This window comes from Botryllus schlosseri, chromosome 14 (genome assembly GCF_051294905.1).
Source record: "Botryllus schlosseri isolate E-star chromosome 14, Bs_hap1, whole genome shotgun sequence".
Taxonomy (NCBI): Eukaryota; Metazoa; Chordata; class Ascidiacea; order Stolidobranchia; family Styelidae; genus Botryllus; species Botryllus schlosseri.
This window is the reverse complement of record NC_137249.1, coordinates 20,016,792-20,088,880: the sequence shown is the minus strand read 5'-3', so window position 1 is coordinate 20,088,880 and position 72,089 is coordinate 20,016,792. Positions and strand designations below refer to the sequence as shown.

Below are 72,089 nucleotides of genomic sequence, written 5' to 3'. Positions count from 1 at the left end.
TCCGTGCCTCAGCCCATCACTGACTCAATCCCCGTTGTTCACGACCGCCTGCCAGACCCTAAAATGTGGGAGAAGTTAAAACTCGGCCAGGACGTCGATATTCAGGAAATAATCGATATCTCGCGAAGTCCAAACCAAACACCAGTCGACAAAAGTCTAACAACTACGAAGAAAGATGTGTTACAACACCAAGTAGTTCACAATCTTTCTAAGAGAAATATCCCACCTCACCTGGAAGGAATTACGAGGAGAAAGCAGCTTTACTGTCGAAACGGATTTCATTTGGAAATATTAAAAAACGGCAAAGTGCAAGGAACTTTGAAAGATCACAGCCGTTACGGTAAGATATAAAGTTTCGCATGTATTGATTCGTTTCGGTTTGACAATGCCATCGTGTAGTGTTTTTCTAATGCGAGTAATAATCTCAAGATTTTGTCAAATGCGATGAAGATTGCCTGATATAGCCGAGTCTTAGCGTTATGTTACAGTCCTTTCCAATACGACAGCATTCTACCAATGGGTATTTGAAGATGTATCTCAGATATCGCACACCAAATGCTTCGAGGATTGTTCAAATTATCTGACACCCGAGTCCGCCGTTCTCAGAGAGCGGATATAGTATTTCTTGTTAGCTGACATTCGACTCAATTCCGCGGATAGTATTTTGCGAGTGATTCGAACTAAACTTTTATTCCTCTTTCAGCTATTTTGGAATTCGTGGCGATAAGAGCCGGACTTGTAACGATCAGAGGAGTCGAGACGGGTCGATACCTCGCTATGGACAGAAGGGGTCAGCTATATGGATCTGTAAGTACTTTCAAATCGTGATAACACCCTATACGCATTCTAACAGGCTGTTCTTATTATTCAGGACGTTTTAACAAAGCAATGTTTCTTCCACGAGAACTTTGAAGAACACAGATATAATACTTATTCAACGGTTCGACACCGGGGACACTCCAAAACGAAGGATTGTTATGTTGCCATTACCCAGCACGGGCAGGCACGTTCGGGTTGCAGATCGAAGAGGCATCAAAAAGTCACTCATTTTCTCCCACGCCCAGTGGAATGGACTAAAGTCAAATGGCAGTACCAAGGGGAATACTCATAGCCTTGAAGGATATACAATGGTAGCGGCCATGACCAAGTAACTGGCTCCAAAAACAAGCCCTAGGAAGATACCAAGGAGTCGTCAGTATTTATTAAGGATATGTACAATTTGTATCGAATGCCTATTTTCTTCACGTCGTCCACAGGGTAATCTAATAGCTGCAATGTTTTGAAAATGTTGACTATAGAAAAAAGTGGTTCGTGTATCGACAAACTTCTTCTGAAGAGCAACATATATGCACCTATTTATTCTTAGTTTGTATTTTGTTCTAGGAACGAGTGCCTCCATTGGGTACATTATCGAGTTGACGGTAACCCTCTCGTTATCATATTCATTTGCACGTAGCATCCGATACTAATTAATTTCTAAATATTGCCTTGCCTTGTTAAGTTCTCCATGCGAACCGCATTATATCCAATGAACCCATCTGCGTTCTTGAACGTTTTATTTTCATTTCTTAACTATTGCGTTGATATTTATTTCACAAATGCAACTCTTATGCGGTTTTGCGCACGCTGCTTTTATATCCTATTATTACTCATGTTACTGTTTCTCAATGTCATATTGTCTTGTTGATATCTCGTCCAATATCCCTTGTTTGCAATACAAACACACGACAGCTGACGACAAGTGTGTTACGGCATTGGTATATAGCGCCCCCTTGTGGTTTTAGATACACGACAAAGAATAAGATAAAAGAAGTCTAGACAGAAGTTATCACCTCGCGCAACATTATGATCGCAAAGGGATGATCATTTGATAACGAGCATAAATTCTATTTGGGTGTCTCGCAGTCGAGATTGCAGTTAGCTTCATCGCAGTTTTCCCATGATCTGCAAGATCGCCACATTGTGATAAAATGCAGGTGTCACGATGATATAATGTGCGAAACGTTGGCACATTTGATAGACATGCACAATATTGCACATGTACAACACATGAATCGATAGATATGCATCCGAATTGATAGCTTCTGACGGACTAAGGTTAATGAAATCACAAAGTTGAGAACTCCGGAACTCACAAAATGGTACTGATGTAATATTTAAAAAGTCAATTCAAAATTTTGAAGCTTTCGCTCAGTTGATATAGGCCTGTTCACAGTGTTCAGTCGAGTCTGTGGTATAGTGTCGAGATTTGGAAGGTGCCTGTCAACTGTTTGCGAAAGCTATCTATTCGAGTATTACCGAGATCTTAAAATGGTAGTTAAATGTGTGATCATACTGTCTTACGGGCTTTGTGATCTGTTATGATCCTGAAGTGTGCAGCGATAAACATACGAAGTGCGAAACTTCGCGCGTGTGTTTCTTCACAGTAGAGCGGCTAACCTCGAGAAAATTATAAAATTTCCCGGGAAAGCCAAGTACCCGAGAGGTTAATGACATCAATTTCAAGTACTTTTCTCAACATAACAATTGCATTAGGCTCATCAAAGAAAGGTGACCGACGTAACCTACGGGGAATATCTTGAAAAGATTAACCCTTCATTATTTCACTGGGCAAGCTAAAATAGTCTTCTCCTCGTCAAAAAGGAGACACTTTCTGAGGCAATCGCTAGAGGCCACCACAATAGAAGAGAATTATCAATTCATTTTTGTACGTCACAGTTTTAATTAGTTAGCAAAACAGATGAATATAGGTTACTACGTTTGAGAAAGCGGACAGATAACCAAGCGCCGCTATCATTATGGATGGTGATCGGCCACTAACTGTGAGGAATTATTCTACCGTACCGCGATGGTTTCGTCACCATACCCCTTTCACAGGCATTTGAAATTCTGGTTTATTCTTGGCCGGGAAGTTTCTATTCCTGGTTATATTTAGGCACGCAAAACATCAAACTGAAGTAGTTACAATCACGTGGCAGCCATCAAATAATTTGAATGGGAGGTGGTGACTAGGGCTGTTCAAAAATTACTTTTTTTCCCCGATTCAAGCCGGTCACCTCTTAAATCGTCAGGTTGCAGTAGAAAACCATGCTCACCAAATTTCACTCGATTCCAACCAGTAATGGCCTCCGCAGATCCAATTAAAATTTTTAATTTATTATGGAAAATTAAAAAAAAAAATTTCCAAATTTTTCTGCCAACCTCATGAAATTGTTGAGCTGTCTTCAAAGACGTTGCAAAACAAATTTGAGTCAATTCCGACCAGTAGAAGCGGAGTTATGGGAGTTTTTCGTTGACAAATCGCGGATTATCCACCGATCAAGGATAATCCGGGGAATATCATCGAAAAACTCACATAACTCCGCTTCTAGTGGTCGGAATTGACTCAAATTTGTTTTGCAACGTCTTTGAAGACAGCTCAACAATTTCATGGGGCTGGCAGAAAAATTTGGAAAATTTTTTTTTTAATTTTCCATAATAAATTAAAAATTTTAATTGGATCTGCGGAGGCCATTACTGGTTGGAGTCGAGTGAAATTTGGTGAGCAAGGTTTTCTACTGCAACCTGACGATTTAAGAGGTGACCGGCTTGAATCGGGGAAAAAAAGTTATTTTTGAACAGCCCTGGTCAAGAATATTCAACGCCCGCACCTGTAAGTCGCGTGGACAATGCTTATAAAACGGGTCCTATATACCTCACCAAGAGGAAGAAGTGTAATAATTAGTACGATTCTATTACGTGTGATGGATGAAGGCATATATGTTATCAGATGACTGCTACTGCAAGTCCGAAATTCATAAATTTCATTCCTTGTTGATGACAGGAGTGGGAAACAGTTTAAGTACTGCGCGAGTGCGCGTCGCATGGATTGCATAACAAATTAGGACTTTACCCTACTGACGTGCACGCTTGGTCATTTTTAAGCCTGATTTGACACCTCCAGAATCCCTACCTAAGTGTTGGAGGTTCACCTATACGTTCCTCTTCGCCATCTCATACGCGAGAGCGGTGTCTTAAAAAGCCTAGAAGTGGGCCGTGCCGCAAGTCGGCAGTAACGGAATCAAAAATAATGAATATCGGCCTGGTATAAATGACAATTGTAGTCGATGAATACCACAAACAGCAACAACAATAATCCCTACTACCAGTACAAATTATAAATCGTTGCTTGGTCAAATGGTCATTCGACCCAAGCCAGAATAATTTTCATGTTCCGGCCCAGCCCGATCCCGAAAAGGTGGATTCAACTTTTCCCTATGCTTTGTGAAATTACTTTGGTGTGAATAACTCGAGGCAGTATCTGCTTCCGAAGAGTGTGCAGCACAGGCTTATAACTTATTCTGGAAATAATAAGTAGTTCCTCGATCCCTTATTGAATACCCTACAATCTTTACATTTGTCCAGATGGCAAATTTTATGTATAGATTTAAAATAACCATATAACTAACGACCTTGTGTGTGGCGAGATATCGTAGCGGTATAATCTACAGCTGCAACACCAATGGGTTGCGGGTTCGAGTCAGACCGAGGACGACTCCAGAATTCCTACCTAGGTGTTGCTGGTTTAACTAATACGCCCCTTCTCGCCATCTCATCTTACAAAACCCCAAAAGGTGGCCGTGCTGCAAGTCGGCAGTTACGGAATAAAAATGAAGAATATCGGTCTAGTGTAAATTTCCATAGTAGTCGACAAACACCACGAAAATCACAAACAAACAAACAAACTATCGACATAACAATTTTGCATTATGTTAATATAGTGGTTCTTTACCTGCGCTCCATGGAACACTATGGCTTCCGTGAGCCAGTCTTATGGATTCCGTGGAGGTCAAGACGCATTCTCAATCCATAAATATAATTTTGTATGCTACTCTCGTCTTGGTCATCCTTGGTTGTAGGTAATTAGGCAGATAAGTGGTCGAATTGCGACCGTTGTGATGATAAGTCGTTTGCAACGGCGTACACAGGGGACCTTGGGGTTTGAAATGGAAACCCCTGCCTTTAACATATATAAGCTATAAGTAATTAAACAATTTCTATTACTCTGTTGCATTTCGACCGAACAATTCGACGACACTTTACAAGGTGAAACCTTGTATTTTTGATATGCATCTGAAAGGGAACAGCAGAAGTTACACTGATTGGTAATAGATATTCATTATAATGTTTTCATTTCAAATGTTTACATTTCAGCGATTTTGTTTTTTTAACACTCTCTTGATGTACACTTTGTACAGTTCCTTTTGCGAACCAGTAATGCATAGTTAAGCGTATGTATTAGATGTGTAGCTACAAGTTAGATGTGTATTGGGGTATGTTCTTCTCGGCGAAATTTGGTGTGCCGCGACGGCTTATAGATTAGCGTAGGTGTTCCGCGGGTTAGTAAAGGCTGAGAGTCACCGTGCTCATACCTACAATCACAATGACCCTATAACATAACACATACACATGGTAAATGATTATTATTTTCATGATCGAGAACGCATGTGGCCCGTTTTTAGAAGGAACCGTCATCATTTGTCGCATTTGTCGTAGCGAGATAGCGGTATGGTGGCGGTAGGTCGCGGGTTCAATCCCCGGCCGGGTCAGACCAAAAACTCGACAACCGGTATCCGCGGCTATCCTGCTCGGCGCTCAGCATCCACGGATATCATGGAGGAGAAAAAAAGTGGGCGCAGACTAGATGACCGTACGGTAGCATCGCATCTCCGTGGTCAAAGCATCTCGATGGTGCAGGCGAAAATGAATTTCATCTCTCTCTCTCTCTAGTTTGTTTTCTGGGGAAATTTCCTTTACAGTGGTAACCATCAAGCTTTCTGACCGCCACAGCTGCTCAGTGCTCAGCTATGAGTTATACGATGACTTTTGCCGGTAAACTGACGGCCAAAGGGGATAGGGGTCGACATTTGGGTGGAAGCTCCGAATGCATTGTATCGTGCTAACGTCATTAGAGCTTTAACAGGTGATAAGAGCTGAACTGCCGAGTAAACGAGTGCGCACTGCGCATGTGCTTGGACGAGAATGGCGTGCTCACTGCTCAAGCATATTGCATATGAAGAATGCGGCTACAAATACATAGCACCATTTCCTACTGAATTATGATTCGATGGCGTCACCACGAGGCGCCACCACGTTTGTCTGAGTGTCTGCTGCTGTTGGAGTTATTATTGTTATTAATTCACGACATTTCAGTGACGCTTATCGCCAGTTTTGGCCTTGTGCATCACGACATTGATATTGTATAGATCAGGTCAATAACTTTGTATCTTTCGTATCTTCCTCATTCGCTTCAATCTTTCACGTTTACTCTTCAGTCACAGATTCTCTCGCATGTATCCAACTTCGGGTCTCTGGCGCCGACTTTTTACAGCGTGACTTACTGTGTTTCTGGGTTTTTCAAGAGACTGTTGGAGTTGCTCTGCATTGTGTTGTCTTACTTTAATACCCTTCAGCGTTTTCTTTAAGCAGTGTTGGGATCCAGTCTTTTTAATCTCCTAACTAAATCAAGGTTCAACCATTAACCCAGTCACTGCGATATGCCGATCTTTGTTAGTTTTATATTTGTAGGCTGGTTTTCCAGGAACTTGTTGTCTGATAACGTTGACATGTCATGAATTAAGTCCTCGTTTTGTCGTTAATAGTCATATTTTATGGCAATGCGAATTATTCTAAATGTGCAAATTTTTGTAGCTGAGAGGCCGGCGGCGGCATATATGTTATTCAATAACGAGATGAAATAGGCCACCCAGTTTAGCAACTACGTTTTAAAATTTTACGCCTGCACAACTCTGTGATCTCAAAGTCGCAAGTCGTTGTCTAAGTGTTTCGGTTTTGGCAGTGCCTATGGGCCCAGTGGCGCAGCATCCACTTGGCGGTGCTGGCTCGCTGTGTCAGGGGCGGCAGGCTGCAAGGGGGGGGGGGGGGGGGGCAAAATGAGGCTGCACAGCGCACACAGCACGGAGAGATGGCTGATCACGAGCTAATTTGTTACAATCCAGACTGGAATAAGACTAAATCACATCACCTTGATTCGAGACCATATTGATATTTGTGTCTGAAACTTTATTTTACCATTGGTGTTTCAATTGCGAGTGGTGAAAGGAGTTTCTCAAATATGAAAATGATGGAGACGTATTTATGTTGGCTCTACCATAGGGTTACCATACGTCCTCTTTTAAGAGGATTTGTCCTCTTTTTTGACTTTTTTGAAAGTGTCCTCGCAGGACGCCCTTTTGTCCTCTTTTTTGAGATTTTGTCCTCTTTTTTGAAAATTGAGGTCACATTTAGAGCAAAATGCGAGTGAGATGCAGTAAATTAGCACAGAAGTGACGCTCCGGCGGTTATTTCGGAGTGAAAAACGGTGATTTGAGGTCTGAGCGAAAAGTTTACCTTTTTTTTTGTAGTCAACCACCTAGCAATGTGGAGAGAAAAACGGTGTTTTGAGCACTGAGCGGAAAGTTGACCTTTTTTTTAAGTCAACCGATCACAAAGTGGGAAAAATTCACCGATTTTTTGAGAATTCTTCTCCGGTTTTGCAAGCCTCAAATTTCTGAAAAAGTGTCCTCTTTTTAGATTTCCAAAATATGGTAAGCCTACTCTACCATAAATAGTGATCGGCTATCAACTCTATGGATTCTTTCTGTAGAAACAGACTACGTTCTAAAACTTGATTTTGACGAAATATTTTTATCGTTGTTTTTGCTTCGACGAAAGTTCAAAAAGTATAATTTGTAGGCGGCTTTTGATCTTATATTTGCTATTGTTTTTGGTCCTAAAGCTGAGACAGTGAGGCTTCTTTCTAGAACTTCTGAGACGCGGCACATTATTTATAACTATTTTTCTTGAGAAGATTGCTTGAGCATGAAACGATTACAAACTTTGTTGGAGTCCACACTTAGGGCGGCATTTTCAAAGAAGGCCAGAGCGGCAGCATATGCTCCTACGGCACTGTCTGAGCCATTCCATATCAATGCTATATTCCTATTGCCCATTCATATCAGCTAAATTTTCATTCATGGATGCTATTATATCGGAAGCCGTATCAGCTAGTGAGGAATAGTCATGTTTAACACAGGAGAATCTTATTTTGAACAACAACAACGACAACAACAATATTTTTAAACTCAAATCAATTTTAGAATTTCAAAATGCTTTATTGAGCGTTCTTATGAAATCTCAAATGAGGTCAAGGGCCGCAAAATATGACCTTGCGCGCCGCATGCGGCTCAGAGCCCAAAAACACGTTTTTCAGTCCACATTGCCAGGTGGATGACTAAAATAAAAAAAAAACAAAAAAAAAAAAGGTCTTCTTTTCGCTCAGAGCGTCATATCACTCGCAATTTCCTCTAAATCTGACCTAAATTTTCAAAAAAGAGGACTAAATCTCAAAAAAGAGGACAAAAGGGCGTCCTCCGAGGACACTTTCAAAAAAGTCAAAAAAGAGGACAAATCCTCTTAAAAGAGGACGTATGGTAAGCCTATTATAATCACAACTGGCGAAGCCAGAAGTCTGTCCGACCTGCTCCGCCCCCAGACGACGAGCATTTTGGCCAGTACCAGAAAATTTCGTCTCACTCTTATATGAACTATCTACAAGAAAGGCGCTGCGAGTGACCCAGCGAACTACAGAGGCATCTCCCTGATGCAGACCGCTGCCAAGTTGTTCGACCGAGTATTGCTCCTTCGCATACGTGAGCAACTCTCTACCAAGCTCCTGAATGCTCAGAATGGATTTCGACCATCTCGCGGTACTACAGAGCACATCCTGGCACTGCGCACAATCATTGACACCTGTCGCTCACGCAAAAAGAATGTTGTGGCCGTCTTCGTTGATTTCGCGAAAGCCTTCGACTCGGTCTCGCGCCCAGCCATGGCAGAGATCCTCAGATTCTACGGAATTCCTGAGGTGATAACGTACGCCATTATGGCCCTCTACACTGACACACGAGCGCGAGTCCGAACAGATGACGGCCCAAGCGGAGATTTCAACACATCGGCTGGTGTGCTTCAAGGTGACACCCTGGCACCATTCCTGTTCATGGTCATCCTTGACTTCGTCCTACGAACGGCCTTCCCGGATAATACGAACTTCTTTGAATGGCGGCCACGGCAAGGAACGCGCACGCGTACGACTCGCGAGGCAATACACGTAGGTATTCTTGCCTACGCAGACGACCTAGCCTTGCTTGCCCCGAACACCGCATCGGCACAGCGCCTCATTAACCAGCTAGAGGCCGCCGCCACTCTTGTTGGACTCCAGATCAACGCCAAGAAGACTGAGGTTCTGGCCATACCAGCTCTACCGAAGAACGCGACACCGATTCAACTGGGAGAAATCGATCTCAAGTATGTAACGAGTTTTGTGTACCTCGGTATTGACGTCGCCGACTCTGGAAAAGCGCTCAAGGCGAGGCGAGCAAAGGCCTGGGGCGCGGCAAGACGGCTACATAGCCTCTTCCATTCAAGTGCCTCAACCCAGCTCAAGACCCGTATCTTCCGTGCCACTGTCGAGCAGGTTCTTCTCTACGGAATAGAGGCACTCACGCTGACAGAGAAGCTGGCTAAGACGCTCAACGCTAACTACGACGCACTCCTCCGCTATGCACTCGGCATTCACCATCCGGAGCATATATCCACGAATGCATTGCGAGAGCTCACAGGAACGGTCCCATGCCGTCTACTGGCAGCTGAACGACGCTTCCGCCTAATCGGGCATCTAGTGCGGCATCAAGACGAGCAACCAGCCGCCGCCATCATCAATCACACTCCGACGGAGCCATGGCGCAGAGGTGGCTGGAATCGGAAAACATGGCGCTCGACAATGGAGACTGACCTAGCGCAACGTGGGCTGTCGCTTGAAGACGCCCACGACCGCCTACGTTGGAGACGCTTAATACGAGCCTAAAACTGATTATCTTGATGTTTTTTTTGTTTCCTGTTTTCTTTCGCCCTTTTCATTTTATTTTATCTAATTGAAAAGTCGATATATATATCTTATATGAAATTAGGGTTACCATAGGTCCTCCTGCAGGAGGATTTATTGTCCTCCTTTTTCCGGTTTTTGAAAATGTCCTCCGAGGACGCCTAAATGTCCTCTTTTATGAGATATTGTCCTCTTTTTTGAGAATTTCTGTTAAATATAGGGCAAAATTCGATTGAGATACAGTAAATCAGCACCGAAGTAACGCTGTGGCGGCTATTTCGGGAGCTGAGCCGGAAAGTTAATCTTTTTTTCATTCAACCATAGCCTTTATAAGCCTTATAAAGGCTATGAGTCAACCGGCCACGAAGTGAGAAAGATTTACCATTGTTTTCAAGATTTTTCTCCGGTATTCTGAGTTTGAAACCGATTCCAAAATATGGTAACCCTATATGAAATTGTGTATCGATGTAGGCTGTCGCGCCAAGAGCGAAAAAAATTCGTATTCAGAACATAATTTTGTCTGTCATATTGGTAATTGAATATATTGCTATCCATCTTTTACCCTCTCTCAGTTCATGTGATCAGATATCCTGGTAGGCGGTGACTTTCAGATAGCAAGCGCATCTCTATTGTATTTGCGGTGACTCGTGCCTGTATCAATTACGTAGCTGAGCGGTCCGCCACACTATCTGTGCCCATGGACAATTAGCAATATACAGCCTATATTGATGGTTTCGGCGAACATGCGGCGGTCATTCTCGACCAAGGTTTTATTCAGTAACACTGTTCGCGAAGTCGCATGTCGGCCGAAGCTTCCGATGTCTTGACGTGTTTGTTTGAGGTATTCATGGTGTCGGTCGACTACTATAGTCATTTATACCAGGTCAATTATATTCGTTTTTATTTCGTAGCTGCCGACTTATAGCACGGCCGATTCTAGGCTTTTATAAGACACCGCTTACACCAAGGTCGGGCAATTATTTTCCTCCGCGGGCCAAATGAGAAGTAGAAAATACGTGGGCGGGCCGGGTGGAAAATCTTAGCTATATTTTCCAGCGTATTTCAATTTTATTTCTAAATTACATTGATAGTAAATGCTGCTCAGTGAATGTGTTTATATTAGGTAAGGAGAAATTGACGTCACATCTATTTGCCGTCATGATTGGAAACAATGTTGAGCATGATACATTTTAACTCTCTTTAAACTAGGGTTACCATATTTCAGCAACCCAAATTCCGGACACTCTTTAGCGCCCACTAGTGAATTTCAAAATGAGTTATGACGTCACACTAGCAAACCTTTGCTCATAGACCAGAGGTGGTCACGATCCGGTTCAGGAGTATGTGGCTGTGTGTGTTTTATAATCGGGGCCGTAAGCACATGTTTTCAGCTTCCTCCCGCCCAAATAAACAATGATTTTGAGCCCACACTATAGGGTAATCGATGCAACTTCTGGGTGGCGGGTGCTTGCTATATGAATTTGGTTTCTATATGCATCTGGTCGTTGAATTATTTGAATGAGTTCTGTCAATAATATTGGTCGTTCCTCCGCCCACATGATCAGAGTTAGCGGTAGAGCTGGTGGAAGATAATGAGTTCGAAAATACAGGGAGCGTAATTGCACATCGTTAAGTCATGTTCATGTCCTACCGATAAGATTGTTTATCAGCCCTATATGCCGGTGCGCACCACGGAGCTTTATAAACACCCCACATCCAGTGGTTTCCAACCTTTTATGGTCGCGACTCCATCTCCCATTTGAAATTGTTCAGTGGCCCAGATCAAAATTTGACGAGCTGATTACTAAACGAAGTCAGCACCTTTGCTCAGACTTACTCACGGGTTAATTTGGAAGCTGATTACGTTCAACATATTCGCAAACCCCAGAATAAAGACAAACGACCCCCCTCCCGTTTGGAACCACTCTCTTTGACTGAAGCATTTAAACCGCCTTAACGATCTCCAGGAATATACCGTTCTCCTATAATTGCGATTACAATTAGGCTTATTCCAGTAAATGAAGGTTGTTTATATTTATATTTTATTGCAGATTTTGAGAGGGTGGTAGCCTCCATATCAAAATCAATAAATGTGATAGTAAATCGCGCGTAGCGCGAAGAAATAGATCATGCATCAGCGTAAATATTCCTAAAAAAATACTGTCTTTATGCTGATTTACGAAAAAATTATGAACCTACGTCAAGTCTTCAAAATTCCGGACATTTGGCATATTTTAGAAATTCCTCCCGGGCGCTAGTTTGAACAGTGAAATTCCGGACATGTCCGGGAAATTCCGAACGTATGGTAACCCTACTCTAAACCCATATCCACGTTCTTCAATTAAGAATCTAAAACAGTGGTTCTCAAGCTTTTTTAGGCATGCTTCCCTTTATAATAGTGAAAAATTTCTCGTCTCCCTTATCATGATATCGCAAAATATTAAAAAGTGCAACCAGAATGCTAGCAATCCCAACGGAGAGTTTGATGGCATAGAAGGTTCTGGCTGTTTAGCCAGAAAGACGATTTTTTTAGTCAGCCAACGGAAAATCTCAAAGAAAGTGGGTATTTCCGGAGTCGACTCGGAAAGATTACCTTTTTTTCAGTCAGCCAAATACAAATCCGGAATAAATTTACTAAATTTTCTGGATTTTACCCCAGTATTGTAAGTCTGCAAATTTTGCAAAAGTGTCCCCTTTTAAGATTCCCAAAATATGGTGACCCTTGGTTAAGTAGGCAGTGTAATAGTGGCATGAACATGAACAGGCTTCAAAGTAAAGGTATTCCTGTTCATTTGATACAGTCCATGGTTTTAGTCATTCAAAAAGCAGGTTTTATGTTTTGAATTCCAACCAACCTATCGCGGGCCGCACAGAATAGCTTCGCGGGTCGCTCTTTGCCCAGGTCTGACTTACACGGATAAGATGGCGAGGAGGAGCCTAGATAAACCGCCAGCACTTAGGAAGGGATTCTGGAGTCGACCTCGGTCGGAAGGGAACACGCAGCCCATTGGTGTTGCAGTTGTGGATTATACCACTACGCTAACTCGCCACACCGTCTTGGTGTGTTGTGGAGCGGTAATCGGCGGCGATGAAATGCCTATTTATTTTATATGTGATACTACGTATTTTTTTCTTGGGCGCCGAGGATCTGCATTAAATAGCAGAAACTTATTTTCATTAAATCGTGCCATGCGCGAAGAACATTTTCAAGTAGGAAATCTCCACCAAACTACTATGTAATTTATGTTGATTTGCGAAATAATTTCTGGCCCTCTTCGAGCTCCCCAAAATTAGGGGGCCGTGGCCGTACTTTCTAATCGAAATGCGGCCGTGACTAGCAAAAAGTTTGAATATTCCTGGGTTAAATGGATAAAATGCCCAATATTATACATATCACACGATGATATAAGATGTATATAGGAGGCTGCAGCTGGTAGGGTTCTGGTTTAAATCAGGCTGATTTAAATCAGTGTGATTTAAATCAGGTTTTTTTCGTTGATTTTTGATTTTAACTTTACCATTTTGATTTTATTGATTTTTTTGTTTTTTTTCAAATTTTCGGACGAGATGCGTGAATGTGGGTATTATTATCGGACAATCATGTGCATTTTATATGAATCGGAGATAAAATCTCGTCGCCGGCAGCGGTATAGTTCAGCTATTTGACAGACAGATGGGAAAAGAACAAAGAGCGATAGTCAATATGTTAGCGTTTTGCTATTGAATACTGGTTAGTTGTCTGGAACATGCTGCTGCTATTTCCGAGGCACTGCTGGGATACAGCAAGCGAAGCGCAATCGGGAGTCTCTATCGAATTTGAAAAAATCCCTTATCTCTGATCCAGTTTTCTGGCAGAAACCACTCCATCGATCAAGATGAATACAACTATTATTGATGGTCCCGATTTGACGCAACATGTTTCCTCGCTAACTAAGAGATCTATCGACTACTCGGGACCTATCATTTGGAATGCATTACCACCAGATATCCGTGAATTGCCTTATAATAGATTCAAAAAAGCCCTACTTGATCACCTCTTGTCGTTACACTAACACTGTTGCCCTAACTCGCCCAGACATTGCTTCATTGATCATTTGCTACCATCGTTTCATTTTTCTTCTATTTTCCTTTCTTAACTAAACATTTTTTACAGCCAGACTGTTCAGAGTCAAGTGTACCTGTTTGAGGCTGGTGTGATCAGACTAGATGACCTTCACGGTCTTATCGATAATTCCTATCTAATGCCGAATACTGTGCAGTGTGCACGCATATTTTCTGTACCGCCATCACTGCCGTTTGTTGAGTATTTCGGTTGGATGAAAATAAAGACTCTCTCTCTCTCTCTCTCTCTCTCTCGCTACTAGAACCGATCAGTAATGATTCGCGCGACCCATCATTATCACATAGGTTTTCAGCTATCATTACCACATAGGTTGAACGTTTTCAGATATCTGGATGATAATTCACTGCCCCACATTATTAAAGTGTAAGCGTTATTCTTCATCTACATGATTGATATGGTTGTCATTCATCCCATTTTCCTTTGTTGGTGTTGCTGTTATTATGAGTAAAAAAAACCAAAAAAATCAAAAAAATCATGATTTGAATTATTTAATTGATTAAAATCGATTTTAATCAAGGGCAAAATGATTTAAACCAGAACCCTAGCAGCTGGCGTGCCAGTGATGCTCAGTGGTGCGGAAATGGGAATGGGCGTAATGTGGTAGTTGTTTTGTTTGTTTGCTCACGTGTTGCTGCCGCTGTGCGTCGTGTTGATGGCTGTCTGTGCCTTATGTCCTAATGGTTCATCGGATTTAGTCAATTTACCATCTTGAGGAATGCCAGAGATGGACATGAACTTCTGACACCATATAATCTGAGCTTGTACCGTTGAAAGTCGGGCTTTGGCGTTCGAAATTATGCAATGTTCATCTGATTTCAACAAAATGCCACCAAAGTCCGTTTGTGGTTGTGAGATTACAGACAGTTCCCACGTCAGCGTGGAAGGTCTGTCAGCTTTGCTGTGTCACAGGAACTTCAAATATAAGAAAACCAAGGCGCCAAGCGCGACTTCTGACCACTGGACAGCACGAATCGATTATGTTGATGAAGGTATATCCTATGAAGAGTTCTTCATCAAGTATATCGCTGCCAATCAGCCGTGTATTATCAGAAAATGGATCACAAAAGACTGGCATGCTAGAATCAATTGGCAGTATTGTGATCCGATCACTAATGAACCAAAGATCGATTTTGGTTTACTGAAATCAAAGTTTGGACATGCCAAAGTGCCTGTAGCTGACTGCAATAATAGGTACTACAATAGCCAGTGCAAAGCTGAAATGATGTTCTGTGATTACATAGCGTATTTGCAGAATAATAAGGAAAGTCCTAGTCCACAATCGAGCAGTGAGCGTTGTTTGTATTTGAAGGATTGGCATTTTGTCAAAGAATTTCCAGATTATGAGGCGTATCATGTCCCCTCGTACTTTAAAAGTGATTGGATGAATGAATTTTCTAATACCCAATTTTCTGACGACTATCGCTTTGTCTATATGGGCCCAAAAGGCTCTTGGACTCCGTTTCATGCTGATGTATACAGATCGTTCAGTTGGTCGGCAAATATCTGTGGTAGAAAACGCTGGATACTATTTCCACCCGGAGAAGAAAAGAAATTGACTGACAAATCGAAACAATTGCCTTATGATGTTACAGATGTCATTTCAACTGCTGTTGCAAAAGGCATTACATTCTTGGATGTCATACAGGAAGCCGGTGAAATTATGTTTGTGCCATCGGGATGGCACCATCAAGTTCACAACCTTGAAGACACCATATCTATTAACCACAATTGGTGCAATGGCGGGAATATTTTAGAAGTTCTTAATTTATTATCAATTCAAGCTGCATTAGTGCAGTCTGAAATTATTGATTGCAAAGCTGTTATGACAACGATAGAGTGGTACGAACAATGTGAGTTGATATTAAAAGTAGATTCTGGTATGAATGTCTGTGATTTTCTAAAATTTATTGAGAACATTGCTGATAGTAGATTATGTAATGCAAATTTGCATATGAAAACACTTTTGCAACCGCAATTTAAAACTGAAATGCCAAAATCTGCAATTAGTAATGTAATCGACATTATTGAAGCGAGAATAGACATGTACACTAAATCTGCTGATATAAATCCAGCTATGAGCACTGATAATAAAAATTCAATATTGAACAATGGATCGTGTTTTTTCCATGTTATGTTTGACCTATGCATGATATTGGATGTAGTGGAGTACTTTGCTATTCTAGCAGTTGACATTGCGAATGATGGTACAGTATTATCGATAAATAGATTGATGTCCTCTATTGTAAAATGTCTCCGGCAAAGTCTGCAAGTGTTGAAGTCAGTTCTGGTCGAATAATTTTCAAGATGATGCTTTCGTCACCTCATTTATGATCATTCTTGTATTTGTGGACAATCTATGGCAAGGTGTCTAATACATTGGCGACTATTTTTCGGACACTTACGATACTGTGATAGACCAATCAATTTGCGCTATATCTATAGCTACGGCATTTTTCCCAATTGTAAACCTCGCGGTCATCAAGGTCATTACTTTTACTATGTCCTGGTTATGACTTCATTGCAATCGAACTGAGGTGTAGGCCTATTTACGCGCCGAACAGATTAAATATATCCCACGTTTAACCTGTTATGATGAATGATGGGAACTGCTTTGCCATCTTCCGTGAATAGCTCTAGATTTCGATTGATATAATAGTAACCCCTTGTCTTGTTGACAACCCCTTTTTACTAGTTTTATGATACACCGTCTTTAAATCCTGATATTACATTGCTAAAAGATTCACCTGTTCATTTTTCTGATCCTGTTTTCTCAGATTTATATTAGTACTGTGAGCAGTGCAGTATTTTATACATACTACAGGGATATTACTGAATAATTGCTCATTAGGCTTCGTGGAACCACTGCAAGAGATTCAATCAGTATGAATACAGAAAAGGTGGGGCGACTCTTGGTTACTGTAAAATGGAAATTTCCCTATATTCACCTTGGGACTTTACGGTAGACTTACTTGTTGTTGAGTTAATGTAGAGGTAGACACATTTAACTTTGATTTGAAATTTTGTTTTGGAATTTTTGTCCAGGTGTATCAATAGATTTTTTTATGCATTTCAGAATTTTACTTTTTGCGAATTTGCGAAATTGCGAAAACCAAGCTATTTCACTCACTGTATTTATTCGTCATGCTTCCAGGTGCAAGGTACCAATGATAGCAGCATTGTTAGCAAGCTTTCTATGGTGAATAAAGGATATTTTCACGATCCCTACATTGTTCATTTTGTCGAGAAGAGCTCAAGAAGATCACCTTTGATAAACCGATGTTACTTTGCACGGGCCGCCGTGATATCTCATTGTGTGGAAGCATTTTTGAAAGGTTTGGCAATTTTCTTCTTGATTATTCAATTGTTGAAGTTCTGGTGTATGGTATTTCTAATGTGTTGCACTTTGGCTTAGGCCAGTGGTTCTCAACATGGGCGATATCGTCCCCCACTGGGTGATGATGAGAAATGTTCGGGCGAAAACTTACGAACGGGGCGAAAGGGTTGTGAAAATCATAGAACGTCCACTAAGATAGCCTATATTTAATTAACACTGCCGAAGACGAATCATTCTGCATATGACGCAAAAGTCGACTGAAAAAAGGGGGCAAAAATTTGTGTCAAGCTTGATAAGGGGGCTATAAGGAAAGAAAAGGACGTAGTTTATTTTTGTCCTTGATGTTTTTGCGGCATATACACCGACTCATGATATACATACACATGATCTGCGCATATGCATACCATGAGTGCATGATGTGCATATGCCGCTGGACAAGGAAGTGCAGATATAGCCTTTACGACTTTCTAAGTCATGCACCACCCCTCCATGCTATCCCAGTAATGCATGAGCGCCAAGCAGGGAAGCCATGGATACCAGTGTTACTAATCAGGTCTTTGGTCTGACCCGGCCGGGAATCGAACCCACGACCTACCGATCAAGAAGCCGGACGCTTAACCATTACGCTATCTTGATCGGTATAAGTCGAAAAGGTTGGGAACCACTGGCCTAAGCTGTCCTACTCCTCGGTGTCAGGTGTGTGCGACCGGCCTGCGGGTTTTTCCTGTGAAATACATTTCTAATATAGCTTGGTTCTTTATGTTCGAGTCTAGCTCTAGTGTGCTAACAGGAACAAAACCACTAAATATCCACATGCTGACTTTGCACATCAATATTTTGACTAAAATTTATTCATCGTGGAAATGTGTCCGTGTTTCTTGCGTTTGACCTCGATGGTTATAATAATTGGTATTTGTAGTGGGACATCGTAGTTTGTTGATAGGCCTCACCATCACCAATTCTTGTGGGGAAAGTGGGCCTTGCAACTTATAGCATTAAATTTCTACTCAATTACAAGTAGAAGTTGGTGATTATCAAAATGTATCATTTCTACTTCACATAGTAGTAGAAAGTGAGACGGCTTAAAAGTAGTCCTACTCGAATAAGTAGGTTGAAAAGTCAATTTGGACAATGCATCACGACTTTTAGTAGTTGTATCGGAAGTGACCACTTTCAAATTGACGGATTTACCATCGCGGCTTATATGAACAGACAAAGGACAATGCCTACTACAAAAAATAAAAACTTTATCACTGGCCAGCACTGGCCCTCGTTTATTTTGTTTATGCTGGCCTGGCACCCTCTAAAAGTGGCACGTTTGTGATTGGAAGGGATTGGGATATAATCCTCTCGTCGTAAGTTGCGACTTCTCATCTCTCATCCGTTGAAATTTCAGGTTGCGGCTCTGGAAATCAGATTGTGTCGTTGGGCGCCGGTTTTGACACGACATACTTTCGAATGCAGGAAAAAAACCTTCTGGGGAGCACGCACTTTGTCGAAATCGATTTTCCCGATGTGATAACAAGAAAATTGGCGCTGGCGGCAAGAGGCGGACTTTTTTCTGAGCCCTGTCCAACGAAAAACAACCCGGACCATGTCTTCCGCAGGTATATATGACTCAAGGCTGGGCAAAATTGAGTGCAACAGTGATTCGAGTCTCAGTTGAGTATTCGAGTGTCCTAAGAGTATGTACCTTTCATATGACCACAGACACTTTATGTTCTACACCAGTGGTTCTCAACCGCCGGTCCGCGACGACATTCCTGCCGGTCCGCCAGGTATATTACAATTTTATACCTTAATTTCAAGATGCAATGTCGAAGGCTTGCTCATTGATAAAATAAATACAACATCAAATTTTAAACTGATTCAGAACTTCGTAAGGTAACATTAGGGCGTGAAACATATTCGATTTGACTTGAAGTTCAAGACGTGTCATTTGACGACATGCGAGCGACGAGTACAGAACGGATACGAGCTGACTAATCGCTAAACAGCGCAGTTTGCGCGATCATTCGTTTTCGTTTCATTCATTTTGTGCAGGATCGTACCTGGGGCACCCCAAACCGCCAAATTGAAGAGGGCCGAGCTTGAAAAGGGCCCAAAATTATTTTGCAAATGAACATAAATCATGGAGTGTTTTTTTGAAACTTTTTTGAGATTTTTCCAATTTCTTTTTGCGCTTCGCGCGATTTAGTGGATTACTATATGTCTTGCTTATTAGGTGCCCTTCTCCGAGAAATACGCATGATTTACAGAAATAGATATATCGGCGTCAGCCCTTACCACGCTACGACGTACCAACACATAATGAAGTTTAGGCTAACATGGGACTCCGAAAGGTGTGCCAAATATTCGGCAGCGAGAAAACCGATTAAGTCATGAATGATCGAAAATGTTCGCTATTGGCGCGATTAAGCTACATAAACTCTCTGCTCTCTGGTGAGTAGAATGAGTGTGCTCACAAGTATAGGTGAAAACAACCACTCAACTGTAAGGTATGGGGGCGAAGCCCCCGGAGGTTTGGCTTATCGCCCTGTTGGGGCCCAAAACCAACATTTTTTTTGGGGTGGGCTGACGAAATGCTTTTTCGGCCCGGATTTGCGAACGGCCCGTACAGCTGCTGCAAGGTGTTTTCTAGCGGCACGAATTGTGTTCGTAGTTGCCAGTCTACCCTGCGTCTGGTGACAGTGGGCGATGAGCAAGGAAGCACGACAAGGTGCTTGTTTCCACTCCGAAATGCTTTTTCTCTATCAATATTGTCAAAGAGAAGAATATTATTCGAGTTGGCGTGGTCCGTTAAACCCATGGCCATCGGCGCGAAAGACTGTAAACGACTCTCGGCGGTAGCACGTTTATCTGGACAAGGCAATTTTACCTCGACTCAGCAGACTCGCTACCATAAAATCACATGAAGATAATTAATTACGATCAAAACCCTCTAAATGTCACTCTCTAACACCAAGTATGCGAAAAACGGTTGCATACTTTACATATTGGCTTCATTTCAATTTTGAACGTTCACCGGTCCGCCAGACATTTTTTGAAATTTTACCGGTCCGCGAGGTGAAAAAGGTTGAGAACCACTGTTCTACACAACCACCAAAATGATTTGATATTAGTTCGACCAAACCTGTTTCATTGCGATTTGAGGCATTGCTTCAGATTGATCACTATTCCACAGAAATGTTGTTTCTACTAATGTGTGCAGCTTTGTACTAGGTGTTTTAGATGCTGCGATACTGACAGTTGAGGATTTCAAGGCATCCGCTGTAGAAAAAAAGTATTGAGACTAAAATTATTGTTGTTGGTATAACTGTTGATGGAAATGGGTGTAATTGTAATTGATATGCTCCAAAAATTATCTCGCACTAGCTAGCGTTATCACATGTCCTCCTTGAAGAGGATTGTCCTGCTTTTTCCGGAAAACACCTAAATGTCCTCCTTTTTGGGAATATGTCCTCCATTATAGCTTTGACAGCCACGCTAATGGACAGGCATAACTAAAAATTCCAGAAATGACGCAGTTGGAAAAATGACCGGGTTGGAAAATGACCTTTTTTAGTCATCAACATAGAAATACTGTGACAAAATCGTTTATTTGGGAGTTGAGACGAAAATCTGACTTTTTTTAGTCAACACAACATGATTTCCAGTAAAAATTCTAGAATCGGCACTTTTCTGGTAAGGCAAGCTGACTTTTTTAATTTCTAAAAGGTGTCTTCTGGAGCCAAAAATATGGTAACCCTAACCAGCGCTAGTAGACTTACATCATTACAAGTAATACCCATTTCAGATTTTGGTACTGAAATCATTGTTCCCATCCCTAACCGCAATTGCTCTCAAAAAATTACATTTCGCTTTTCTTCAGGTCCGAAAATTACACCGCTATTGGTTTCGACTTGCAGCTTGTCGGAGATGAATTGCGCAGGATCTTGGTCGACGTTGGCGTCGACGTCAGTAAGCCTACCTTGTTTCTGTCGGAAGTAGTTCTCACCGTAAGTTGATGTGCTTGATGGAGGTACGTTGCAGAAATATTTGACGTCGAGATTTCGTATTCAGTATCTTCCCAGCAAGAAGTCTTCTAACGTGATCGGATGGGTTGCAGATACGTTTCCGCACGCAATGTTTACCGTGTTTGAGCAAGTTACCCCGGATGATAGTTTTGGTAAAGTTATGATAAGGTGAATGTAAATAATTTATACGGATCATTTCCTAATATTTTATATTATATTGTTATTATTATAATTGATACCTGCATTGACTATTTGCCGTATTTATAAATGAATGTTTCAAGCAACAGTTAGTCCAACAGGGTAAAGAAAGCAGTCAATGCACATGGATAAACTCAGGTTGCAAGCTACTTTATTGTATCAATATGTATAATTGTTCGAACATATTCACTAAGGGTTGTTTGGTTGCCTGAGAAAACGCTGCACACCAAATTTGGCTCCATTCCAACTGGTAGACGTGAACACGTGGACAGGAGTTTGAAAATTTTGAATTTATCCTGAAAAAACTTGAAAAATTCAAATTTTACTTTCAACCCCATGAAATTACGGAGCTGTCTTTGAAAATGATAAAAGACAAATTTGACGCAATTTCAACCCGTAGAAGCGATGTTATTTCAGTTTTTCATTAATAATTCTGGGATTACCCGCCATCCAGGCTACAAAAACTTCTCTTCTGCCAGTTTGAAATATGCAAAAATTGTTAGGCATCATTCTTTAGACGACTTCTGTTTTTTTAAAGTTATTTTTGAACCTTTTACTCATTTATGAAGAATATAATGCTTGTTGCATCGAAAATAATTTTGTGTTTCTCGACCCCACAACTATTTCATAGTAATTCGTGGCACACTGCTTCACAGATATAGCTTTGTGCTTCAAGTTTTTGATGTCGTGGTATCACCGATTAAGACTCCCACCCACGGCAGACTGAAAGTCTCTAAACGTTAAACGTTAATCTTTATTGATAAAATACCTTTTGCGGACTAGGAGGGTATAATTTGTTAATGTGTGCATGTCATACTTTGTTGAACTATGTGCTTTGTACTGCATCAGTAGGATACGAGTCTGGGAGTAATAAAGCTGTTTTTGCAGACATTTCAATCAAATCGGAAGTCCCCTTCTTACAATTCACGATTATCCGACAATACGTGATCAAATTCAACGTCATCGAAATAGCGGACTGAAAACGACAACGGCTACGACTCTGTCGCGCTTTTACTATCGCTGCATCAATTTGGAAATCCGAAAAAAAATTGAAAGTCTTGAGATATTTGACGAATTCGAGGCGTGGCATCGTGCTTGTCAGCACTATGTCGTTTTGTGTTCGACAAACAGCGAGAACGATGACATCCAAAATCTTGTTACGCGTATGTTTGGAGGAGATCTAATTGGCGAAAGTACGGTCACGATTCGGTATATTGACAATATCATTATTACATTTGTGCAGTTTTCAGGTGCAGAAATACCGGTTGAAAACGCTTCCAGTATTGACTGTTGTAATCCAGTTACCAACTCTGACTGTATGCAGCGTTTTGGGCATTGTTCGTGTGTCACCCAATTACAAGGATTGGAGGTAACACATTACCATCCTTTCCTGGAGTCTTATCAAGTTTTTTGACTTGATTCTGGCTCTGTTACATTGAATATGTTCCAACATTGTTGACTTAATGAGTCTTACTGAGACCCACATTTGACTTATTGCTTCTCACTCCCATACACGGAATATGTCACTACGTGTTTCACTTTATGGATCTTACTCTGATGCACGAAATAAGCCACTGTATTTTTCACTTATCAAATACTGGTACGCAAAATGAACTGTGCAGTGTGCATCAACAAAAGTTATAGACAAATAAAAAGCAATTGAAGCATGAATTTCAATCAGAACAAGACAATCATGATGAGTATTTACTGCAAACCAGTATGACTTCTGCTGTGTTAGTTGGGTATGTATCTGGACTTCTGGCGAACCCCCCAAGACTGGCTCAGCCAAACTCCAATTAAGAACTGCTGATCTAGATATTTTTACCTGCATATCGTTGCCGGCTTACTACACCCTAACTTTTTATGAGACCCCCACTGGCCACCGAGCGTTTCTCCTACCAGTACGCATATTTTCTCTTTATTCAGTACGCTATTGTCGTTGGAGGATTCGGGGTTCAAAGCTCAAAACTGTCACATCAAAGGTTGAGCGACAGCATACTAGCCGTCGACCTGCGCTCCTATCAACTACACCCTTGTGAACGTTCTGAAGACTCGCATTTACTGCCTTGTCCCATGCACGCTACGTGCGTCTCATCACGGAACGGACAAGTTCTAGTTTTCGGCGGAAGATCGTCTCCGAACAAGTGCACCGACATGATCACAGAAATCCAGTTGTTTCCATGTATTTCTGGTAGCTGGACTTATCGCTCCAGAATAATGAGCTTGTCGGAACAGCCGCGGCCTAAGCCTAGATGGAGGCATGCAGCCGCTATGGTGTACTCAAACTCCGAAACGGAATGCATGGTAGTGTTCGGTGGGCGCGATACTACTTCTGTATTCTACGATATGTGGATTTTTGACACCGAGGCAGCGCAATGGAGCATGGTTGATCTTCCGTTAGACGTTAGTCCGAGGTAAGTTGGATTGGTAATATTTCTGTCGGTACAATCTACGAAAATATATTCGGTTGCCGTAATAAAATGATTGTTCAATGTCGCCATTATAACAATTTCACTCATGTAAGTTACGCAAACTCATCGCAAGACTAGTTTCTCCTTTTCAAAATCCAAAGTAGTTTTGCTTCTAAAACTGTGAAGTAGAACTGAAAGTACGCAAAATCTTCTCGAGTTCTCCTGTAAAGTAGAAGTACTTCGGTACAGACCACCAATGATAGTAGTACTTTATCTCCTGCGATCTGGAATTTCGACCAGAATATTCTAATTGGTGACTGACCGCTACCTCAGTTTAATCACCATCATTACTACTTTCTAAAGACATTCTTCTTCGCTGACCGCCATGGATGACAGCACTTGTGTTTTGTGTGGAGGGATTGGTTTGGAAGAGACTCCGTTGGATGATATTTTCACAGTTAAATTCGAGATCGGTGTTCGTTGTGTGGCTGTAATGTCGAGGTAAGTCGCGGAATAAGTTTCATCGTCCTAATATGTCTAATAACTACGGCAATTTTTTTTTAATTTAAAAAACAGAAGATTTTGACCTATATTATCCAGATTTTGACATTTTTTAACTAAAAAAACATTAATTTTGACCAAATTCTGACCTCGCGTATGCAAATTAGGAGTTTTCGCACTTAGTGTTGATATTGTACCACTTGTCTTCATTTCTGGTTGAACTGTCTGTCCTTACGAAGTAGTTTGGCCCGGAAAAACTTTTTGACTTGAAATCTGAGAAATTTTTACCTGAAAAAACCTGTATGCTAACAAAGTCTGGCCCTATGACGAATTCCAGCAGTTACATCACATATTATGGTAAAAATAATTAAAAAATTTTGTAGTTCAACGAAAGATACTTTCATACATTCTAGTGTAGAAAGTTTCTGTCCTTACTCAGTAGTTTGCCGAGAAAGAACGTTCAACATCAGCAGTTGTTGGCTGACAACACTGAACTCGCCGTGTTGCTTCATTCTGACAATGGTGTCTAGACAATGGTGTCTACATCAAAAGTTTTCATCATGCGGTTCTTGATATAAGAACCATGCATTGCCCAAGCAGTCTTTCTTCAGTTAGGATATTGCGGTACGTTGACCATAACACCATGTCAACCTGTTTTGTTTCATTTGACCGTTTATGATTGACAATGAGCAGGCAATGGGCCGTCTACAACAGTAGGCCTATAAATTAGGCTACAAGCTGTAAAATATCAAATAATAAGTTCACCATCAGTGCAAAATCTACAATACAAGCAAAATGCAGGGGCCAAAAAAATTTTCACTCTGTAAACAATTTTGACAATTTTTTGACTTAGCGCTACTTTTTTAACAGGACAAAAAAAGCGCCCTACTAATAACATTACTATTTGGGTGCTTAGTGCAAGTGAGAAAAACTTGATGAAAATCTACTGTAGAAGTAGGCTACTTCATTAATGCCCACCTATTTATCTATCTAGCGTACCGGTATCGGTTCTTAACCTTTGTACTCTTCTCAGTTAGTAAAATAAAGTGTACTTCTTTCAGTACGGTAATTTTGTTGTTAGCTACCTTAGAAGTAAATGCATAAAATCATTATTAATTTAACCCATCTGTCATACTGATTCCAATACTGTAAACTGCAATCCAGTCAGTGCATAGAAACCCTCTTAAAACTACCCTCAAATGTGAAAATGGGAATTGTTTCAAGCAATCTGGAACAACGAGGCATTGATTTTATGTTTGACGAACCAATAAATGTCTGTCTGTCTGACTGACACTGAGTTTCCAGTGTTCTGTAACGTTGTATCTGGACGAGGTTGAACAGTTTCTTTTCAAGATACAATTTCGTGGTTGAGTGATTTCATATTGCTAAATGCCACTTTCATATCATTTTTGTAGCATATTACACTGATTTTCTTTTGAGTTATATCCTGTAACAAACGGCATGAGCAGTGGTCAGCCGGTTCACGTACCCGTTCAAGCAGCCCGTTTAGTGTTACTAGTTACTTTTGACCTATTTTTGTAACAAAACCAGTTAAAAAAATTTACTTCAGTGATTGAACCAGGGATCTTACCACAGGGTATGGTCTTCTGATCATTTTTATGACAAAGGTAATTCTGCAAGTTTTTTTTAGCCCAAGACTTGCTTTCTGGTATAAGCGGTTATCAAGATGTGACGACTGGAGGGTGCAAGACCCCAAAGTCATGATGTTTCATTTAATATTTGGCGCCATGTATCATGTACCGTGTAAGACCATTAATGAAATTCATTTTTTTCATTCCTCACTCACCGACTTACTCACCAAACCCCAGGGGTTCAATCAAACAGGTCGATTATCATGAATATTTACTGAATATCATTGTGTTACTTCTGTAGTATGACACGGGTGTGCGTTGACCTCCACTGTAGTCATAAGACTAGCTCAGCTAACCCCTGGCGTTCGTTTTAAGCACTCTTAAGTACCACTGATCTAGGAAATGATCTGCTATGTTCACTGGATGTTTTGTCTCAAATTTCGCATATCATTCCAGATTGAAGATGCCAATGTCGCCGAAGATATATTCACACTCGTCGATCATGTGCAATGGAACATTGATTCTCTGCGGAGGAGTGACCTTCAATCCTCACACGCGTTACGGCGACGAGGAAGTTAAGGACGCTATCTACGTCGTAAACTTGCGTGAACCAACGTTGGCTCGATTTGAGTTATCGTGTGAGTCACCTGCCCTTCTTCACAACCATTCTTGCGTCTGGTCGAACGATCGAGAAGAGATTGTGATTTTGGGTGGAGGGGACAATTGCTTCTCTTTTGGAACCTACTTTGTCAAGACGCCAATGACCTTGAAAGTAGAATTTAAAAACTCTGCCATGTGCGATTAAAGGGGTGTTTTGAGCAATGAATGAGCTGACGTCACGCGAATTCATTTTGACCTACTGACAACAGATGAAATGTCCATGTGATATTACTTGGTTGTGTAGGCGTCTTTCGTCCCCCTGATTACAAGCAGGTGTGGTGTAAGTAATCAGCGTTGCCATTCGACCATATTTATTCATCTATACAAGGACTAAATCGTATTTAAGGTAAATTTCTAGTTTAGAGCATAGACCCCAAAAACAGTATTTAATGAATTTATTGACCAAATGTACTTCAACAGCTGTTGAAGTCAATCAGACATCCGTAGTCGATCAAAGTTGTCAGCATGTTCTTTGAACTCTGGCTGCATGTCGTATGTAGAAAGCCTTATTAAAGACTGCATATGAACATGAGTTACATTGGAACGCAGTCTTGTCTTGTTAATGTTCATGATCGAACATGTTTGCTCGCAAATGTATGTAGGTAGTCCCGACCAGAACAAGTAGTTTCATGGCCATCTTTCTCAGGTTGGCACACTCGGATTCATTCTGTGACTCATAAAATTTGTCAATAATTTCAGATTAGAATTTCACTTTCAGGGTAGAAACACACTGCAGGCCGCTCAAAATCCCCTCGCAGGCGGTATGTTGCCCGCCCCTGTTTTAAGAGGTTGATTTGATCAAAGGTTCTCATTATTTTGGTAGTTAATCAGAGGTAGCTACCTTATAAATTGCAGGCAGCATCTTAACGACTAACGTAACATAACTAATGATATGCTACAAAGTACTAGTAGCTATGATCATTGAAACTGCCTCGGCAGTTTATGTGATTTCACGCGGTTCTTAGTACTTTTCAACATCCAAAAGTGAACATAGTAAGTACTTTGGCGTAAAACTGTTCTAGTAGAAACTGAAATAGTCTTCAATCATAATCACTGGAGACGGTAGTTAAAATAAGCAAATCCTATTTGAAAAAGTAGAAGTTCTTCAGCTGGGTCGCATTGAATCTTTTCTCTCTAACCTAAAGCGTTGGGATTGGCTGCCAATACCTGCGGACATTTGCCGTTGTCTTGCGTCAAGTGACACCGGCAAACAACAAATAAAACCAGCGACATGGGTGGCGTAGACGAGTGCTTGCATGTTACGTTTTACATTGTGCATGAAAATGGCAATTCATTGAGTTTCATGTTCACTGCAGGCCGTCGCCTAATCCATTTTCATCTCTGGATTTCTTTTTAAATATCCCTGGCTTTCCATGGTGACAGAGTTCGCAAGTTGAAAGCAATCCAATATTGGTGGCGATCAAGGACTACATCATATGTTTGAACTGTCCCAGCAGGGGGCCAATAATCTTCTTACGCACCCCTGCACCCAACCTCCTTTCTCCTGACCTTAATCTTATTGACAAGGTAGTCTGCGAGGCACGTGTTTTCAGAGCTCGCATATTCAGGTTGGCGCGCTCGCGCTTCAGCCGTAAGATTGACAATTGGCTTCATTTATTCTATTTCTTATTGCACCGCAGTATCATTTGAACCTGGTAAATCTACAAGTTTCTGACCACTACTACTATTTTACTGTTCAGTATTATTAAAGAGAGCTCCTTAGATCTACGTGTGTGATCAGGATTGCAAGAGTACTCAGAGCGGTGATTAGTCAGTTGACTAGCGCGTACGTCAGAAGCTGTAGCCGTAGCGTCGAAAAAAAACACCTCTAAACAGCAGTCTATCTGTATCAGTAGGCTATTGACAATTTGACAATAAATGAGTTTGAATGGCAAAATATTTCATCCCTAACGACCATTCTGTTTATGTGGGTTATGAGGCGAAACTAACTAGTGATTTCTGAAATTTAAAAATAAAATAAAAATTATGTTATCAACCATCAGACATGGGGTGATTACTTCACGAATGTAATCGATTGCGATTACGATTACTTGTGAATCCCGCGATCACGATTACAGCAAAACCAGGAAGTAGTCGATTACGATTACATTTCAAAAGTAATCACGATTACTCACGATTACATTTGTTTTACTTCTTAGAACTAATTTCAGAAGAGATATTCGAAGACAATATTAGGCTTGCGATGAAAAGGTCTAATGAGATAACAACTTTCTTCATAAATTATGCATCTTTTGCTTGTTACGTCATGATGCACCCATTGGCCAACTCTATGCAGTCGCAGGACTATTCGGCGCACCCAACGATTTGCATTCTTGCGAGGTTCGTACCTGCCACACCCCAAACTCCCCAAGACCGGGAGCGAGCTCTAAGGGGACTTCAAAGTATTTCGTAAATCAACATAAATTATTATAGAGTATTTTCAAGAGAGTTATTGAACTTGAAAATTTTCTTCTAGCTTTGGGATTTAACGTCTCTAAATAGCTTGATTTTGAAACGCATACCTCTCCCCCTTAAGAAACAAAGCATGCATGATTTATAGGAATAGGCATTTCGGTGGCAGTCATTACCCCGTCACGACACACCAAAAGACGTATGCAATTTCGGCCAACATGCAACTCCACAAAGTGTGCTACCAAAGAATGACCTTTGCCAAAACTTCGGGTATGTGTCCATTGTCAGTAGCCGCGCTCTGTGGCTCGAGACTAGAACGGCCAAGACAGACATTCCATGTAACTTCGAAGAATGGTAAAGGTACCACATTATTTGTATTTCGACTAACAGTCCTGATACTTGGAAATGGGGCCGTAAACTGTGGAAACTGATGAAAATTACTATATTATGAATACGAGCCATTCTATATCACTCGAGCAGAGTTGAAAAAAGTGGGTTGAACCGGATTGACCGGAAAACTGATCTGTGAACATAACGACTTGGACTCGTACTCGAGTCAAACACTATGACTCGGACTCGACCCTTACTAGCTGACTTGAACTCAGACTTGACTCGGGTGTGAATTGAAAATGACTCGACTTGACTCGAGTGAAAACTATAAATGTGAGATTGACTTGTGACTCGGAACATTGTGACTTGGTTACAACCCTACCGATACCAGCGTTTGGAGTGGGGGACGAATTGCTGTTTTGGTCCTGATTGTACCTACAACCCACGCTAACATGGTGTATATAGCCTAAGCGTAGGGATGGTGTGAACGTGAGGTTCACGTTCGCGTTCTGTGTGTGAACCTCGGAAATTTAGAGGTTCGCGTTCACAACAGAACCTTGGTAGGTTCTGCACTGTGAACCTTTTTCATATATTAGAATTTTCACTTCATCTTTGGTTCGAATTTATTGCATTTCAACTGCGGGCCAGTCTATGGCATGGGGCTGGCAGCATAAGAAATCAACACAAAACGAGCATGCACCTTGACAATCTCAACGATATATAGCTTATATAGCTTTCCTTTCGTGAATGTTTATTGTTTAGTGACTCCTCTGCTGTGAGCTTGGCCCACAATCACACTACATCACGAGCGACATGCCCTATACATGTAGTCAGCGAATGATGCTTATTCAACCAATCAATGGAATTGATATCGTTTTGTGATGTAACAAATCTTGCAGGCGTACGGGGTCAATCTTGACTTCATATGTTTACTGTATGTGTATATCATTAAAACTAAATCCGTCCGAGCAAGGTGTTGGCTACAACTGTATAACTTGTGGGGTAGCCGGTATCAAGTACAAAAACCTGTTTTACACTCTGCTCAATATCAATGAAGCAATACTCAGACGCCGACTACATTGTCCGGTCTGACCAATACCGTTAGGGCGTAAGCTTATATTCCCTGGCCAGTCCTCGTCGAAATTATTGGCAAAGCGACGGATGATATTCATTCTATGGAAGCATTATATCATTTGATTGCCTCAGTTGATACATTTAGCGACGTTCAAAACGTCAATATTTACTTCAGCATTGTGGCATTATGTGGCCGGAGTCGTCGCTAGGTATCGTGTACATTAATATCGGCTATCCCTACATTGAAAGATAGGCTTGGAATTAGCAGTATGACGTCACGTGACGTCATGAGGTTCACGTTCGCGTTCGCACAGAACCTTTCAAAAAGGTTCGCGTTCACACGAGCCTGAACCTTTCAGAGGTTCACACCATCCCTACCTAAGCGGATGGCTATATGGCGACAGATATAAATGTCGAGTGAAAAATTGTGAAATAACGATGCGCGCCCGTTTCAATTACAGTCATATGAGAATAAGATAAAGTGAACCTAAAATTCTACCTTCCACTTAATACAGATATAGCCTACTGCAATCTGCCGTTACGAGAAACGGCAAAGAACGGCTCGGTTATGATATATATCAGCAGCTGTTGATTTTAACCATCGTAATGTTTTATTTGACGAGTACAAAATTTCAAATGTTTGTCCGGTGTACGTACAATACATAGGCTACGTATACTACATAGATAGGCCTACTGCTCGCCAAGCAGCAACGGTCAAACTGGGTTTAACTAAGCATAACCAAACATCAATACATAAGTTACTATTTGAAACTACGCAGACTGGTGATTATTAGGCCGTTGTCAATCATCAGAACGAGTTGGTATTATTAGTATTTTATCATTTAAAAACACCAACAGATAGTGATGAGATTGAAGGATAGGGAGGTATTGAAATGACATAAGGTCTTTCAACCAGACAGCTACTTGGCCAAGATCACACTATATCTAGAAAGGGTATGTATTGAATGCAGTCCAATCTGGTGTAGCTTTGCCCGATAAATCGGGAAAATAATAATGATAGAACCATTACAGTTGGTGATAAGAATAGAATCGTAATTTCAGCACTTCCATCACGACGACTGACGCCAAGAAACATCATTTTCGTCGGCTAACAGCTATTTGATATCCATATGGATGATTTATATTGATATGGATACTTTCACCATCCTCGTTGTACGCCAAAAGACTAAATTAGGTTCATGTTTAGTCCAGTCCCATAGTAATGCATATAGCAGCAAAACAGTTTTGGGTCGAGTTATCTTTATCGCCCCTAGTGTTCAGAATGAAGTGGAAATGCCCCATTGGGTTGAGTACATCGTGAAAGTCGATAATGCAAGTCTTCTCGCTTCTACGATCTTACGCGTAAGCTCCACTCTCGCACGCATTCTGTGTAATGTCCATTCTCGGTATTGGTATAGAACCGTAAATGCCGCTAATGCAAGTCTTCTAGCTCTACTTACTCGGCAGACTAAGGCCGCGGGGGTTCTATACTAAAATCGAGAAAAATAGGTTATATACCAATACCGAGGAAACCAGAAGAGAACGGCCAAGAGAGAACGGCCAGAAATGCCAAGAATGTAACTTATTGAGAAGGCGTTGTCGATAAATTTGTACCTGAGAATCGACACCGAATGTGGCAAAGCGGTCATTCACATGCACACGGTCTGTAATGCATAAGATGCCTGCATTGCATACATTTCATTCGCGGTGGTGTCCATTATCGGTAATGTTTTTTTCAGTATTCACCGGACACCAAGCGGCGGGTCACATTATCAACTAAGACGGGAAACTGTCCGCGGGCCGGACAAAATCCCGTCGCTGGCCGTATGTTGCCCGCCCCTGGCCTAGGCGATGTAAAGAGGAGGCATGCACACTGAGTGAAAGTGAAGAAGATAGTATAGAAAAAGGAAGCGACAAGAAATAGGGCGGCATGTCATGGGAAGCGAGATCGATAGGTCAGTCGTGGTCCGGTAATCTTGAAGATGGACTGTATTTATTTAGTAGTAATTGCTTGTATTTCGACTTGAATGTGGACATGCTCGTCGACTGCCGGATGGCCGGCGGGATACTGTTCCACACATCAGGTCCGGCATATTTGATAGAGCGATGATCTTTTCGGTCGATCATATGATATTTGGACGACGTGGACTTGGACGACGATCGCAACTGCATGCGTGTCGTTCGACATCCTACTATCTGTTCATTACATCGCATTGTACATTGTGTCTGACTTGTTCAGATGAAAAATATAACCCAACGATTATTATTATTATCTTGCTGCGAGGTAGTGACGTCTGGAGTGTATTGATAACCTGTTATAGCCTACAGCATGGCTGCCACTGTTCTAACAATCACACAACAATGTACATCGAATATATATTTACTACGTGTTTGAAAATCAATCGTTTGCGCTATAAAAAACCTGGTATAATATCTCTTCCTTGTTCACGAATGCTCGGTTATGTCATATATTCATTGTACAAATAAAAAAGTAATCGTTCTTTCACAAAGAAATCGATTAGATATGTGAAGTAGTCGATTACGATTACTTTGGATTTTTTTTCGAATGTAATCGATTGCGATTACGATTACTTGAAAATGCTGTAATCGTCGTAATCGATTCCGATTACTAATCGCGATTACCCCATGTCTGTCAACCATTCGGCAAATTTGGAGGTTTCGCGGACCCTCGGTTGAGAACCACTGCCCTATAGGCTGAGGTGGGTGTCTGTGGTGTTGAACTAATAAAAATTGCTAATAAACCGAACCAGCATTCTTACCGATACCGTACTCCGACAATCCGCGGCTTTTGAATCGTTGTACCATAGCAATTTAGAACGTAGCTAAGTTGTAAATTACTTTGGCTGTACGCATCGATATTATATTACTCATTCGGACGAGGTGCTTTATATATCAGGTATTGGATCATCAGACATTCGATCGGCTGTGAACGTTCTTTCGCAGCCACCGTAACTACTATTATTAGGAATCTGTCAGGTATATAAATGTCTTTGTCACCGTTCTCTGATCGGGGAGGTTCGTGCTGGCGGCCACAGCCTCTATACCAGCATCGACAATGAAATCTTAAGTCAACTTACGCAGTTTACTCTGGGTATGCTGAAAACAGATTCTGTATAAATGCACAACCAATTCACTCAACTCAAATAACTCTCAAATTCTAAATTCTCAGAGGAAGGTCCGCCTTCCTCGAACGGCCGCCAGTGATTAAACTTCCCCCTTTCTAATTACGTCTTTTTAAATCACTGCAGCGGTCACGATTAATCTGGTGGTGTAACATCTACGGGCAATTTGGAAAATTCCCCGCTTAATTCAGGCTTTGTATCGTTAGGTTATGTTAGGGCAATTTTTGTCGCTCTTAAATCACGAAAAGGTTGTACCTCATTTTAAGAAAAGTTGCATTTATGTGTTTTAAATTAATAGGTTATGAGATACTCGCAGAGGTGGTCAAAGTAGTCACAGTAGCTACTCAAGTAGAAGTAGAAGTTACGCCGGAATGTCTACTCAAGTAGAAGTAGGAGTGGCTGTTAACAAGTAAGTAAGTAAGTAAGTAGGAAGTCTACGCCTATTTTTGCCTAAAAAATGAAACCTGTCACGTAGAAGTAGTCTAAAATCATAACTACTTAATTAGTAGTGCGAGTAGGCAAAATCTACTTCAAGTACTTCATAAAGTAGAAGTACTTCGTTACTGACCACCTCTGAATACTCGGAAGGTTCCGTAGGATTTGCATGGTAACTGCTCGTTCCGTTTCTTTCTTCGCTATTTAATCGATCATGCATTCTTTTAAAAAAAGTTTTTCCGGCCTGAATTAGATATGACTGGATTTTGCTGTCAGCTCCTGCAGTGCTGTCAAATTTGGTACTTTCGCATTCGACGAATGGCCGGGCGAGGTCGCCGAAAATTACATTTTCTGCCGGTACGCAGAAAAAATAACACGATAAGGAAATAATTATCTGCAAAAAGGCAAACAACAAAGCGATACGCCCCCCCAAAATGATATCAACTACCACACCCAAACCCCCTATGCGTCTGCAAACTTGATCCAAGCCTTTGCAGCAAATCCAGTCTTGAAACCAGTCTCAAAACTCAGTGTCGACTTCAACAAAATCAATAGCTTGAAAAGGGGACCAAGTGAAAGTGCAATTATCGGTATTTAAGCGTCAGTGAATTAATCAAGCAATTTGTTTACATAGGTGTTAAAGTGGGGCAAAACGCCTACCATAAGCGGGTTACAGCAAAATAGCGAAATCGGCTGTTTTTATATCTTGATCAACTAACTTTTCTGATTTGGTAAAAGTGTCCCCCTTTCTCGATTCTAAAATATGGTAACCCTACAAGTGGGTGATTTTAAGAGTACAAAATCGATTCATTCTTTAACATGATGGAAACTACCAAACGTTTCACAATTTCCCGTCACAGCGCCACTCATCCTGAGGACAGATCTCATCTGTAACTACCAATAGGGATGGTGTGAACGTGAGGTTCACGTTCGCGTTCTGTGTGTGAACCTCAGAAATTGACAGGTTCACGTTCACAAACGAACCTTGATAGGTTCTGCACTGTGAACCCTTTTCATATATTACAATTTCCCACGTCATTATAACATTTTGGTTAAAATCCATTGCATTTCAACTCTATGCATGGCGCTACGGCAGCATAAATAAATTAACACTAAACGAGTTGCACCTTGACAATCTCAAAAAGTTTTCTTGCTATGTTACAAAAGTTTGCTCGAAATATCCAGTTTTACGTTTGTATATGTATTGAGTGACTCTCTACTGTGAGCTTGACAATTACACAATATCAAGAGCGAAATACGCTACATGTCGGTATAGTCAGTGAATGATGCTCATTCAACCAATCAATCAATCAATGAAATTCATATGAAGAATATATCGTTGTCTAATGTAAAAATGTAGCCGACGTACATGGACCATCTTGATTTGATATGTATATTGTATCATAGAAAACAAATCCGTGTGATTGGTGTGTTGACTATACTCCTGTACAGAGGTGGTCAGTAACGAAGTACTTCTACTTTTTCGAAGTACTCAATTAGTTTTCATCTAATTCTAGTACTTTCTCAAGTAGATCTTTTTTTCGATACTTCTTCTTCTACTTCGTAATATTTTGTGAACTACTTACTTACTGTTCGCTATTTTCAGTTTGTCAAGTAGAAGTAGTTCAATCCCCCAATAAGAAAGATAGCCGAAGAAATTTCGGGGCTGCTTTCACGTAGTACCAACATTTAATTTTCATAATTTTCATAAAAGTCATGTAATACCCAAAATTTTCGTTGCGCTTCGCGCACAGTAGATATGGGGTGACAAATAGTTTTTAACGAAAGTATCGTTGAATATACTTTAGATACCGAGTTGCGTGGTTCCCTTCACACAGCATTGTCGCATATATAAAATATTTCATCACAGTAAGTATGGCCCCACAACGTTTGAAACTACCGATTCGCAATCTAGCAATTGCCTATTATACCTAGCAGCCCTTGACGTGTCCTAATCTGGAAAAGTGGGCTTTGACTTTTTTAATGTTAGGCCTGTTTTAGCAGACCACCGTTGAAACTTTCTGGACAAAAGACATGAAATATATTTTACGCTTTTTAAAAGTAGTATTTGTATTTTTCTTTCAACTGCGAGTATTATTCGTTGAGTTCTAATTATAGTTTCAGTTCTTTTGTCTGGTGAACAAACATGTTGAAGTATAAAAGCAAGTGCAGTAATGCCTCATATTATCAGAAAATAAAGCTGTACACTATATTGCAATTTTACGATCTGCCACATTTTTAATTAACGCATACTAATCGCGTAAAGTGTGCCGTATCCGAAACAACTTCTCCGTATTGCTCTTCGACTGAACCAGGTGTCTTATAATATGGGGGAGGGCGCCATGCCATGATATTCTCTAAATGGGGTGTTCGAGTAACAAAGGATTAGTATCGCATTTCCATATCAATACTATCCTTTACATCCCATGATGTGGACAACTGCTCATTATGTCAAAAATTGATACCTCCTGGGATGCATCAATATGACTCAAGCTCACTACACCTTCCGCATAGCTCCATTTGAAGCTTTTGACAGTCCATGCGAACGAATTACGATCGTTTTCCAAACTACTTACTTACTTGAGTAGATGTAAAGTCCGTCAATTCTACTTCGACTTCAAGTAGCGTTATGTTGCTTATATAAGAAGTACTTCTACTCGTACTCGAGTAGATTTATTCGTCACTACTTCTACTTCTACTTGAGTAACTTTCTTGACTACTTTGACCACCTCTGCTCCTGTATAACTTGTTAATGGGATAATATCGGTAGCAAGTATAGAAACCCTTTTTACACTCTGCTCAATATCAATGCAGCAAATACTCAGACGCCGAATACATGTTCCGGTCTGGCCTAGACCGTTAAGGCGTAAGCTTATATTACCTTGCAAGTCTTCGTCAAAATTGCTGGCAAAGCGACGGAAGATATTGATTTTATAGCATTGTTATATCATTTGATTGCTCCAGTTGATATATTGGGCGGCGTTTAAAAAGTAAGTAGGCCTATGAACTTGAGCATCATGAGATAATGTGGCCTGAGTCGTCGCTAGGTATCGTGTACATTGATATAGGCTATTACTTCACTGAAATGTAGGTTAGAATTAACAATATGATGTCACGTGACGCCATGAGGTTCACGTTCGCGTTCACACAGAACCCCCTCAAAAGGCTCACGTTCACACGAACTTGAACCTTTCAGAGGTTCACACCATCCCTATCTACCAATGATATATATACAATGATTGGAAACTGCCACGCCCCTTAACGCTATAGGATAGGTCATGGATATCTGTTTTAGATATACCTGGATAGATTCCCAGTTAAATCAGTCCGTCGCGGGATATGCTTGAGTGGAGGTACGGGATTCCGTATGTCGACTGTGGTGGAGTGCTGCAATTGACCTTGCTGGCACTTATTTTCCCTAATTGGTTTAGTTTTAGTTGATTCTTACGTATAGTGAGGCAGTAATTTTGAAGATTTGACGACGTAGGCTCATAATTTTTTCGTAAATGAGCATAAAAAAATTATTTTTGGGAATATTTATGCTGATGCATGATATTTGTCTTCATGCTGCATACTAGGATGTAATATAACTTTTAACGATGCACATTTATAAAAGTACCGACTAGCTGCTAGGCATTTTAACATCGGTTGCGACCATGCATGTACGACACAGCCTAAAAAGTTAATAGAGACTGTGGATGAGCGTCAACATAGATGAGTAGAACCTGGAAGGATTGTTGAAAGAGAATTTGAAAATTTTCTGGCATCATTTACGTCACCTGATTTCTTCAAAGAGAAGGGTTGATTACGATAATTGTGTATGCAACTAAGTTGTTTTTACATAGTAAAGTATCAATATAGCGATTGTACCTTCATAATACGGAACTAAAATGCTAACGTATAGAACTTTTTACCGGGTCAAGCCGTTGAATCCCCATCAATGATGAGAATCGGCATTGTTCCGAACAACATTCCATCGGCAAAACAATGCACTAGAATTACATTAAGGATAATCACTCCATTGTTGGTAGTTGTTCAGTATTCACATCGACCTGGCGTGATATCTCGTACTCCTCTCAATAGTTGATTGCGTCAGCATGGCGAGGCAATCTTTCACACCGGGGTGTGCGAAAACGTCTACCAATGCCCATTTATTCAAAACATACCTGGTACAAGAGAAAATACGGAGCACAGGGCGAATCCAAAGTAGTGACTTTGATTAAGTGCTTTAATGACGTCACAAAATTTCAACTGTGACGTAACAGCTCTTTGACATGTATGGCTCTTTGGGAGTTATCATAGAAAATATAGGGTCAATATGGCTCTTCGGACGAAAAAGGTTCCCGACTCCTGGCCTATATGAACATATTGTGCGATATTGCCTGTTTATTTTAATAGCTATAGTCATAGGTCTATTTTAATTCAGATCAGATACACCCCTGTACAGTGTACGTACACCCCATCTGAGAGGTACAACCTTTTAAAATTCTGGTAGGCCTACACCCTGAAGTATACGATACACCTCGTTGAAGAGCCAGCCCTGGATTAGAGGGAATAGCAAGGGGAAGGTGCCACCAAGACACCATGACAACAAGAGAAAGATATCAGGGCAAATGAGATGAATATATCATGTCAGACTATTGGTAGAACTTTTCGAGAAGCTGCAGTAAATTGCTTACAAGCGAAAATCGTAGAAGTATCCAGGTATCCAGGTATCCAGGTAAATACTGATACATATGATTAGAGTTCATTTATACACATGATATTCGCGAAAGTCCCAAACTATGATAAATCTAATAACCCTCGATATATTGCCGCTGCTGTATTTTGATTTAAAACAGTCTTCAGTGTGTAGAAATAACAAGCAGATTTAATTTCTGATCTTTATAGTACGACTGAGGCGAGTTTTTTTTTTATCCAGCCCATGCAGCGGAAATATGAGTTAATATTTTAGTCAAAATAGCCCATGCGTTATCTCCAAAACTAGAGTCAATTGGAAAAAACTAATGCCTCATTTTCCCTCAGTTCCTTTCAAAACTCTTACTTTGTCTGCCTAAAATATGTGTTGACCACTGTTATGATAAGCCTAAAAATAAATGCAAAAGTTTATAAAATGCATTATGTTTAGTCAGAGGGATAGCCTCTATTTGCAAGCTGAATCGCAATTTTGGTAGAAATGGCGTTCTCCGAGGATGCATTCTTGATTATCCCATAATACGGCTACTCAATCCATATTTACTTGACTTTAAGGGGTGGGGTGTTTTACTTGGGTTACCATACGTCCTACTTTTTGAGATTTTGTTCTCTTTTTGAGAATTTTGGTCACGTTTAAGGCCAAATTCGACTGAGATACCGTAAATCAGCACCGAAGTAACGCTTCCGGCTGGTATTTCGGGAGCTGAGCCGGAAAGCTGACCTTTTTTTAGTCAACCAACCTAGCACTGGTAAAAATCTACCATTTTTTGTGGATTTCCCTCCGGTATTCCAAGTTTGAAAATTTTGAAAAAGTGTCCTACTTTCCCGATTCCAAAATATGGTAACCCTAGTTTTACCCCACGGGCGGGGTACAGGTAGAGTTAAGTTTAAAACAAACATGTTTACAGCAAGGCACTTGTTTGAAACATGTTTTCCATTGTTTTAATTATTTTTCAAGCAATGACGTCACGAATATTAAATTATCACGTCATATCAAATTGAGATTGACAATTGAAAATGTAGGATAAATATAGCTCCTTTGACGAAATAGGCTTCCAACCCCTGTCATATACGGACCAAAAATATTTTTAACCAGGACTAAATAGCCATGCAGCCTTTCTACGGTCGGCGGTCATCATAATCAGATCATGTATTCCGTACCAATGATCTATATCTACGTACTATGGTTATTGAACCGACTATTCTGAGGGTACCAACCATCCCATATCGTACATACATATATCGACTTTCAATTAAATGAAACGCAAAAGAAAACAGGAAACAAAAGAACATCAAGATAATCAGTTTTGGGCCCTTGTTAATCGCCTCCAGGGTGGGCGGTCGTGGGCGTCTTCGAGCGATAGCCCGCGTTGCGCTAGCTCGGTCTCTATTGTCGAGCGCCATGTGGTTCTATTCCAACCACCACTGCGCCATGGCTCCGTCGGAATGTGGTTGATGATGGCGGCGGCTGGTTGATCGTCTTGATGCCGCACTAGATGACCGATTAGGCGGAAGCGTCGTTCAGCAGCCAGCAAACGACATGGGACCGTTTTTGTGAGTTCTCGCAAGGCATTGGTGGATATGTGCTCCGGGTGGTGGATGCCGAGTGCGTAGCGGAGTAGTACATCGTAGTTGGCATTGAGTGTCTTAGCCAGCTTTTCTGTCAGCGTGAGTGATTCTATTCCGTAGAGAAGGACCTGCTCGACAGTGGCACGGAAAATGCGGGTCTTGAGATGGGGTGAGGCACTTGAGTGGACGAGGCAATGTAGCCGTCTTGCCGCGCCCCAGGCCTTTGCTCGCCTCGCCTTCAGTGCTTTTCCAGAGTCTGCGACGTCAATTCCGAGGTATGTAAAAGTCTCGACATTCTTGAGCTTGACTTCTCCCAGTTAAATTGGTGTCGCGTTCTCCGGCAGAGCTGGTATGGACAAGAACCTCAGTCTTCTTGGCATTGATCTGGAGGCCAATAAGAGCGGCGGCGGCCTCTAGTTGGTTGATGAGGCGCTGTGCCGACGCGGTATTCGGGGCAAGCAAGGCGAGGTCGTCTGCGTGGGCAACAATACCTACGTGGATAGCCTCGCTAGTCGTACGCGTGCGCGTTCCTTGCCGTGGCCGCCATTCAAAGAAGTCCGAGTTGTCCGGGAAGGCCGTTCGTAGCACGAAGTCAAGGATTATCACGAACAAGAATGGTGCCAAGGTGTCACCTTGAAGCACTCCAGCCGAAGTGGTAAAATCTCCGCTTGGACCGTCATCTGTTCGGACTCGCGCTCGTGTGTCAATGTAGAGGGCCATGATGGCGTACCTTATCACCTCAGGAATTCCATAGAATCTGAGGATCTTGGCCATGACTGGGCGCGAGACCGACTCGAAGGCTTTCGAAAAGTCAACAAAGACAGCCACAACATTCTTTTTTTGTGAGCGGCAGGTGTTAATGATTGTGCGCAGTGCCAGGATATGCTCTGTTGTACCGCGGGATGGTCGAAATCCATTCTGGACATTCAGGAGCTCGGTAGATACTTGCTCACGTATGCGAAGGAGCAGTACTCGGTCGAACAGCTTGGCCGCGGTCTGCATGAGGAAGATGCCTCTGTAATTCGCTGGGTCACTCGCATCGCCTTTCTTGTATATAGGCACGATTTCACTCTCGAGCCACTCGGGTGGCACCGGGCCGCCTTCGAGGACACCGTTCATGACGTCGAGGAGCAAAGGTGCAATGCCCGAGGTGTACGCAGCCGCTGGGATGCCGTCCGTACCGGTGGCCTAGAATTGTGGCACATCACGCATGGCTACCCCGAGCTCAGCTAGCGGGATCAGGTTTGGATTGATCGCGAGAGGAATTGCTGCTAATGAAGGCGGTGCAACGAGCACATCGATCTCCGGTGCAGGTGTAGATAAGAGGGTCTCGAAGTGTGATGCAAGGTCTTTCACGCGAGTCCTCTTGAAGCCAACTAGTTCACCGATGACCTTCCAGGCTGCTCTTGACCGGCCTGTTTCCAACTCGTTTTCCTCGGAAAGAGCAATAGCTTCGACTCGTTCCATGCGAGCAGCGTTGTAAACGTGTTAGGTGCAGAGCGGCCTCGTTAGCATCGCTATGTGCGCCAAGTGTTCCAGAGGTGTACGCGGCACGTCTGAGAGTCTTGAGGTTCTGGCGTGCACTGAGCACCGCTGGGTCGGATTCCCAGGCTAATTTTGGCCGTGGCTTGTTATGTGCCTCACTGAGCGTTTCACGGGCTGCATTCTTGACTGCTGCCACAAGTGGCGCAAAGGCGGTCGGTATAGTATTTTAGATCTCGAGGGCGTCGTGTGTGTGCATGGTAAAGTCTTTCATCCTTGAGATCAATCCAATTAGGTAGGGGCTCTTTCGGTGTACGCTTCGGGACGAACGGGAGGCGTTCACGAAGCGTCGCCAACACCATGCGATGGTCACTCCTCATCGTTAGCATGCGCACCGTTCGGCAGTTCGTGAAGTGGCGCCGTGCGAGAGCTTTGCAGCAGATATAATCCAGGTGTGTGTTGCGTCGGCGCATACCGTCAAATGTTGTCCATATCGTATATGTCGGCTATATCGGGTGGTGATCGTCCGTAGGCTCATAGAACATGTTTTTTGGAAAGTATTCACACACTTAGTCACATAGTGACCGGTAGTTATACAACTTAAAACACACATTTTGTAAACAGTGCTATAAACAGCCATTTGCGCGCCTCGAGGTCGCGATTGTTTGTGAGTCACTTACCGGGTGGTTATTGCGTTAATTCGCCTCAGTACTACTCAGTACTACTACCAAATACAACTACTGGTAGTTTGTTTTGTTGTATTCATGGTGCTTGTCGGCTACTATGGCTATTTACACCAGGCCGATATTCTTCAGTTTTATTCCGTAACTGCCGACGGGCCACTTCTAGGCTCTTTGTTAGACACCGTTTACGCAGATGAGGTCGCGAGAAAGAGCCTAGATAAACCTCCAACACTTGGGTATAGGAATCCTGAAGCCGACCTCGGTCGGACTCGAACCCGCAACCCATTGGTGTCGCAACCGCGGATTATACCCCTGCGCTATCTCGCCACCACGTAAGGGCAGTGAAATCATAAATATGACTGGAAAACACTCTGCATCATCCGGTAAATAGGACCTTTCACTTGGTTGTAAAAGGCTGTCTTTTAGTAAAAATATAGGTAAAAGTCTTAAATTTTCATAAAACGTTACAAATCTTCATCCGGGCGTGAAAATCACAGAGATAGTTACGCATGGCCATTAGGCGATTTTTGCGATACTGTGGCACATTCCGCTCGCTTTTTTCTGTCATATTTATGGTCGGCGTCTTACACCACCTGGGCGTTTTACTCCACTATATCCTAGAGTAGCCTACAATTCCTTTCCCATACATTGTCTGGGAGAAATGGCGATCGTTTGCCAGCCGTTCGCGTGTGTAACTTCTTGCATAGACTTGAGCTATTGTGCCCTCAGTTCGTTGTATTTCATCAACGAGTTTACTGTAAAGTTTGGTTCTAAGTTAGTTCTGGCATTGTCGCGTTTGGTTGGGGTTGTTGAACTACATCCTCTATAACAGTGGTCTGCAAACTGGGCGGCGTGAAAGCACATTAAAGGGGTGCGAAGCTGTGGTCAACTGAAAATCACAATCATAAAGAGGGCCGTGTCTAAAAAAGTTTGATAACCACTTCTCCACTATAGAATTCTACAATTACATTTGAACTTTCTCGCTTACAAGCCAATTGTAGCATCATACCCAACTCAGGGATGCAGGATGCAGCTAATCCATCGCATAGCTCTTTGTTATGCAAATAAAAGACAATAGCACTATACTAGAATCCAGAAATAGTTTTATAGCGTGCTTTTAAAATTACTCCTTTACACTTTGTGCAACACGTGATATAAGTTGCAGTAAAAAGCTGTACGAAAAATTTGCAAAAGCTTGCAATATAAAATTCTTACAAACAGCTTAAAACATCACGTATATTCTGAGTATATTTAGAAGGCTTCCGAAAAGCGGTAAAAAAGTTGCAAAAGTTACAAAAACTTGCCCTAGTTATAAAACGATAAACAGAACTTCGTTCGTTTTAACACAAGACGAGTGATTATGATGAAACAAAGTCGATCCATCCATAAGCATTTGAAATTGAACAGATGCAAGACAGTGCCAGCCTTGCAGTCGTTTTTAATTTGGTACAATTGCGTCTTCCTTGTAAAACAGAAAGGTACAAAAAATTTTTCAGCCTGGCTAAAAGCCTTTTGCTTTTAATTTCTCATCCTTTTGCGGGGTAATTTTGTCAGGTAGAAATAGTGTCTCAGCCCCTGGAAGAATTACTGTACTATTTTACCTCTATATGGCTGTTTTACATAGCATTATAGTAAATAATATATAGCAATTCATCAATAGTCTGGTATCGAAATGAAGTACCATACAATCCGTGCAAGTGCCCACCATTCAACAGGTTGAAAAGGGGGAGGGGGTGGAGGGGAGGGGGGAGATCGACGGGACCCATAATTATTTCGTAAATAAACATCAATTATAGAGTATTTTTTGTAGCATTATTAAACTTAAAAATTTTCTTCACGCTCTTCGCGATTAATGGTGCTGCACATCTTGATTTCAATATATGGATACCCCAAAGAAAAAGCTTATTTAATCTAATTTTAAGAAATAGGAATTTCGGCGCCGGCCACTTCTGTGCCACGACACACCAATGTATATGAAGTTTCGACATTCCGCGATTAGTGCGATGCCAAAATATCGTCGGTAAGAAAAACCTTGGCCGCAAGTGTTTGCCGCGACTTTGAAATATTTCTGGATAAGTCAAATTGATAATATAAGTCAAACTAACCCGTGCATTTTGTGCGATCACTGCCAAGCGCGGCTGCAATTCATTGAATACGCAACATGTCAGTATTTCCCAGAGGTGGTCAAAGTAGTCAAGAAAGCTGTTCAAGTAGAAGTAAAAGTAGCGATGAAAAAATTTACTCACGTATGAGTATAAGTACTTCTACGTGAAGTAAAAGTAGAATTGACTGACTTTAAATATACTCAAGTAAGTGAGTAGTTGTGGAAACGATCGTAATTCCTTCGCAAAAACTGTCAAAAGCTGCAAATGGACCTATGAGGAAGGTGTAGAGAGCTTGATTCATATTGATGCATCCCAGGAGGTGTCAATTTTTGACAGAATAAGCAGTCGTCCACATCATGGGATGTAAATGATAGTATTGATATGGAAATGCGATGCTAATCCTTTGTTTACTAGAACACCCCGTTTTAGAGAATATCATGGCATGGGGCCCGCCGCCATATCATAAGGCCCCTAGTTTAGTCGAAGAGCAATACAGAGAAGTTGTGTCGGATACGGCCTTAACACTTTGCGCAATTAGTAGGCCTATACGTTAATTAAAATATGTCAGATCGTCAAAATGTCATGCAGTGTATAGCTTTATTTTCGGAAAATACGAGGCATTACTACATTAGCTTTTATACGTCAACATGTATGTTTTCCAGACAAAAGAACTGAAACTATAATTAAAACTCAACGTATATTACTCGTAATTGAAAGAAAAATACAAAAGCTACTTCTAAAAAGAGGAAAATATATTCCATGTCTTTTGTCCAGAAAGTTTCAACGGTGGTTTGCTGAAACAGGTCTAACTTTTAAAAAAAGTCGAATTCCTCTTTTCCAGATTAGGACACGTCATGGGCTGCTAGGCATAATAGGTAATTGCTAGATTGCGAAACGGTAGTTTCAAACGTTATAGGGGCCATATTTACTGTGATGATGTGGCGACACCATGCGGGTACCACCACTGCGGTTATCGAAGCGTTCAGTGCCTTTCTCTTATTTTCATGTCGCATTTTCATGTTTATATAGAAAGCCATTGATTGTGCTTTTGGTCAGTTCGCTCAAGTGCTGCTTACAATAAACTTGTTACCCGTCACCCGTTACCCGAAATATTTGATAAAGGCGACAATGCGGTGTGAACGGAATCACGCAACCCGGTATCTAAATTATATTCAGCGATCTTTCGTTAAAACATAGTTGTTTATCCACATCTACTGTGCGCGAAGCGCAACGAAAATTCTGGGTATTACATAACTTTTATGAAAATTAAATGCTTGTACTACGTGAAAACAGCCCGAAATTCTTTAGGCTATCTCTCCTATTGGGGGATTTAACTACTTCTACTTGACAAATTGAAAATACCGGAAGGTAAGTAGGTAGTTCACGAAATATTTCGAAGTAGAAGTAGTGAAAAAAGATCTACTTGAGTAAGTACCAGAAGTAGAGGAAAACTACTTGAGTAATTTGTAAAAGTAGAAGTACTTCGTTACTGACCATCACCTATGGTATTTCCACTACCATATCTGCCTTTACGCAAGACCATCTAATGCAGTGGTTCCCAAAGTGGGCGCCAGCGCCCCCCTGGGGGCGCTCGTGGACGTGAAGGGGGCGCTGGCGGTGAAATGGGCGATTGGGGGGCGCTGACTACAAAATTGGGCGGCAGGGGGGCGCTGAGAGCAATTGAACGCGTTGTAGGCTTAGAAGGCAACTGCTCCGTAGTGATGAAACGGTTGATGAATAAAGCAGCTAAATATGCAGTAAACATGCAAAATCGATTCACTCAAGGCAATTTAGGGTCGTCCGTCTCTGTCAGCTTTACCGGAAAAGTCCATTGTTACCTGACAATGTTGATCCGGCCATCAATGGACTAATTTAGCAGTCGTCAGAATCCCTAGAAAGCGTGGTTCATTGTATGCTATGAGAGCTACAAAGTATTTGAGCAGTTGTTGCTCACTACAAGGTGTGATGACTTTTTGATAGAAACTGCCTAGTGTGATTTTAATCTCTGATTCAAACGATTGTGAATTATACACAGTGCTGCGACCGAGGCCTTAGACACGACGTTCTGGTTGCGAGAAGCGACATCATTTCTAGGCCTGCTTGACGGGCATATTCTCTAAAATTATCGAGTAGAATATTTCCGTTCTTACTAATATTGAAACCTGCTAAAGACGTAAATGGCCCTGTCCGGATTTAGTGATAAGCCCGTGATATTTAACCGAAAGTTTGCAAGACCTGAACTGTTCTCATTACTATCAAGCTCGCATGAGCTACTGGCCCAGCTCGAATACCCGATTTTGACAGAGAAGCATAAATCAATCATCTTAAAAAACTGCACAAGGATAGGGTGGGTTGATTCGGGGATATATTCCAATTAAAAATTCCTTACCGGATTATCAATTCATTCTGTAAAGCTTTCGAGCATGAAATGATTGAGGAGCTGATTACATTGTTATGTAGTTAGGCCTGTAGGTAGAACAATTTTGAGTTCGAACTGAAGTTCAATATATCGAATCAATCGTCCTGGATACACAATTAAATCAAATAAAAATACTCTCACTGGAGTCGGGTGACATTTTTTGTCGTTGTCCTTCCCCGTTCATATTTGATAGAACGCGTCTTCAATACCGTGACAAGGTTTCTGACTCACGGCAGAAACCGACTTGACAGTACGGTACGAGGAGACTGGAGGTTTCAGATTGAGATTGCTCTTATCAAATTTCTAACCCAGTATGACGAGGATGTTTGTAATAATAATAAACCATCTTGATCCGCCTCGTTATTAGCTGAAATAAATCCAAAACAACATTCATTTGATTTAGGGGGTCGGGGGGCGCTGGCACTTTTTTCGTTGTCCAGAGGGGCGGTGGCTCAAAAAAGTTTGGGAGACACTGATCTAATGACTAATTGATCTTCTGCTTAATCCGGACGAAAGTGAGCGGAACCGAAGTGACCGAATTAACTGGAGTTGACTGTACTTCGTTAATGACCACCTCTGACTGGTGTAATCGTCATATACACTTGTCCATTAATAAATAAAGAACGATGTACCTGTATCTTGGTTTAGCATTGAAATATTGGTGAATACCGATGAGCGGGTGGTTAAGGTAGTCATCGTTGGTAGGCCTACTTGAGTGTGAGTAGAAATAACGCCGTCATTTTTCTACTTAATTACCAGTTGAGGTAAAATTCACAGAACATGTCAAAATTACTTCAAGTGCGAGTAGAAATGATGGTGTGTAAATTAAAGTATGCAGTTTCGAAAAGTAGATTAGGTCGCGCGGTCGCATCAGAAGCTGTACTTTCAATGCTGCCAGATGTATCTTCGCGACTAATGCAAAATGTCTAACTACAGTGGAGCTCTGGCTCCCTCTCTTCTTTCCGTTATGACACAATGCCAAAATGTATAGAATAATAGCCACCCAAGGGCGTAACCAGCATATTGTTTATGAATTTAAAGTAAATACCCCCTCCCCCATATTGATTCATCCGTTAGTGGGCGATTTCATCACTACCTTTTACACCAGGGTCTCAAACTGAAAATGTGTTCACGGCCCAATTTCATAGTTTTTGATGCCACCGTGGGCCGCAGCATCAATCAGTATTCTTCCAACTATGTCTTATTTGATAAGAACTTGCAGAATGGCATTCCAGACACATTGTTCAAATGTGCTGTGCTGTTGTAATATTCACGCCCGTCACGAAATACTCACATTTCTAAATATTTTTAAACTGCGAGGGCGGAGATAATAAAGTTGGCTGATCCGCGAGAATGCTAATCATGTGATTAAAAAGTGTTAATCAATACCCATTTTAGGCGGATATAATAAAGTTAGCTGATCGTGCTAATCATGTGATTAAATTAGGGTTAGCATACCTCCTCTTTTAAGAGGATTTGTCCTCTTTTTTGACTGTTTTGAAAGTGTCCTCGGAGGACGCCCTTTTTTCCTCTTTTTTGAGATTTTGTCGTCGTTTTATGAGAATTTTGGTCAAATTTACGGCAAAATTCGACTGAGATGCCGTAAATCAGCACCGAAGTAACGCTCCGTCGAGTATTTAGACCTTTTTTTAGTCAACCGACCACGAAGTGTGATAAATTTTCCATTTTTTCAGGATTTTCCTCCGGATTTGCAACTTTAAAAATTTTGAAAAGGTATCCTCTTTTCAGATTTCCAAAATATGGTAACCCTATATTACATAATGTTAATCGCGACGCATAAAGTTGAAGAAGGTTACGCGCGATGGTTAGTCGAGGTGTTCGGAGTGTTCAATCAAGTGGCGTTCTCTGTTGCATCATAATCCGAAAACAAGTTACAGGCTGTGTTAATTTGTTGAATGAAACTATAGAGATATCGCAATGTCTATAATGAAACAGCAGCCTGCTGATGACGATACTTCCACTGTGATAGGGAGGATTATCATCATCGCGAAATGAAAATCGTGTCCAATTCGTACGGTGCAGCTAAGAAATGGATTATAAAATATTGATATCGCTCTGCAATAGTACATGATTTGTTGATTGTTTAGTGAAGCCATTACCTAGGACACAATCGGCACGGTCATTCTCGGAAATATTTGGGCGTAAGAATGGTACCCAGTGTACGCAGTTTCTATAGATAAATAGCAATCTATAGTTTGTTCCGGTTTGTTAAATCATGAGATTAACACTAACTTTATGCGCTACGATTAGGGTTGCATTTAAAACAAAAATCAATATGAAGCAAACATGTTTAAAACGAGGCCCTTACTTAAAATATGTATTTTTCCAAGCCGTGACGTCACGAATATTCAACTGTGACGCCATAGTAGATAGACATTAACAATTGAAAATATAGGGTAAATATAGCTCCTTCGACGAAATATCTGTACTATTGCTGTTGAACCAACTATTCTGAGGGCTCCAATCACCCCATATCGACATACGTCGGCTATATCGGGTGGTAATTATCCGTAGGCTCATACGACATGTTCTTTGGAAAGTATTTACACAATTATGGCATAATTTTACAACTTAAAAAGCACAATTTTTTAAGGCCTTTGTTTAAAACACTGTTTAAAACTTGTTTTAAACAAAGTGTTTTAAAACACCGAGTGTTTTAAATGCAACCCTTAGCTATGATCAACCGGTTTCCTTATCCTGGGTTGATAAATCCTGACGAACGCGCTGATCGACTTTGTTGCTAATCCAACTTTATTATCTCTGCCCTTATTGTACTTGGCATAACTTGTCAAATTAATGAGTTATCGACACCATGCGAGAGGACAAATGCACCATAAGCTGTCACGTTATCATTTTGCAGCTAGCGGACATTCGAAGTGCTACAATTATCGGTCCAATATTTTACAATGTAACAAGGATTGACCTGATGTCAGAGCATTTGAGCAGTGTAACTTAATCCAGGTTTCGGGCATACTCCTGATAAGTAGGCTATTTATCACGTGTTTGGCAAAGTCAAATTAAATGAGCGTTAGATTTATCTTCAAATATTGGAACTGATAAATAACAACATAAATATGATAATTAGTGTTTCATAGTAATAGAAATGTCCAATTGCCGAACAGTCCATTTGTGTTACTGCTAGGGAACGTACCACGGTAACTCGTCACCTTCAATTGGTGATAATAACATGCATAAACAGACCAAATGAATTATACATCAAGCAGGCAACATAATGTCAATGGTTCATTGATCAAGTGGTGTATTCGAAAGTTTATTGCAAGTAATTATCAATATTGAGCAATATCAACGCCACACGCGGTTAAGACTATATTCATGAGGTTCTAGCAATCTAGCAGGTTGACTTTGGCTGGATCCACTGTTATTAATTGCTTCCTTGAAGTACGTTGCTATTTAGTGACCTCTGGTAAAGATTGCCGTTACTCTGAAGATATTGGAATACCTCACATGCACCAGACCAAATAGAGAAAGATTGTTTTGGTCAGACTCATGCGATTTCAAATTTGCACTTTTTTAAGGGCCAAATTTTTATGTGCGAGTTGCATTCGTACCCCAGAGGTCTGATTGTAAGTACATGAATATATTCGGTACCAGTCATGTAGACACCTGGACATCAATATCTAAAGATTCGGCAATCATGTATCGATTTTATCGCCGTCAATCATTCTGGGAGCGCACTCCATGGTGTCGCATTTCGAGAGAAAAGGCCGGTACGTACGTATCCCAACTGCCGCGCGTGATGCTAGAAGATGCCGTTCTCTCATAATTGCGAATTAACCAGAATTATGGAAATTGTGCGTATTTTTAGAAAAACAATTGGATTCGGCAGGGGTTCCCATAATAAAACTAGGAAATTCAGTCACACCAAATTGCGCGAGGCGCGAAGAAAATTTCCAGGCTGAAGCCATCTACCCAAAATACTCAGTTTTATATCGACCTACGAAAATTTACTAAAAATAAAAATATTTTAGGTGCCATGGCCATTTTTGCCCCCTCCTGGCTACGTCAATGTAACCACCGCGTGTATCGAATATTTTCGGAGACACATGTACACTATTACTAACTGCGTAAATTACGCGAATTACTAACCATCCGTACAATCCGTATGGAAAAGGCAACTGTCGTCTGTTGAACTGTCAAACTGCCACTGAATCGTCGTTATGACGCATTCGACGAACAGACCTAATATTTGTGATGTAATAAGGAGTAGGGCTGGACAAAATAAAGTACCAGAGGGATTCAATTCTAAATGAAGAATTAGGCTTCAAGTTAGTAGAGTGATACTCGAGTAGGCCCTATCACTTATTATCAGGCTTGTAACCGAGTCACAAGTCAATTTCACTTTTATAGTTTTGACTCGAGTCAAGTCAATTTCAAATCCCCATCGAGCCGAGTCCAAGCCTGGTTGCGAAGGATCCAGTCCGAGTCACAGTGTTGAAACTTTAATCCGAGTCCAAGTTCACCGTTCATTTTTCGAGTTCTATCCTGTCCAACTCACTTTCTTACAACTCTGTTTGGGTTATTATTATTGTTATTATCTATAAAAACATTTAGTGGTGCTTTTCGCATCGGAGACCTTTTGCCCCAAGGCGATTTAGAAATTTTGATCAATATGATGGCAAGAAATTTCATGAAAACACAAGAGGAGTAAGTAGTTAAATGCGTCGCTTTGATTCTCGTATAAAGTCCAGTAGATCGGCGATGATGTTGCTGTCCGTTAAAAGGTTATATAGCAGGAAAGTTATGTTCTTTGTTTGCGCGATGCGTTGTGGCTTTCTCTTTATCTCAGTCAGATGTGAGCATGTCATAATATAGTGTTCGACCGTTTCTAATTCGCCGCAATGCTCGCACAATGGTGAGTCCGAGCAGCCAATCTGGTGGAGATGTGCATTGAGTCCCGGTGCGTAGTCGAAACAACGTATAGCTTCGTTGCGTCGTGGTGGGACTGATGGTAGTTTCACCTCCAGATTTGGTCGGAAGATTTTGTAATGGCTTCCAGTTTCTGACTCGAGATTTTCCCGGTTCCAAATAGCTTTGCATTTATGTAAAGCGATTTTCTTTGCATCGTCTATTGGGATGTCATGAATGGTGGTGGCACGATGTGATGATGTCGCCTCATTGGCTAGACGATCGGCTACTTCATTTCCGTGAATCCCTGCGTGGCCCGGAATCCATATGAGCGGGATTGACTTTCCTTCTCTCGTCAACCTATTGAGAACATTAACGATTTGATTAATGATAAAAGGGCCGGCAGTTATCTACAGAGTCCAGTGTACCAAGGCAATCGCTGAGAACAACAGCTTGGTTAACGTTATTCGTTTCGATCCAATGACGAGCGGATAATATGGCATATGATTCTACTGAGAATGACGACAGAGCTCATTGGCATTTGTGGGATATTGTTATATTCTAATCTTTTACGAATATTGCATAACCAGTGGCATCCGTGGTCTTCGATCCATCTGTGAAAACATGTAAATGGTTTGGGTATGAGCCCATTAGTTCAGTATGGCCAAAGTCCACAATGTATCGGAATGAGTGACGATTGATAATTCGTGATAATGACAAATCAACCTGTAAATCACCTATTGTTCAAGGTGCTTCTTGAACGAGTTCCTTGCCGTGAATACACTGGTCGTTAAGTGGGTTCGATCTTGTCAAAAAGATGAATGTAATATCTGTTCCTCAGTAGGCAGTATGTGTCTTCCCACGTTGTCTGGAGTAGCCTAATTCATAGTTTGGGTTGTTTGACTTATAGTTGATCGATGCAACTTCTGGCGGACTTGCTTATGCATCTGCTTTCTATGTGCATCTGGTTGTTAAATTTTGTGAATGAATTCTGTCATTAATATTGGTTTTTCCATATATCCCTATACGATTTTTGTCCTTTCTCAGCACACGTGATCACAGTTAGCGGCGAGATGGTGGAGATGATGACTCTGAAAATGCGGGGTGCGTATAATTGCACATCGCACATGTCAGACGGATAAGACTATAATGGGACCAAAATACCCGTTCGCAACAGTAGGTTATCCGGTGGTTTCCAAACTTTTATGGTCACGACTCGATTTCCGATTTGAATATGTTCCGTGGCCCACCTCAATATTAGGTTATCTGATTACCAAAAAAATTGTCAGCACACTCAGCACCTTTGCCGCGACATACTCACGGCCTATGTTAGAAGCTAAGTTCAACATATTCGCGATCCCCAGAAAAGGGAAAGCGACCTCAGGAAGCTTGAGAAACACCATCTTTGACTAAAGCATCCAAACAGCCTTATCGACACTAGGAATATACCGTTCTCTTAAAACTGCGATTACAATTAGTCTTATTATAATGAATGATAATTATTTTAATTTCTAGTGTAGTTTTTGCGAGGACTGGGTTAGGCCTACCCATACTAAAATTAATCTATATGACACTAAATCGCGCCAACGCGAAGAAAAATTTCAAGTGTCATAAATCATCTCCAAAATAAGATAGTGCTTATGTTGATTTACGGAAAAATTTTACGCACCCTTCAAGCGTTCAAAATTCCGGACATTTTGGCGTATTTCATCATTTCCTCCCGGACGCAGTTTAAACACTGAAATTCCGGACATGTCCAGAAAATTCCGGACGTATGGCAACCTTAGTTATCGTCATTGTACAGGGTAATCGAATATATATGCAAATAATCGAAAACGAATACGATTACTTCTTTTTCACACGTGATTACGATTACGATTACGGATTGCTCCATATCTGGATGCCTCACATAATGTCGAAAACCATGATTCGGGTCAAGAATATTTGGGATGGCCTCGAATGTATATACTTCACTCTGCACAGTAGGCCCACACAACAACCGTAAGTATTGTCATTGCAATTACATCACATATCTTTGTCCTAATTGCAGTGCTAGGGGAATCGTGCTAGCGGCCACAGTTTCCATACGATCAGACGAACCCACAAAACTACATTACCCTGAAAATTCTTAAATCTGTCGAGAAAGCTTACAAACCTTCCTTAAACGGCCGCCAACGACTAAGCTCCCTTTTTTGAAATTGCGTTCACGAAATCACCTGTATAAGCAGACGTATTCGTTTTGTGATGATATGGTTAAATGTAATTTATTTGGTAGACTTTGGTTTTTAAATCACCACGGGATCAACCTTCATATACCAGGCAATCTATTTTTCAGCAACAACATACCCTAATTTTCTGTTATGTTATTGTTTAGCCGTTAGAACATTATTAGCAGTGTCGAAGAAGTCACGTATACCACCAAGGTAAAAAGCAAACTAATGAGCTCATATTGATGGCATTTCACGAAGCCGTTTCGACCCATTCTTGCCAAAATGGCCACATCATATGCGCTGCGCGGGGGCGGTCGTATAGTAAACAAAAAAGTCTCACATTCGCCCCGTTACCAGGTATATCTGGATATCCCTGCCCTGTTACCTAGACTGTCTCGTTCGTGAGTCGCGTTCCCGACCTTGGGGGGCTGACAAGTTGCTCTTTGGGCCCTGCTAAAAATGGCGCATTGCCGTGCCCTTGCACTCATCAAACACCCCTCATTTTAGGGCATATCAGCACACACCACACATTATTCGGTATCGGATAGGATTGATAGAGCCTTATTAGAGGTCAACTAGTCTGATCACACCCTCATTACACAATAGGCTTAACTGACGATACAAGAAAATTAATAGCACAGATATTCGGGATATGATAATGCCGAAAAATGTGTTGACCGAGGATTTCAAGATTGATCACATGGTACAGATATAGACCCAGTCTGCCAAATAAATAAAGCAACCTATACTCGTCACCGAACGAATGAGTCTGCTTATTTTGTGATTTAAATAATTTCTTGGAGGTGAGCATATGGTTGGCGGTCCTAAACTTGAGTATTGCTTTCACTTTCACAACTACATTCATTGCAGTAAAGAATTTATCAACTCGAAGACTTTTCGTTTTCCCCTTATCGAGAGTTAACGGCTCAATAACAAGCATACAGAAAGAGATTCAACCGAAAATCAAATTGGCAAAGTGACTCTGTGACTCTTTCTGTATGCTTGTTATTGTGCCATTAACCCTCGATAAGGGGCACACGAAAAGTATTCGAGTTAATAAATTCTTTACTACAATGAATGTAGTTGCGAAAGCAATTGCTTGGAGGTACAGAACTTCAATATACTGTTGAATAGTAGGGGAGATGTGGTACCGATGGATCAAAAATCGGAAAATGATCGCTGGCCCTGAAATGTTCAGCCGAAAACGGCAAATCGTTTGCTGGCTCATCACTTTGATACAAGCTCTACCTATCGCGCACATATACATGAATATCCGTCTCTTCAAAAAATATTTATGGACGTTCAAAATTTGTTGCTCGAACGTGTCATCGGTCCCCACCCGGTGGGTCCAATGACACACGACCCGGGGACCTATGACACATATACCCTAAAAACTCAAATGTGACTACTTTTCTTGCTCAGTATTATAATCTACGCTACAGAAAGCCAACGAAGAATGTTTGGTCGCAACTGTCAAAAAATAGAATAAATATTATCTCAAATGTTGTCATAAAATCACGTTTCGGTTTAGGCTCGGACTTATAAATTTGAGGGTATACATACATATTGCCCGAAAATCGACAGTGTGACTTCCAAATACCTCGTTATAGCGATAAAACATCATATGCAATTATTACATAAAGATTTTCTATAGGTAGGCATGCTTCATTTGTTTTATGATTAGTATGCTTGATTATTTTGCTTGATTTGGCTATTGTATCATCGGTCCCCACCCTACGAATTTTATACATGAATCGAAAAAAGTCCACTCAAGGAAAGTACTGAAAAAAATAATAGGTGCCATTATATAGCCTGATACAAGCCCTACACTTCACAATAAAAATGATTGCTGGTTTGTTCGTGTTGAAGGTTAAAAAGAAAAATTCATATGTCGATCTAAATTTAGTTTACCCCCCCTAAAACAGAAATCATCTGTGAGAGACCCCATTGCTCGCGCACGTCGAATTTTTTTGCATGGGAGGAAAGATTTTGCCAGCATGCAATTGTAGACAAGTTCACGGAGTGTAATCATGGAATTATCATAGAGAATTTTCAAAGTATTTTCGGTCCCAGTGATCCATCGGTACCACATCTCCCCTACATTCATATCGACATGAACCCGAATATTTTCGGCTGACACTCGTCAGGGGTGATCGTCAGGTGATTTAGCAAACAAAATGCCAAGATAAGGTAAGTTTTATATCTGGCGGCCGTTCGAGGAAGGGTAGTAGTAAAGCTTCCTCTAGAAGATCAGATATTTCGTGGTGCATCTATACAGGAATCGGTTGAATTCATAGAAAAAATTGGTGTAGAGGCTGTGGCCGCCAGCACGGACTTCCCTAGTCACGATCAAAGCAAAGAGAATTATATAACTCACGTAATCACAATGATAGTATTTACGGTTGCCGTGTACATTCCCAGCCGTCCGAATGACCCATGACCCACGTCTGGATATTCAAGATTAGCGTCGCGTTCAAAAGTACAACTACAGACGAATCCTCGCACTTCGATGTGAATATGCCACAGGACACGCAATTTACGTGTCAAGTCACGAATCATCAGGATTGACCAATATTTTTATCATAAAACACAAATGATTTTAGAAAAACTCCATTGCTAGCACGTATCAAAGTGTTAACGGTAATCCGTAATATGGTATTGGTAACTAGTAACGGTATCGCGTGTCTTCCTCTCCTGGTCGCTGTTCTTACGACGTCTTTGCGAAAAACGGTAGAGCCTGATGAGCTACCAATGCAAAGATATAAATGAATCGAGCCATAAGAAGTTAAAAAAGATAGATAGCCGGAAGATCGGACGCTGATACATCGGACATGAATACCCATATTTTAGATTACTGCTTTTCAACCTTTTTAAGCTCCATTCGCACTTCTTTTGGAAAATAGATCTCATTCGCACAAACCAACCGGAAAATGTTATACAAAAGAAGATGACTGAATAGTATATTCATATTGAAATGAACCCGAATATTTTCTGCTGACACTCGTCAGGGTTAATCGTCAGCAACTATATAGTAGAGAATTGGAAGGAACATTGTATATCAACAATCGTATCTCAAAATATGACGTCATCAGCATGAAATTTTGTGAATGAGAGAGCGTTCAATGTACTATTTTTAGGTGCTACACGAACTCCTTTCGTTGACATAGTTTTGGTTGGTGTATTTTGATAAAAGTCGACTCCAAGGCACACAAATGGAATTGTGAACGGCCTCGCCCAACGATTCGAAATCGAAGATGAAGATACTTACAGAGGTGGTCAAAGTAGTCACGAAAGCTAATCAAGTAGTAGTAGAAGGTGTGATGCAAAAATCTACTCAAGTACGAGTATAAGTAGTCATTTTAAAAGCAGCCTAAAACTACTTGAAGTAGAAGTAGAAGTGAAAACAATCGTAATTCGTTCGCATGGACTATCAAAAGCTGCAAGTTGATCTATGCGAAAGGTGCAGAATATGATTCATATTGATGCATCCCATACGGTATAAATTTTCGACAGCATAAGAATTCGTCTGCATCATGGAATGAAAATAATAGTAATGATATGGAAATGCGATACCAATCCTCTGTTTACTTGAACACCCCGAGCTAAAAAAAAGCCAGAGTCCACTTTTCCAGATTAGGACACGCCCTGGGCTGCTAGATTACAATATGATAGGTAGTTACTATAGATTGCGAAACAGTAGTTGCAAACGCTATGATGGGTCATATTTATTGTGATAAAATATTTCATACAGGCGACAACGCGGTGTAAACGGAACCGCGGAACCCGCTACCTATATTATATTCACCGAATTGAAGGTGAAATCATATTAGTCTACTGTGCGCAAAGTGATACGAAAATTTTGGGCTTTACTCAGCTTTAATGAAAATTGAATATTGATACTCCGTGAAAACAGCCCCGAAATTCCTCAGGCTATCTTTCTGATTGGAGGATCAAACTACTTCTACTTGAATTACTGAAAACAACGAAAAGTAAGTAAGTAGATCACAAAATATTAGGAGGTAGAAGCGGAAGTAGAGGGAAATTAGATCTAGTTGAGTAAGTACCAAAGTAGCGGAAAACTACTTAAGTAATTAAAAAAGTAGAAATACTTCGTTACTGACCACCTCTGGATACTTGACGATATTTTGTTCAGGCGTGCAACAAATTGGCTACCATAGCTTAGTTAGGCCATCAAGTGGCTCATTAAGACACTGCTTACACGGATGAGATGGCGAGGAGGTCAAGTACCACTGATCTAGGCATAAATTTGCTTGCCATTCCACTTCTACGAGCTATAAGTAGGCCTACTTCTTGGTGACAAGGGCGTAGGTTGCCAGAAAAAAATTGATTGGCGCCAAAAATTTGATGAGGTCCAAGACGCCCTCTTTGGAAGATATTGAAAAATAGTAAAGTTAATGGTTGAATTTGGTCAATAATATTGGTACTTGCACTGGTCTTGTGCACCCCATAGGACGATCAACCGAACTCTTGGAGGCATCGTCTCCTAGACCTCTCATGACACGGCTACTCGAAAGTCCGACTTCATTGTCATGTAGTCATACCGTATAAATCTTATATATTGGCGCGAGGCGCGAAGAAATTCCCTAATTCATGGCTGAACTTGTCAACAATATTAGTAATTGCATATCATATAACTACTGTCGTGATCAGTGTTACCGGTAGGACTAATGGAGGCGACAGTTTAGGGCACGTGCATGATACAATATTAATTAATTATCCATCTACGACGGGGAGGGCATTGTTATCAATTCGTCTGTTGCCAACTTTTATTTCATTACCTCCCGGCTTCTATATGGTTTAAATATATTGGAAAAATCACATTTACCAGACTGAACGAAAAGAAGAACGTCTTTCGTGAGACACACACCATTCCTAGTTGACATTTCATCACGGGGTGCAGCCTTTTCTATGTTTGCCAAGACATGATTATTCGGTGCCGACCATTTAGTCACCTATATAAACAACTGACAATTGAACACACGGCGTCAAAATGCCGATTTCTATATATTAAACTAAATTATTTTTTCTGGGGGGATGAGGTACTCATATTGAAATAAAGACATGTAGCGCGACCCAAAAATACCATATAAATTTATGTTATGTACGAAATTATTTTGGGCCCATTCGATCCCCTCATAGGACTAATAGCAGCGATGTCGTCAAAGACGTTGAATGCAGGCAATTATTGATATTGAGCTATATGTTCATACCACACGATGCACGAGTTTCTGGAGGGTGAGCGTATGGGCGCGTCGCTTGTAATTCCTTATTTGGTTGATCCATGCTGTTATTTCGTGACCTCCGGAGAAAGTTATCGTAACTTAACAAAGAGATCACCCACACTTAAACCACAACCAATTAAAAGAGAAATGTCTTTGGTGGGATTCCCACGATTCCCAATTTGCATTTATTCACTTGGCACAATATTTATTGCCTCTGCTCGTTGCCTTCGTACGGAGGGAGTCAGGTTGCAAAGACAGTCGGCCATCCCGCGCGATCTTCGACCACGGTTCTGTCGCCGGCGATCTTACTGGAATCGCAATTCGTGTTTGCTAAACCTGTCTGCGTTAAGTCTCTTTTTGGCACCGACAAGCTGGTGCCTTATAGTTCCGCAATCTCAGTACACACGCATACAGTTAGATTCAATTCTGCACATAAGACGTGTCTTTATTTAGGCCTATTTTTATTTTGATTTATCGAGCAACGAGTAGCCAATCTACAATCAAAATCTACAGAAATTATATATCGCGCGAAGAGCGGATAAAAATTTCAAGTTGAATAGTTCTGCTATATTCGAGAGGGTTTTCTCACTCGGACTAGCGGATCTAACACTAACCGACTGGACGACGAAACTAACACATGATCGTAGTTACGACGCATTCAATGAACAGAGATGGGCTAAACTGACACTGTAAGAATAACAATAGCACAGATAATTATAATCAAGATATATGCTGCCGAAAAATATATTAACTGGTAATTTCAAGATTGATCACATGGTGCAGATATAAATCCAGTATGCCAAATAAATTAACCAACCGACTCTTCACCGAACGAATGAGTGTGTTTATTCAGGTGATTTCGCAAACACTATAGATCAGTGGTTCTTAACCTGGGGGTAATTACCCCCAAAGGGGTAATTTATAGGGATGGTGTGAACCTCTGAAAGGTTCGGGTTCGTGTGAACGCGAACCTTTTTGAAAGGTTCTGTGTGAACACGAACGTGAACCTCATGACGTCATGTAACGTCATATTGCTAATTGATAGCCCATATCAATGTACATGTACATTGTACAATGTACACGATACCTATAGCGACGACTCGGGCCACATCATGCCACGATGCCGAAGAACATGTTGACGTTTTAAGCGTCGCTAAATGTATCAACTGAGGCAATCAAAGGATATTATACTCCTATAAAATCAATATCTTCCGTCGCATTGCCAACAATTTCTACGAGGACTTACCAGGGAATGTAACCTTACGCATTAACGTTTAGGCCAGACCGGTCAATGTATTCGGAGTCTGAGTATCGCTACATTGATATTGAGCAGAGTGTAAAACTGGTTTCTATACTTGTTACCGATATTACCCCATTAGCAAGTTATATAGCAGTAGCCAATACTTCAATCGCAAGGATTTGGTTTTATTGATGCAGTAAAGATAGGAAGTCATGATTGAACCCGTACGCGTGCTAGATTTTTTGCATCAGAAAACGATATCAGTCTCATTGATTGGTTCAACGAGCATCATTCGCTGACGACGTATTTCGCTCGTGATGTAGTGTGATTGCGGGTTAAACTCACAGCAGAGAGTCAATGAATATTTACAAACGGAAAACAGGATATTTCGAGCAAACTTTTTTAACGAAGCAAGTAAAACTTTCGAGATTGGCAAGGTGCATGCTCGTTTAGTGTTGATTTTTAATGCAACCAGCGCCATGCATAGAGTGGCCCGCAGTTTCAATGCAATAAATATTAACCAAAGATGCTATAATAAAGTGAAAATTGTAATATATGAAAAAGGTTCACAGTGCAGAACCTACCAAGGTTCTGTTGTGAACGCGAACCTCTAAATTTCCGAGGTTCACACACAGAACGCGAACGTGAACCTCACGTTCACACCATCCCTAGTAATTTACCAATTTTTTTGGAGGTAATTCATATTGACGCTTTGTATGTATGTACTTATGACGCTGCAATGAAGTATTTTCAAACGTATAAATATCAATAGGCTAACATATTTTACCGAGCTTGTATATATTTTGTTTCATTTAACACACCATGCCTGCTGTGATATCATAGTAACCATTAGTGATTATAAATATGATGGCCGAATGTAGTTTAGTAGTGCTAGGTAAATCCAATTTATTTTGCAGTAGTGCGGATCACATATTGTTGCGCATGCTGACAAATTGATAGACAAGTTTAGCTTTGCCCCTATAAGGCAGTAACACTATCGTAGAAGTATACTTGTTAGCATTGAAAAGTGTTTAAGCGTAGTGGTCTATTCTAGTCAGTGAAATTAAGTCTCAAATCATAAAAATGCGTTCGAAGAAACGAGTGGAAGATTTTGGAACCTTTTGGATTCGCCTTCAAAATGAAAAACTAATTTTTGTCATAATGGCATTGAAATTTTTGATTGAATTCCCTTCAACTTATTGCTGTGAAGTAGGATTTTTTGCAGTGGTATATATAAATAAGTTTGCGATTGGCAATTACACGTGATGCTGTTTGTTATCCTCCCCTTTGTCAAGATTTGACCACTGGATAACACGAAAACAGCATCAGCCTTCCCAATTGACTTGATATTTTCAACAGGCATTTTAGTGTACATTATGACGTCATATTTGTGCTGTTTTACAATTAATCAAGTGCAAGCTGTAATTTGTCATTTTTTGAAGAGGGGTAATTGTCTCCCGTGATTTTCCTCTTGGGGGTAACGATATGAAAAAGGTTAAAAACCACTGCACTAGATAAAAAAGGCAAGTTTAATCGCTGGCGGCCGTTCGAGGAAGGTGTCGCCCTTCCTCGAAGGGCGAACCCTTCCTCGAGAGAATTTAAGATTTAAGATTAAATGGTGTGCATTTATGCAGGAATCATGATTGATTTCATAGTGAACGCTGGTTTGGAGGTTGTGGCCGCCAGCACGAACTTCCCTATCCTGTGCTCGAAAGCATAGGCAAATATATAACTCTCAAAATGACAATAATAGTATTTACGGTTGCTGTGTACTTTCCCGGTCGTCTGAATGACTCATGAGCCGCGTTTGGATATTCAAGATTAGCATCGCGTTCAAATTACTAATATCCATAAGTAGCCTGCGACTGACTAGTATATTCATATTGAAATGAGCCCTAATATTTTTGGCTGACACTCATCAGGGATATTATATAGTACTATAGTAGAGAATTGGAAAGAACATTGCATATCAACAATCGTATCACAAAATATGACGTCACCTGCAGAAAATGAGATTTAGGGTTCATGTCAATATGTATACTATTCAATTGTATATTGAATTTCTGTACCTCCAAGAAGCTCTTTAAATAAGTACAAATATTCGAAAGACTCATTGTACCCATTACTACGAGTGCGGATCAAACCTCGTATTTCGTTGTGAATGTGTCACAGGGCATGCCTAATTGCCTATGTCTTGTACCTACCGCAGTTGCGATGTCGGAATATCCAATTTGATGGCACAAACAATTCATTCGAATCGTACATTATGTATAATGATTTCGAGGCCAGGCATTTTTAGGCAAGCTCCTCTAAATCCTCAATCCATTACGATTCGTTGTGGTGGTGGTGACATACTTCTACAGGAAATTGGTAAATTGCAATAATGGCTATTTTTATGTTACAGTAATACGACCTTCCGAAGTACCGTAAATCCACATCAAATGCGATTCAGTCCGAGTTTAATGGACACCCTTTTCAACGGCATATGACACTGCCGGAATACCTGGCTACTTCAACATTAACTTCCAGTTATTATATAATCGAAACTTTTCCGTTGTCATTACTAGTGGAGTGGGCGTAGTAGGAATAGCTGGAGGACAACAAAGGACGCCGTTTCCCCTCCCATTTGCGACTTGTATATTGTGATTCCATAGTATCACTACGTCTCATCAGAGTCGGCTGGAACGCTTGATGAAACAACATACATTTTGATAATATGAATATATGTTTTGAGCGAATAACATAGCAAATATAACTGAACTTTTACTAAATCTATTATTTTCCAAATAGCTCTGTTGTCCACCTCAAAATGCTCCTGTGGCCCACTGGTTGAAAACACCTCTTCTAGAGAGTGACTTTTGAGGGCTTTGTTCGTAATCAAATATCTTCATGATGGTATTCATGTGATTTTACGGTGGTGTGTCTACGGTGAGGTGAGGTAAATTGCCTTGCCCAGATTAACGTGCTACTGCCGACAGTCGATTACGTTTGTTCGCGCCAAAGGTCGTGGATAAACCGACAACACCAACTCGAATAATATTCTTCCCTTCGACAATATCGAAAGAAGCGGTGTTTCGGAGTCGGACCAAGCACCGTCATGTTACGTTCCTCATTTCCAACTGTCATCAGACGTACTACGATATGCAATACGCCGAACTACAACAAATTGCAACAGTGACACCGGGTCATCGACAAAACGATTGGATCGAAAACGAATGATCGTACAAAATACGCGGCTCAGCGACTCAGCTCGTAACTGCCGCCGCATGTCGTCAACGGAGACGGCTTGAACTTCAAGTAAAATCGAACATGTTTCCAGGCCTAATGTTACCACACGAAGTTTTGAATCGGTTTAAGATTTGATGTTTTATTTCTTTTATCAATGGATATGCCTTCAACATCTTGCATCTTGAAATTAAGGTAAATTATTTTATTATACCTGGTGGACCGACAGAAAGCACGTCGCGGACCGGAGGTTGAGAAGCACTGAGTTAAGAGACTTGAACGGCAAAATGGCGGAGCAAATAAGTCCTAATTTGTTAGCAAAATACATTCCTTCCACGCGTGGAAATAAGTTGATCGCCGTTCGTGGGTTCGTATTGAGGAAGTGGCAATGCACAATGTAAGCATGTATACAATGTATGCAATGCAGACACGATATGCATATGTACAGATCGTGTGTATGTGCATCACAGCGTTGTTTTCCGTCATCTACCATAGAGTCCCGTTTGCTAGCATAGGGTTGCCATACGTCCGGAATTTCCCAGACATGTCCGGAATTTCACTGTTAAAATTGCGTCCGGGAGGAATTTCTAAAATATGCCAAAACGTCCGGAATTCTGAAGTAAGCTCATAATTTTTCCTAAATCAATATAATATTATTTTTGGGCAGATTTATGCTACATGAAATCTTTCTTCGCGCTGCGCGCGATTTATTATCACATGTATTGGTTTTAATATGGGACAACCACTCTAGCAAAAACTGCGATCAAAATGAGTAAAAATGACATTCATTTACAGAAATAAGTCTAACTGTAATCGCAATTACACGATAACAGTATATTCATAGAGTCGGTTTAGGCCGTTTGGATGCTTTATTGGAAGATAGTGGTTCTAAACCCGTGGGTAGTTTGCCTGTATTAGGGGGTTTGCGAAGATGTCGAACGTAATCAGCTTCAAAAATAGGCCGTGAGTAAGTCTGGGCAAATGTGCCGACCCTTAATTAGTTATCAGCATATCAAATTTTGAGCTGGCCACGGAACATTTTCAAATTGGAAATGGAGTCGCGACCATAAAAGGTTGGAAACCGCCGGATGTGCGGTGTTTATACAGCTCAGTGGTGCAGTGCGCACCGGCATTAGGGTGATAAATAATCTTGTATGACATGAACGATGTACAATTACCCGCCTTGTATTTTCGAAGTCATCATCCTCCACCAGCTCTACCGCTAACTCTGATCATGTAAGCGGAGAGACGATCAAATTATATAGTAATATACGGAAGAACCAATATTATTGACATAATTCATTCAAATCATTTAACGACCAGATGTATATAAAAACCAGATGCATATAGTAACTCCCATAAGTTGCATCGATTACCCAACGGCGGGCCAAAGATCACTGTTTATTCGGGCATGAGTGGGCTGAAAAAATGTGACTTCGGCCCTGGTCACAACTTACAACGCACAACCACATACTCCTGAGCCGGATCGTGACCACCTCTGGTCGATAGACAAAACTTTGCTGGTGTGACGTCATATTGATCGATGTGCTCATATCTCATTTTGAAATCCGCTAGTGGGCGCTAAAGAGCGTTCGGAATTTCTGTTGCAAAAATATGGTAACCCTATGCTAGCACGTCTCGAAGTGTCAACGGTAATCGGTAACGCTATCCTTTGCCCGCATCTCCTGGTCACTGTTCTTCCAACGTCGTAACGAAAAAGGATAGAGAAAGACCCGATGTCTCTGAATTAGGAGTAACTGGTGAATTCGTGTAGGCTGAACGTGTTAGTTGATGCGGTCTGTCTATGAAGCGTCTGTGCAAAGCGAGCAGTAAGACACAACTTTATGGAGAAATTAATTGTTTCCTTATGTGTCACGCACTGTTGTCCAAGAGACCGAGCAGTGAGTCGGTGTGTGAATCGTGAAAACTTAAGAGGGAACATTCACGAGCCACTTTTCAAATTTCTTAGCGGCCGCGGGTCGCATGAATCCAATGTAGATATACAATAGGCCACGAAGTTTAGCAACCACGTTTTACACCAACGGAGTAATATGTTACTGCGGAAATACAAACACAGCAAAACAAATCATGATCATTTACTTCATCCAATTATATTTTGAACTCTGAGCCGAGCACGATAACTGGCAACACTTTTCAGTGACTAAGGAAACGATAATTGGGCTAGCCAGGCACGGTACCAGCTGAAAGCCTATCTTCCCGTAAAGCTTGATCTTGCCGGAAATCCCTAAGCCGTTTTCTAACCGTCTCGGTCTCGGCAGTGCTTGGCAGGGCCGTAACTGCCGTACCACAAACCCGAAGGGGGCCCAAATTTCGTTCGCAAATCAATATAAATTATGGCATATTTTATTCGCATGACCGTCGAACCAAGTCATATGACTAAAGACTCGGACGGCCAAGACCGACATTTCAGTATAATTTCGAAGAATAGTAAAGTTACCACCAGCACCGTAACTGCCGCACCCCAAACCCCCCAATTGGGGGGGGGCCCGAGCTCGAAGGGGGCCCAAAATTATTTCGCGAATTAGCATAAATCATAAGAGTATTTTTTTAAAATAGATGCAATTTTTAAAAAAAATTTTTCGCGCTGCGCGCGAATTCAAGATGACATTTATCTTTATTATTCGGTATTGGGCCATTACCGCGCCACGACCCACCAAGACATATACAATCAAGTTTTAAGCCATATAACATGAGACTCCAAGAAGTGTGCTAGAACGATCGGCAGCGAGAAACCTTTGCTGAAAAGGACTATGCCGTTATGCTGACTGAAGACTTCGTTATATATACAAAATGCATATAGGTTTAATTGTCCATAGGCGCCTAAATGACTGGCGCCGAATGTTCCCGTCTTGGCAATCTGAACCTCACAAGACAAATACCATCCCGCAGGGAAAAATTTTACGCCAGTGAAGAAATACCAATTTGAAATCGTGTGCGTCTTTCAGTTTAGTAGGTTCATGCGATTCTATATTTTTTGATTTAGCAGACTGGAAGTCACGAAATAGCATCATGTAACGAAGTCATATCAACGGGTCCGCCCGCCCGAAGATGTTTAATTACTATTTACGGGCCCTCCCGTCTTCAAGACACTTCACTCAACTCTACCGGTAAATCTAATTGCGTGAGTATAGAGAGGACAAGAAAGTGATAGCAATATATATGCAATTGCCGATCTGATTGACCGATTTTATCATAAATTACCGAAAATTTTCGCGCTTCGCGCTGACTCCCTATACAGTACGGCTCATTGCGTGACAAACGCGAACAACGTGATTGGGGGGGTCGTTTTATCATCCTATGGGAGCCCATGACCCAAGTTTTGGGGTTCCCTGACGAGGTGCTGTTTCGTTCCTGCCAACGGGTATACGCCCGAAGATGTTTAATTGCTATTGAGTGGTCCTACCTTTTCGAACACACGTCACTCAGCTCTACCGGAAAATCTGATTACGTGAGCAGAGAGAAGATAAAAATAGATAACAATATATATGCATTTTCCGATCATACTGACCGATTCAACCATGAATTCCAGAATTTTTTCGCGCTTCGCGCGCTTAGGCGACAAAAGCTAACTCACTAAACACCCCCCCAATGTAAATGATAAGTAGCCAAAGACAGGGTAAAGCCTGAGGGGGGTCTGGGGGGCGAAGCCCCCCAGAAGTTAGGTTTATCACCCTATGGGGGGCCCAAGATCAACGTTTTGGGGGGGGGCCTGACGAAGTGCTGTTACGGCCCTGGTTACCACACTGTTGTTATTTTGTCTATTCGTAGTGGTAATTGAAAATGCGACCTGAAACTGTTAATAGTGAGGAAAATTAGTATATTATGAAAGCGAAGTAGAGTTGTAAAAGGATATTATGAATGCGAGCAGAGTTGTAAAAAGTGGGTTGAACAAAATTCCAGTAACCGATCGTGTCATAAGTTTTTAGAAGGTGCATCGCGGCCTAAATAAATTGCCTCGCGGACCCCAAAAGGACCGCGGACCCTGGATTGAGAACCACCGCTCTAGAAGGATTAGATTGTTTTCAGCACTCGATTCTGTACCCGCTGAAAATATTTCAAATTATACCAAGAAATGCATGTATTATTTTCTCAAGCTGACTCACGCAGTGAGTTCGTCAGAACTGAAATTGCGTAATATAATCACGCAGTCTTCCAAAAGATAATTTTCCTGTCCAATTGCTGTCACTATAGAATGCAAGGAATATTTCGACATGACGGATAGCTATGGGTAACGATTTGCTGTGTACACATGAAACATAAGCTGATATTTTGCCATTTGTAAACACAAATTTGTAATCATAAGATGAAATCCTTCATTCATCGCCAAACTACGGGTTTGCGAGAGAAAATTCAATGCGACCCAGCTGGTTATAACCGGAGGTGGCCAGTAACGAAGTACAGGACTTCAAGTAGTTCTGCCTATTTCCACTTCCGCTTCCACTTGAAATTATTCAGACAAAACTGCACTGAGAAGTAGATAATAAATTCACAAAAGGTTTGCATCACTATTACGGGTGATATCGCCATAAGAACCGCGCGAAATAGCCATCACAGTAACCGCTGAATACATTTTCGTAGATTTAGCTATTTGTGACATCATTAGCCATCTTGCGTTGGTCGCGAAGATAGAATTGGCAATTGCCAAAGTAAAGTAGCTACCGCCGATTAACTGCCAAAAGACTACCAAACTACACACCAACCGGCGATGTCCCACAATTGGCAGCATCGATACAAGTGTTAATTTATCAACTATCTAAACCAGTGGTTCTCAACCGCCGGTCCGTTGTCTATCTAAAGCTGCCGGTATACTTATTGCGCAGTTAATGAATTTTTGAATTCTCAGATGTCATAACTGATTGACGCTATTGTGAAATTGATATATTGCTGGATATCACTCAGTCAAGGGTATCCACGTTATTCAAGATATCCTAAACAGTGGTTCCCAATCGGAAGGGGGGATTTTGTAATTTTTAGGGGAAATTTTTCATGTCCAAACTCTCCGAACTGTTCCTTTTGGCTGGTTTTAGCTGGAAGTGTGTTCAGGTGATATTTGAAATATTTCGCTCACATACAAATTTCCCCTTTTTAAACTAGTTCAGATTTGCTAAAAGTGCTGTTTGCGAGCCAATTTTGTTGGGCCTATACGACGGCCTCTCAACCAAATCTCTCCTAACGGACAAACGTCGTACCGAATTTATCACAACGAGGCCTCTGGTAAAAGTATTTATCTATTTCCAAGTCAACATTTTTCAGTTAGTGACAAAGCATTCAAACGTCATCGATTCAAGGCAAAGAGATCACAAGTAAACTTGCTTTATTTTTAGTCAACAGCTACCCAAACGAGAGAAAACATTCTAAACTTAGTGTTATATGTTGCCAAAACGGGAAGAGACGTGCTAATTTCTTGTGCTATATGTGTTACCCAGAGGTCGAAAGGGACCATGGCCTCTAATTCTTTAGAACTCTTGTTTAATGAGCAACATATAGAATATTTTTGGGCAGATTCATTTAACCTGAAATATTTCTTTTCACGAAAACCAAAACTATAAAAATAACGCATTGAATATACGCTTGATATACAGAATTGCGTCAAACTGTATTCGCAATTATGAAAAGACGATCTTTTCCATCAGTTCATCAGTCAGCCATCAGTCCTTAGTTGCGCAGTAGGCTAGTGCGGGACCATTAGGCACGTGAAAATCCGCGCTACGACACATCACGACATATAAACGTTTCGCGAAACCTGGGACCCCGCGAAGTGTGCTCCCATTAAGATCGACGGTGATAACCCCCAAGATCAAAAATGATCGACACATGTTTACCGCAACCGTCAATAATGATATGACTCATGCGCGGCCCCGAAATGAGCCATGCAGTAAATTTATGCGTACTGATTTTTCACAGCAGTTATATTAGCGATTGATGTAAGGTTAGCTTAGAAAAGTAAATGGATAAGTTTTGCGTTCACCGTTACCTAACATGACCACACCTATATGAATCGCGTGATGCCGGACTAAGTTCGCTGCGGATAGAGTGTGTGTGTGTGTGCACGTGTTTGTATTACTGTGTATTGTAGGCATCAATGGAAGTACGGGGAGTAGGGTTGTTCAAAAATAACTTTTTTTTTCTGAATCTTGCTGGCTATATGTGATTAAATCGTTAGGTTGCCTTAAAAAATGAGGCACACCAAATTTGAATTCATTCCAACCGGTAATCGCGGATTTCGAACAGTTTGAAAAATTTGAATTTACCCAAAAATGCGAAAAAACTTTTTTTCAAATTTTTCTGTCAACCCCATGAAGTTGTTGCGCTGTCTTCAAAAACGATACAAAACTAATTTGAATCAATTCCAACCCGTAGAAGCGGAATTATTTTCAGTTTTTCGATGATAATTCTTGGATCGATTATCCGCCGATGTGTTGATTGGGACCAAGACCATTCATTGTCTTTTGTAGGTCGAAAAAAGTATTGTTACGGCCCTGCTTGAAACAAGCACTACGTCTTATTCTCCAGTAAATAGGTGTTTGCGCGGGAAACAACGCCCTTTTAATCATCTGACTGATTTCTCCTAGGGGTGATTTTTATCTCCAATTTCAGCCAGAGGGGTCCACGAGAGAAAAAAGGTTGGGAACCAATGGCTTAATGTAGATGTGAAGATATGGTATCGATGGATTAAAAACTGCAAAATAATCCCTACACTCTAAATCGAAAGCATCGATTTAGACACAAAATTGTGCATTCAAAGATGCAATATGGGACAAACACATAAAGTCGACCCAAATCTTTCGCCGAAGTGGTGTCATAATATGTGCAAGTTCACACTTCATCAGATAAAGTTACGAAATATGTGCTTCTGCTCTCATCTTATCATCTGTCACCGGCTTTGATCACTATGAAAGAGTTTACGTATACATTTTCATAGTCCGGTAAGTCGCCGCACGAGTTGTGAGATCAGTAAGATTGAGAGGGATTGTGAGGTCGACGCTGGAAACGCTGCTGAAATGTAATCGTAATGTCACTGGTAAATGACCAGATCATCCAGGGTAAGGTACGGTACACTCGTGTGCCGATCATGACGTCATCGGTAAACCCAATGACCCTGGGGTCCGTTTGCTCCCGGTGGGTTATTTGCAGGGGAGGAATTAGGCTGCAACATATAGATTCTCAAATGATGCAGCATTTCTATAATAGATGTTGAACGGTAATAACGACTCTCGTGTAAGTAATGCGTGCTTTTAGCCCCGTTTACATATAGCTCAGAAGCAATGTTACCTCTAATTTTGACGAGTCTGCAGCAAGCGCTCACCTATTCACTGCGCGGTCTCTTGGACAACAGTGCGTAACCACTAAAAAAAGGTCATCTCTTCGGATTTTTTGTGCGCAACTTATAATTTATGTGAGCAGAGACCGTGTCAGCTCAAATCAATTGCACACATGCGTACCTAAAAGGGCACATTGCTCAGGAGCCATGAAGTGGACTGCTGTTTCATCAATGTCGCTCCATTATTTTGGTGTGTCGCTTTCTTGCATTTACTAGATTTTGTGAACGTTTCTCTTCTCATTTTATTTACCTACCAAACTGGCAGAAGAAATTGATCATTTCAACCCAATTATATATATCATTGTTACTACCACATGATTGTCTGAATTGACTATGACTTCCATTATATTGCGTTTCCTCATTATTGATCATTGATATATCAGCAGTATAGCAATGAAGAAATCAATCAATCAATCAATCATTGTCATCACCATGCAATTTTGAAGTACGTTGTTTAGTAATCGTTAGTGTTACCTGGCTATTATCAGGGCATTCTGCTTTTGACTGTTGACTGAATAAACAATAAACATCTCTGTATTTCTCTATTGCTATCCCTCTCTCTATCTCTCTCTCTCTCTCATTCACGCTTCACATCTCTCGGTCAAAGGGTCAAATTTAAATGGAGCGACAGGTCGCAGTCCAGTGACTTTGTGGATGTGGATGAACGTGTCGCTAATCTCATCATAGCGGAAGGGATAAAGAAGATGTTGATTGCGTACGGCATTACGAGAGAACACATTGCTTTAATAATTGAAGGTAATTCGTTCAAGAATATCAACATGCGATATGTTATGATTACCGGTATGTTGTCAAGAGGGTTCTTACAGCAAGCAGCAGT

At 41.1% G+C, this 72,089-nt stretch overlaps 3 protein-coding genes and 1 long non-coding RNA gene across 5 annotated transcripts in view; 3 read left to right on the top strand and 1 right to left on the bottom strand.

The window, feature by feature from the left end:
* LOC145456326 (uncharacterized) overlaps positions 1–1,735 on the top strand; it is a 2,808-nt gene extending 1,073 nt beyond the window's left edge. Inside the window, exons 1-3 of the mRNA XM_080334403.1 lie at positions 1–340; positions 704–807; positions 872–1,735. The exon at positions 1–340 is cut by the window's left edge and continues 1,073 nt beyond it. Coding sequence (XP_080190529.1) covers positions 1–340; positions 704–807; positions 872–1,111 — 684 coding nt within the window. The 3' untranslated portion in view covers positions 1,112–1,735. The remainder of the gene's footprint in view (positions 341–703; positions 808–871) is intronic.
* A 12,887-nt stretch (positions 1,736–14,622) lies between these two features.
* LOC145455772 (2-oxoglutarate and iron-dependent oxygenase JMJD4-like) lies at positions 14,623–16,820 on the top strand. The gene has a single exon (XM_080333770.1). The coding sequence runs from the start codon at positions 14,842–14,844 to the stop codon at positions 16,339–16,341; it is 1,500 nt and encodes a 499-aa protein (XP_080189896.1). The 5' UTR covers positions 14,623–14,841; the 3' UTR covers positions 16,342–16,820.
* LOC145455765 (tRNA wybutosine-synthesizing protein 4-like) lies at positions 16,803–28,481 on the top strand. Of its 2 annotated transcripts, XM_080333760.1 has the most exons (10): positions 16,803–16,942; positions 17,197–17,377; positions 18,776–18,986; positions 21,251–21,377; positions 21,442–21,563; positions 22,482–22,786; positions 22,844–22,962; positions 23,520–24,007; positions 24,368–24,505; positions 26,554–28,481. In XM_080333760.1, the coding sequence occupies exons 1-10, from the start codon at positions 16,928–16,930 to the stop codon at positions 26,900–26,902; spliced, it is 2,055 nt and encodes a 684-aa protein (XP_080189886.1). In that variant the 5' UTR covers positions 16,803–16,927; the 3' UTR covers positions 26,903–28,481. The 2 variants fall into 2 exon arrangements, with proteins under 2 accessions (XP_080189886.1, XP_080189885.1); XM_080333759.1 differs by having other exon boundaries at positions 22,482–22,962.
* Positions 28,482–29,776: 1,295 nt separating this feature from the next.
* On the bottom strand, positions 29,777–31,360 carry LOC145455811 (uncharacterized). The gene is made up of 2 exons (XR_013920426.1): positions 30,952–31,360; positions 29,777–29,965 (listed from the first exon to the last, which is right to left on the bottom strand). It is a non-coding gene; the product is annotated as an uncharacterized LOC145455811 (long non-coding RNA).
* Positions 31,361–72,089: the final 40,729 nt, after the last annotated feature.

Bases quoted from the DNA above. Each gene is read 5' to 3' on its own strand.
- LOC145455772 (XM_080333770.1), top strand. From the start codon at position 14,842: ATGCAATGTTCATCTGATTTCAACAAAATGCCACCAAAGTCCGTTTGT.
- LOC145455765 (XM_080333759.1), top strand. The intron at 21,378-21,441 runs GTAAGTTGATGT...TTTCGTATTCAG, and splicing joins TGTCGGAAGTAGTTCTCACC to TATCTTCCCAGCAAGAAGTC. The intron at 21,564-22,481 runs GTGAATGTAAAT...CTGTTTTTGCAG, and splicing joins TTTGGTAAAGTTATGATAAG to ACATTTCAATCAAATCGGAA.